Source organism: Arvicola amphibius, chromosome X (genome assembly GCF_903992535.2).
Source record: "Arvicola amphibius chromosome X, mArvAmp1.2, whole genome shotgun sequence".
In the NCBI taxonomy this organism is placed as follows: Eukaryota; Metazoa; Chordata; class Mammalia; order Rodentia; family Cricetidae; genus Arvicola; species Arvicola amphibius.
The window spans coordinates 125,587,131-125,659,219 of NC_052065.1; the positions used below are offsets into that span (position 1 = coordinate 125,587,131).

General features: G+C 36.7%; 1 protein-coding gene across 1 annotated transcript; it reads right to left on the reverse strand.

Annotated features, from left to right (window-relative positions):
• Positions 1 to 22,673: 22,673 nt before the first annotated feature.
• On the reverse strand, positions 22,674 to 58,375 carry LOC119804487 (thymidylate synthase-like). The gene is given in 3 exon segments (XM_042054368.1): positions 22,674 to 22,810; positions 22,813 to 23,280; positions 58,219 to 58,375. Coding segments are annotated over 3 exon segments (762 nt in total).
• Between the last annotated feature and the right edge of the window lie 13,714 nt (positions 58,376 to 72,089).

The following is a 72,089-nucleotide window of genomic DNA, read 5'->3' on the forward strand; positions in this document are numbered from 1 at the left end:
GGATAATTTCCCACCCCTAGTGCAAGCTCAATCATTCTCTTTCTCACATAAACTTTTCTATCTCTATGTTTAGCCTCTGATACCCCTTGCCCATGATGCTCTTGGGATACTCCAGGAATCAAGGCAAACCTGGCCTCGGCAATATCACAAACCCAAACATGTTTTGTGTGTTGGTAAGGGAATGAATAAAATCCTCATTCAGTGTTAGGATTCTGGTAACTCTAACCTTCAAACAACCTTGGTCACCCTGTTACGAAAGGGGCTTGGACGTTTCCTACTTATGAAACCTCCTTCCTACATAGGAGTGAAGATGTATGGTGGTAGTTAGTTGCCCCTCTATAATAGTTACTAATCTGCAAATTAGGCTTTGAAAACTCTCAGATGCTCCCTAGTACAAAATTATGCTTTCTAACATTTATTTTAATCTGTTTTGAAAATCTTGCTCAATACAAATGTCAGCACATTCATACTTTATGGTTTTTTGTTTACACAAAAACCATATATATGTATATCTGACTCATCCTGCTATGTATATCTGACTCATCTGGTACTAATTATGGACCCTAGACTGGCCTCAGACTTACAGAAATCAACCTGCCTTAGCCTCCTCAGTACTATGACTATAGGCATGCACTATGGTACCCAGAAACAAAATTACTTTCAAGTGTTATGGAAAGATCCCTTCTTCTGCTTTCTTTTCTGTTCTTTTTTGCTATAAGAAATAGTAAGCTAATACCTTTTTCATCCTCCCATTTTTTCTACCTATACTGCTAAATCATAGGTAAATGTGGAAGATGCCGGTCTATTTGCTATTAAAATTCCTTCCTTCTTTTTGCAAGTTATCTCCATGTAAACAACAGTTTGGCTTAGTTTTGGTTTTATCACCCACCCAGCAATTATTACAGTCCTGTTTCATGATTTACTTTCAGAGATTTAAATATGTCCTCTGCTGTTCAGCTGTTTCAGTGATCATCCACATAATAGTGTGGTGGGACCCAGTTCATTAAGTATGTGTTTTATCTCATTACAAATAGAAGAAAACAACACCATGAGGATTTCCTCTCTAGATATTTTACCCTGACTTTGCTTCTGGGAAAATAATTCTACCTGATATACATATTTTACCACTCATAACAAGGACCACACAACTCCAGCAATAGAAAAGTGATATTCTATACATACCACATGGAGAAGGATAGTCATACTGATATTTCCCCTGTGAATATTACTACTTCAAATGACTAAGCCTCAGTTGCATGTCTTATTATTCATAGCAAGGAGCATGGAACTGTTTCTCCCAAGTTTCTTTGTGTGGTGTATATAATCATGCATGTGATTCCTCTTTAATCATACTAATAATATCCATTTTGTAGTGTAAGGTAGTTTAAGATAAAATACTTACTGATTTTGATAATTGATAAGGGTATTTTACTTTGTCTACTATAGTGAATAATTAGGGGTTAAAATACTGTGTTTATGACATCACATGACTATTTCCTAATACTGAAAAAAACTTGTAGTCTAACTATAGTTTATTTTAGGATTGGCATAAAATTTCAAGCAATGTTATTATGTTAAAGTTAAAATCTTCCTTTTTATTTAGACAGAAAAGGGAAGATGATATGAGATTACCTTCTGTATGCCGTGTATATGCTGTATTACCACTGGTTAATAAACAAACTGCTTTAGCCTGTGGCAAGACAGAATAAAACAATGTGGGAAATCCAAGCAGAGTTAGAGAAAAGAAGGCAGGGTCAGGGAGCTGCCATGTAGCTACCCCAAAAGCAAGAGGTAACAAACAATGAGCCTCGTGGTAAAATATAAAATAATAGAAATGTTTTAATTTAAAATGTAAGTGTTAGTTAATAAGAATCCCGACCTAATAGTTCACTGAGGAATATGCTCATTCATAGTCAGTTGGGGAATATCCACATTCACATTCATAGTCTCTTCTCTCTCTCTCTCTCTCTCTCTCTCTCTCTCTCTCTCTCTCTCTCTCTCTCTCTCTCTCTCTCTCTCTCTCCCCCCCCTGGAATTTTCATATCTTCCTTACGTTTTTTTCATTGTTATGCTTTCTCCCATAAATGATACAGCCAAGAGATTGAGTTTTCATCAGGTCTGTTTCACTGTTTAGATTTTCAGATTCAAAGACTATGGACTAAATAGACTTATTTCATTGTAAAGTTATCCAGCTGGAGATATTTCACAATATATACTAAGAAATAAGTTAATACAATTTCATTGACAGAGTGATCTGTTTTAGAGTCTGATAGATAAATGATATCAATGTTGTTACTAGCTACTTGGTAAAATAGCATATGGCAAAACCAAGTTGTAATGACAATTGAATAATATTAAATTGTTTTCCTTTCTAAACTAGAGTCAGGTGTGTTTGAAGGGTCACAAACTACTTTATCTCACAAAACAATCATCTTTCTGGTGCCTTATGATGAGATAAAGACAAAGCATATCTAGACAATCCTTTTATCTTCTAAAAGAGTTCTATTAGCTGTACATCTTTTTATCCATTCAAAATTTTACACTTCCTCCCCTCCTCCCATTCCTCTCCTGCTCCCCCACTCACCCTTCCCCCCCCCCGTCCTTAATAGAGGGCAGGGTACCCTGCCCTGTGGGAAGTCCAAGGCCCTCTCCCCTACATCCAGGCCTAGGAAGCTTTGTATCCATATAGACTGGGGTCCCAAAAAGCCAGTACACGCAGTAGAAACAAGTCCCAGTGCCATTATCGATGGCTTCTCAGTCTGCCCCATGGTCAGCCACAATCAGAAAGTCTGGTTTGAACACATGCTTGTTCAGTCCCAGTCCAATGGGATTTGGTGAGCTCCCATTATATCAAGCACACTATCTCAGTGGGTGAACATATCCCTCACAGTCCTGACTCCCTTGGTCATCTTCTCCCTCCTTCTGCTCTTCAACTGGACCTTGGGAACTCAGTCCATTGCTCTGATGAGGGTCTCTGTCTCTATCTCCATCTGTCGCTGGATGAAGATTCCATAGTCATATTCTATATAATCATCAGTGTGATAGTGGGGCAAGGCCAGCTCAGGCACCCTCTCCTCTGCTGCCCAAGAACCTAGCTGAGGACATCCCTGTGGACACCTGGGATCCCCTCTAGAGCCAAATCTCTTGCCAACCCTAAAATGGCTCCCTTAATGTAGATATCTTCTTCCTTGCTCATATATCTGCCCTTCCTCTATCTCCACCCTCCCACTCCCCGAAGCTCTGCCCAGTCTTTCCCTTCTCCCTTCTTACTCCCCCTCTCCCCTTCCTCCATCCCCATCCCCACCCCTAACCCCAGCCCATGCTTTTCTAGACTTGTGAACTGTTTATGGCTAGAGTTGACTAATGAGTGAGTGCATACCATATTCCTCTTTTTGGATCTGGGTTATCTCACTCAGGATAGTGTTTTCTATTTCCATCCATTTGCAAGCAAAATTCAAGATGTCATTTTTTTTTACCACTGAGCAGTATTCTAATGTGTATATATTCCACACTTTCTTTATCTATTCTTCCATTGAGGGACATATAGGTTGTGTCCAGGTTCTGGCTATTACAAATAAAGCTGCTATGAACATAGTTGAACAAATGCTTTTGTAGTATTATTGGGCATCTTTTGGGTATATTCCCAAGAGTGGTATTGCTGGATCCTGAGGTAGATTGATTCCTAATTTCCTGAGAAACCACCACATTGATTTTCAAAGTGGTTGTACATGTTTGCATTCCCACCAGCAATAGATGAGTGTTCCCATTACTCCACATCTTCTCTACAGGCTATCATTTTTTTTGGTTTATTTTTTTATATTTAAAAATTTCCATCTCCTCCCCTCCTCCTCCCTCTTCCCTCCCCTCCCCTTATCATTGGTGTTTTTGATTATAGCCATTCTGACAGGTGTAGGATGGTATCTCAAAGTTGTTTTGATTTGCATTTCCCTCATCACTAAGGAAGTTGAACATGCCCTTAAGTGGCTTTTGGTCATTTGAACTTCTTCTGTTGAGAATTCTCTGTTCAGTTCTGTACCCCATTTGTAACTGGGTTAATTAGCATTTTAAAGTCTAGTTTCTTGAGTTCTTTATATATTTTGGAGATCAGACCTTTTTCTGATGCGGGGTTGGTGAAGATTTTTTTCCCATTCAGTAAGATGCTTTATGTCTTAATGACAGTGTCCCTTGCTTTACAGAAGAGTCTCAGTTTCAGGAGGTCCTATTTATTCATTGTTGCTCTTATTGACTGTGTTACTGTGGTTATATGTAGGAAGTGGTCTCCTGTGCCCATGTGTTGCAGTTTATTTCCCACTTTCTCTTCTATCAGGTTCAGTGTGGTCATATTAATATTGAGGTCTTTAATCCATTTGGACTTGAGTTTTGTGCATGGTGATAGATATGGATCTATTTTCATTCTTCTACAAGTTGACATCCAATTATGCCAGCACCATTTGTTGAAGATGCTTTCTTTTTTCCATTGTATAGTTTTAGTTCCGTTGTCGAAAATCAGGTGTTCATAGGTTTGTGGGTTAATATCTGGGTCTTTGATTTGATTCCACTGGTCGACATCTCTGTTTTTATTCCAATACCAAACTGTTTTCATTATTGTAGCTCTGTAATAGAATTTGAAGTCAGGGATGGTAATGCCTCCAGTAGTTCCTTTATCATATAGGATTGTTTTGGCTATCCTGGGTTTTTTTTGTTTTTCCATATAAAGTTGATTTTGTTCTCACAGTCTGTGAAGAATTTTGTTGGGATTTTGATGAGGATTGCGTTGAATTTATAGATAGCCTTTGGTAGAATTGCCATTTTTCCTATGTTGATCCTACCCATCCAAGATTATGGGAGATCCTTCCATTTTCTGGTGTTCTCTTCAATTTCTTTCTTCAAAGCCTTAAAGTTCTTGTCAAATAGATATTTCACTTCCTTGGTTAGTGTTACCCCAAGATACTTTATGCTATTTGTGGCTATCATGAAAGGTGAAGTTTCTCTGATTTCCGTTTCTGCTTCTCTATCTTTTGTTTATAGGAATTGATCTTTTTTTGAGTTGATCTTGTATCCTGCCAAATCATTGAAGGTATTTATCAGCTGTAGGAGTTCTTTGGTAGAGTTTTTGGGGTCACTGATGTACACTATCATATCATCTACAAATAACAAATGTTTAACTTCTTCATTTCCAATTTGAATCCCCTTGATCTCCTTATGTTGTCTTACTGCTATTGCTAGAACTTCAAGCACCATGTTAAAGAGATATGGTGAGAGTGGACAGCCTTGTCTTGTTCCTGATTTTAGTGGGATGGCTTTGAGTTTCTTTCCATTTAATTTGACATTAGCTGTTGGCTTGCTGTATATTGCTTTTATTATATTTAGATATGGTTCTTGTATCCCTAACCTCTCCAAGACCTTTATCATAAAGGGGTGTTGAATTTTGTCAAATGCTTTTCAGCATCTAATGAAATGATCATAAGTTTTTTTTCAATTTATTTATATGATTGATTACATTGATAGATTTTTGTATGTTGAACCAGCCCTGCATCTCTAGGATGAAGCCTATTTGACTGTAATGAATAATTTTTTTGATGTGTTCTTGGATTCTTTTTGACAGTATTTTATTGAGGATTTTTGCATCGATGTTCATGAGCGAGATAGGTCTGTTTCTTGGTTGAGTCTTTTTGTGGTTTTGCTATCAGGGTAACTGTAGCTTCATAAAAAGAGTTTGGCAATGACTCTTCTTTTTGTATTATGTGAAACAAGTTAAGGAGCATAGGTATCAGCTCTTCTTGGAAGTTCTGGTAAAATTCTTCATTAAAACCATCTAGTCTTGGTCTTTTTTGTTTGGGAGGTTTTCTATGACAGCTTCTATTTCCTCATGACTTATAGGTCTATTTAGATTGTTCAACTGGTCTTGATTCAATTTTGGTATATGATATTTATCTAAAAACAAGTCCATTTACATTTTCCAACTTTTTGGCATATAGGCTTTTGTAGTAAGACCTAATGATTCCCCGAATTTCCTCAGTGTCTGTTGTTAAGTCCCCCTTTTCATTTCTGATCTTGTTAATTTGCGTGTTCTCTCTCTGCCTTTTGATTAGTTTGGATAGGGGTTTGTCAATCTTGTTGATTTTCTCAAAGAACCAGCTCTTTGTTTCATTGTTTCTTCATATTGTTTTCTGTGTTTCTGCTTTGTTGATTTCAGCCCTCAGTTTGATTTTTTCCAGTCTTCTATTCCTCCTGGCTTAGTCTGCTTCTTTCTTTTCTAGAACTTTCAGCTGTGCTGTTAAGTCTCTAATGTGAGCTTTTTCCATTTTTTTTAATGTGCTATGAACTTTCCTCTTAGCATTGCTTTCATCGTGTCCCATAGGTTTGGGTATGTTGTCTCTTTATTTTCATTGTGTTCAAGGAAGACTTTAATTTCTTTCTTTATTTGTTCCCTGACCCAGGAGTGGTTCAGTAGTTGACTGTTCAGTTTCTATGAGTTTGTAGGCTTTCTGGGGGTAGAATTGTTGTTAAATTCTAACTATATTCCATGGTGATCCAATAAGACACAGGTGGTTACTAAAATATTTTGTATCTGTGGAAGTTTGCTTTGTTACTGAGTATGTGATTAACTTTTGAAAAGGTTCCATGAGATGCTGAGAAGAAGGTATATTCTTTCCTATTTGGGTGGAATGTTCTATAGATGTCTGTTAAGTCCATTTGATTAATTACCTCCATTAGTTCTCTTATTTCTCTGTTAGGTTTCTGTGTGCTTGACCTGTCCATTGGTGAGAGAGGAGTGTTGAAGTCTGATACTATTAGTGTGTGGGGTTTGATGTGTGCTTTGAGTTCTAGTAATGTTTCTTTTACATATGTGTGTGCTTTTATATTAGGGGCATAGATATTCAGGAATGAGACTTCATTCTGATGAATTGTTCCTGTTATGAGTATAAACTGTCCATCTCCATCTTTTCTGATTGATTTTAGTTTGAAGTCAATTATGTGAGATATTAGTATAGTCACACCTGCTTGTTTCTTACGTCCGTTTGATTGAAAAACCTCTTCCCAACCCTTTACTCTGAGGTAATGTTTGTCTTTGTGGTTGAGGCATGTTTCTTGTAAACAGCAGAATGTTGGATCCTGTTTTCATATACATTCTCTTAACCTGTGCCTTTTTTTAGGTGTATTGAGTCCATTGATATTAAGTGATAAAGTGATATTAATGACCAGTGGTTGATAACTCTGTTTATTTTTTTTTTGGTGGTAGAGTTTGTGTGTTTCCCTTCTTTGAGTTTTGCTGGTAGAGGGTTGCTAGATGTCTGAGTTATTGTGGGTGTTGTTGGCTTTCTTGGGTTGTGATTTTCCTGCTAGTACTTTCTGTAAGGCTGGGTTTGTGGCTATGTATTTTTTAATTTTTTTTATCCTGGAATATCTTGTTTTCTCCATTGATGGTGAAAGAAGATTGGCTGGGTATAGTAGTGTGGGCTTGCATCCATTGTCTCTTGGTTTCTGCAGCACATCTATCCAAGACCTTCTGGCTTTCATGGTTTCCATAGAGAAGTCAGGTGTAAGTCTGATAGGTTTACCTTTATAAGTTACTTGACCTTTTTCCTTTGCAGCTCTTAATATTCTCTCTTTTATGCTGTATGTTTTGTGCTTGGATTATTATATGGTGAGGGTTTTTTTTTGGTCCAGTCTATTTGGTGTTCTGTATCCTTCTTGTACTTTCATAAGAATATCCATCTTTAGGTTGGGAAAGTTTTCTTCTGTAATTTTGTTGAATATATTTTCTGGGCCTTTGAGCTGTAATTCCTCTCTTTCTTCTACCCCTATTATTCTTATGTTTTGTCTTTTCATGGTGTCCCAGATTTCCTGGATGTTTTGTTTTAAGAATTTATTGGATTTGCTGTTTACTTTGATCAGTGCATTTATTTTCTCTAGTGTACCTTCAGCGTGATAGATTCTTTCTTCTATCTCTTGTATTCTGTTGGTTATACTTGTCTCTGTAGTTCCTGTTCATTTACCCAGATTTCCATATCCTGCCATCTCTCCTTTTGTGTTTTCTTCATTACCTTCATTTCAGTTTTCAAGTCTTGAACTGTTTCCATTACTTGTTTGATTGCTTTTTCTTGGGTATCTTTGAGAGATTTATTCATTTCTTCTAACTTTTTGTTAGTCTTTGCATCCATTTCTTTAAAGGAGTTTTTCACATACTGTTTAATGGTCTCTATCACTTTCATAATGTTACGTTTAAACTCTATTTCTTCTACTTCTTCTGGTTTAGGGTATTCAAGTCTTCCTGTTGTATGTTCGCTGAATTCTGGTGTTATCATGTTGCTTTTCAGATTGTTGGAGGAATTATAGCATTGGCACCTGCCCATCTCTTCCTTCAAAAGCTATTAGGAGAGTTATGGTGGCTTGGTCCGATCTTTGCTGTGGTTAACTATATACTTGGGGTTTTTTCTTGGTCTGCCCTCTCTTAGGTCCCCTCAGCACTAGAGTTGGCTCTCAGATCCTCTTCACCCTGAAGTAGGCTGTGGTGGTGAATCCCTCCGGATGGATCTACTGGTACTGGATCATGGGCACTTGCTGGCCAAGAACCTTGCAGACAAAAGGGCAGGCTTGGTGGATGCTGGGTGGAACAACAACAACAAAAAAAACCCAGCCGGGCAGTGGTGGCAGACACCTTTAATCCCAGCACTTGGGAGGCAGAGGCAGGTGGATCTCTGAGTTCGAGGCCAGCCTGGTCTACAAGAGCTAGTTCCAGGACAGGCTCTAGAAACTACAGGGAAACCCTGTCTCGAAAAACCAAAAAAAAAAAAAAAAACACAAAACCCTGCAGCCTTGCACTCACCACTGTGTCCCCAGACCCTCAGCCCTGAAGCAGGCTGAGTTGGGGGATCCTAGAACCCCGCAGACGGAAAACGGTGCTTGGGGATAAGCTGGGGTGGGATATGAAGAGAGAGCCAGTAGCCAGGAAGAAGGCCTACTGAATGGCCAGAGAGTTTAGGGGATTGGAGGGCGCCTGTGATCCCTTTCCAGTGCGTCTGACCGGCCAGGCGGGGACACACTTAGCTGTACATCTTATGTAACACCTTAGATTAAGGAAAACACTGAATTTGTGGCACTGTTAGTTCTCACTGTCTACTTACAAACAAGTATTTGTCTTTTAGCTTGAAGTTTCATTTTAGGTTAAAAATTCTTCAAGAAATGCCAACTCCAATGCCACCACCAACATTTGCATCTGTTGACAAGTTTTATAGGTTCTCTGAACCTCAGTTTCCTTATTAATAGTGTAGAGCTAAAAAAATTCTACATCTTAGTGCTCTTGGGAGAATCAGTGATGGTAATGCATGTAATACACTTAGGCCATGTTATATATGTCTTTAATACTAAATAATATGAACAAAGTGTTAAGGGTGATGGCATGGTGGTAGGGAAATATTAGGTGGCCTTAAGACTTCTGAGAGAGAAGTTACCAGCATGGCAATATCTTGGCCGAGGAAAGGAACAGAAAACAGTCATGTCAGAGGCAGCACAACTGGAGAAAGTAAGGTGGATGTGAGCCCATGACTGAGTCCTGTCGATTGAAATGGGAACCAGGACAGATTTAATGCTAACAAGACAAAATGATGTTTAACAGACTCTCAGGCCACTGTTCTCAGAAGCAGCAGTATGACACTTATTCTGAGGATTAAAATCTTTTCACTGGCCTGTGTCAATGTCACACCTTGGAAAGGAAAGCAATGTGCTTGACATGGGCCATTGCCTGTGTAGAGACTTACTGTTATACACAGCTTTTCTTGAAACATACTGCTTTTCTTAATGTTTCTGTTAAGTTAGTTTAAAACATTCAATATTTCAGACCTAAAGCATAGTTTTGGAAGCTATATACGAATTTTGAGGCTTTTTTTATAGCCAATTCCTATGCTAAATTTTTGAATAAAGTGGTAAGGTATAAAATTCATTTTATTCCACTGTAGAATAACTTAGGCTTGATTATAAAAGCACATATGGTTTTCTTTAAATTCAGTAAATGGATTCCTAGTTTACAGAGTGCTAGGTTTCAAAGATTTGAAAAAAAATCACACATCTGGATGGATGATATATAGTTGTGACAAAATTACTTTTCTCTTCAGCCCCTGCAGCGAAGAACATGATTTGTTCCAGCAGAGATTTTTGTGGCATTTTCATCTTCATTTTTCTCTATTAAAAGCAACTCTATATTGATTTCCAAGCACATCTTGACATGTTTCTTAACATCTCATTTTATTGTTTCTTTAGTTAATTTAAAGTTGCAGTTTTGAAGTAAGCCTGAAAAGGAAAGTCTAAGTAATGGAAGGCTTTACAATGGCATACTCTTAAATTAGTTAGTAGCTATTTCCACTTTAATGTTGGCAGGCAAAGTCATTAAATCATATTTATTCTATTGACTATTTATGCAAATGTTATCAGATTGCAAATTAATGGTTATCATTGTGACTTTTCTATATGTGCGTATGATATGATGATCATATGCACTGCTTTGTGATTACCAAATAAGGGCTTTCATTTTGCTAGCCAAAAGAAGCAGCAATGATTCACTTGCAACTGGTTATAACAAGGAAAAACTATCTGAAGTTTTTTTTTTACAGTGATTTGTATTCATCAACAATCTTCCTATTAGAATGATGGGAACAAAAAGATGTCCATTTTTGAATAATTGATCTTTTGGCAGGTGGCAATAGTTAAGCAGAGGAACATTGCTGGAAGGAAGTCACAGAAGAAGTTTTATGCATAAAGTGAAAATTATTAACCTGTAGAAAATGAAAAATCCTTTGGGAGAATTAAAATATATGGGAAGTTGTATCAAGGTAGGATAAACTAAACTTGTGGTAGTGACTGTGTTCTACTCACTGTCTTGACATTATCACATGCTTAATGTCATTTTTTACTAGTAATAATCAAGTGGGCTGCTGCTATTATTACCTCTGTATTACAGATGAAAATAAAACTGTAAGATTAAGCTCATGTGTTAGTGATTGTAGATCCATGGTCTGTTTCTGTATGTTTCCATAACTTAAGAACCCAGTTCTCCAACAGCAATTCAATTAGATCTTCCTGTCCTTTGCCCTGGTGATCATATATACTGTGAGCATTTGATGAATAAAATCTAATCTTAGGATTGCATTGATTTTGCCTGTATTCCACCTTCAGATATTCTAGTGGGTAACAGTGATAGCAAATCAACTTTGGCAATACTACTAACATTCATCCTTTGGGGAGTATGCTGATTCCCAGAAAGAAGGTGTAAGTTACAAAGCCCCTGTGGTGGGTTCAATTGGTGTTCTGAGTCAGGATTTCAAGCGTGGGGGAAATAGTTCTTTAAAAAGACAATGACAAAGAGAAACCATTTTAATGTGATCCAGATACAGTTTTGATTTTGATTAAATCTTTACTAGTAACGATACTTATGTGGGGAAATCTGCCCATTGATGAGCTCCCTAGAGTTTTGGCAGGTGAATTTATTTAAAAAAACACAACTCCAAATGCTTCCTGAGGAGAAAATTTTTGGGGGAAAAACATGTCACTTACATTTCTTCCATTTTAAACACACTTATAAGGTATAAATAAATGTTTTCCAGTCAGACAAAACTGTTTCCTTATCCAACTCCTGACCATTGACTTTGTATGTGCTGATGTCTGCATCTAAGTCATGTATGTGCCACATGCTGGAATGTTCAAGATAAGTATATAGCTCCAAATTTCTATAATAGTAACTCACTGCTATTTGGTGTGAGTTACACACACACACACACGCGCGCTCACACACACACACACACACACACACACACACACACACACACACACTTTCATGTTTTTCCTTTCACAACTGCCCTCTAAGATACCTTTTTTATTGACATTTATATATTTTTCTGGACGCTAAATCAGAAAAACTGTAGTCACTTCCTAGTGTATCATATAATTATAAGAAACTGGAAAAAAATCCTAAGTAGTTTTCAGAATTCAGATGGGTACCCTGGGATGTAGTTTGAACAGGTTAACTGTCTTTTGAGTGTACCAGGATTCTTCCCATATTGTCTCATCACGTATACTGAAATCACCATAGTAGAGATTATCCATCATTACTTGGATTTTATTCCAATATTGTCCTGTATATTGCTAAATTAGATCAATTTATCCATGGAGCATCGTAAGCTCTTTTCTGATCTTTCTAAGAGACTCATTGAAAAACTCCATGTAACTTCAAATTTATTTCTTAATATTTCATTTATCTCACTTTTCTAATTCTAAACTGGGAGCACCCAGAGGGGATCAACTCCCTCACTACATTTCCTAAATAAGATATAGTTTTCTATACACACTGAAGAGGTTAGAAGTGTGGTGGGTGGCTGTCCTGATCTTCATTGACACTCACAAATCATTTCTCTTACATTATACTTTATGATATAGGCATCCTCCTCGGTTACTAACATTGGAGATATTTACTGCCATGTGCTCACTCTTCCCATATATTTCATCTCTGTCTTTCCAGTCACTCTTCCTCAATAAGTAAACCTCTTTAGGTAATGAATCACTACTCCTTTCTCTTCTTTTACTTCTGACACCATTTTGGCAACTTCAACTATTTGTATATATTCATTTAATACTTATCAGTCTTTAGACCCCTTTATCAGTGATATTTTTCTCGTGTCACACATAAACCACTGACTTTAATAGTAATGACCTAGACACCCAATTGACTCTGTTTCATCTGTCTGTAGTCATATTGTCATGATTTTATTCTCTGCAATTAATCTATAACATTATCTATTCTCAGATAAGGTTATTCATTCTATGTTTGCTATAGATCTCATTTGTATTGCTTTGACTTCTCCTCAAGGGTTTTTTCATTTGCAACTGTCTCCTTGCTTATTAATGTAATCTGTTTCATAGAATTATTCACATCAGCACACAAATGTGTTATAAGCATATCTCCCTTAAAAATGATTTTTTTTCAAGCCAGATGCAACTCTAGCTATTGTTCCATATTTTTCCTTATACTAACAAACATCTAACAAATTCTGTATCAACCCCTCACTTCATATTTTTCCTAAACAGTCACTATTCAAGTTTATATTAAATAATCTCTATTCTTTTATTTTACTTTTTTCATACTAACAGTTTTAATAGTCATTTATAGACCCCCACTTCACTTCTGCAAAACTTACTAATTTTAACTTCCTGTAACATTATCTTCACCGTTTGTGATGTTCGATTCCACTGTACTTTTCTGTCTTGAGCTCTATTGGCTATATGCTTAGAGGCCAAAATTTTGCATCACTTGGAAGAGTATATTTAATTTGTTGAAAAAAATGACAAACTCTGTTTCCACCATAGCTGTATAAGAGTTTCATTTTTCACATAGTCTTCCAAAAATGTAGTATTTTATTTTTGAAAATATTTATGACTATAGCCATTCTAGTGGCTTTCTTGGCTTCTTTAGCTTGGGCCTGTGGTGATGCAAAACATTCTGGAAGGGGGCATGTGGCAGCACAGAGTTGCTTACTTTGTGGTGATTATAAATAGAGGAGGGAGGGAGAGAAGAACATGGATCCAACACACCCTTCAAATGCACCTCTTTCCCTTAACTTATACCTTTGAACTAGGTCCTCCCTCCCTCCGAGTGTCCATCATTTCCCATTAGCATCTTTAGCTGGAGACTAAAATTTCAAGATTTGTAGAGTCACATAAATTTCAAGCTCCAACAAACCTTTTGGTTATCATATTAAAAATTTGGTTATTATATTGTTACTATATAGCAAATGTATTTTATATTTATATTTCTCCATCCACTGGAGAATAAGCAACCTATCCAGGGGCGACCTCCCTGAAGAGAACTGATATTCCCCTCCCCCAATAACTATCAACTACCAGTAGCTCCTTAGTTAGAAGGCAGTTTAACAACATATACTCAAGTAGTAGGTTCTCCCCTAGGGTCTATGGTCAACCAGCCTTGGAGATTTTTGACTCAGTTAACAACACAAGTTATGACTTCAGTCTTTTGGTGTAGGCCTTAAATCTCATTATAAAGCAGCTTGTTACTCCTAAATATTCCTGCCACTATTCAACCAATAGACTTATCTTTCTAGGTCAGTCATCTTTGTAGCTCACAAGGTTAAAAGCTGAGTAACATTGGTAATTACTTTTATCTACCAGGAACATTCACAGCATCTTCCCACACTAAAAATTAACTAGATAAATATCAACTTAATGTATTCATATACTGGAACCAAAATGCATTATTTCTTCTGCAATATGGTCTTACCAGTATAATTTGTTCGACCACCAAGAGCAATAGCAATGCCCTGTATTGTTTTGGAGGCCTCTGGGACCACTTTGATCAACAACTCAAAGGTGGTTGATCTTACACTGCTTTTTTTTAAAACTTTTTAATTAATTGTTTTTATTTTAAATTTTAAAATTTCCCGTTTTGATTTTTTAATGTTAATACAATATATTTCAGTTATATTCCTTTACTTCTCACAAAGCCTCCCAAATCTTCTCTCCTTAACCACCTACCTTCATATTTTTTCTCTTTCTTAAAACATGCACACACACACACACACACACACACATCAAGACAAACAACAAAAAGCATGTATACAAACAAAGCAAATCAACCAAACAAAAATGCATTGAAGTCATTTTATGTTGGTCAACTATTCCTAATAACCAGTGTCACCCAATGAAGAAAACCATCTTCTCACTTGCCAAACAGGTATTGATTGCAAATAGCTACTAGTGTAGAGATGGAATTTTGTTTATACTTTAACCTTCTCAATTCTGAGATTTTATCTGATCTGAACCTGTGGAGATCTGTATACTGTTTCAGTCACTCATATGTCTATCAGTCCTTTTGTGTTTGGAGGCATCAAACCTATGACTCTTGCAACCATTCTGCCTCCTCTTATACATTGATTTATAAACCTCGAGGTGAGGACTGTGATACGGATATTCAATTTAGGGCTGAGTACTTCAAATATTCTCACCCTCTGTATGTTATATGGTACTGTGTTTCTATACTAATTGTTATTTACTGAAATAAGAAGCTTCTGTGATAAGTGTTGAGGAATGTACATTTCTATGGAAATAGCACTAAGTTTGTACAAGTCATTTTATTGTTATGTTCACTTAGCAGAATCATTGTAGAAGGCTTCCCCATAGAGACCATGAACAAAGTAATCTCAGGTTCTTGGCCTCATTAATAGTGTAGGATATGGATTCCATCTTCTAGAGTAGACCTTTGAATCTAATCAAAAGGTTGTTGGTTGGTCCCATTACATTTCAGTCACTATTGTCCCAGTTGGTGTATCTTGCTGTCAGGTTGCTATTGTAGCTCATAGGGTGATATTGACAATTGCTTTTCTCTTCTGGCACCATATATAGTCCCTCCTAGTGTAATGAACACTAGTCAGTAGACTGAAGCTCTAGTTGACCACCAGCTTTTTTTCTCCATGTTTGATGGATTAATATATGTTATCTTTAGCAATAGGTTTTACTTTTGGATTGTGGAATGTAATCAAATATCATTAGCAATAACTTGGAATGTTTGACAGGGTCTAAGGTACCCTTTTTACCAGTGAGTGTAAAAGATATAACCAATTGCTGGTATTGTGAATTTTATTTGGTAACATATAATGTATAGTTTGAAAATGGGCCAGCAGAATGATATTTAGTTTTCAGTGTTGGGGCCATTTTGGGTTTTATAATTCAGGCTCTGGTCCCAGATTTGAAATTCAGTTTACAGGCAGTCCTCCATCAGTGTAATGGATGGGATGGGTCACAAGTCAGCATGTTCCATAAGCCCGTACATATAGTCTTACTCCAAAGACAGCAGAGCCAGAGAGAGGAAGACTCTGGGTATAGCCACAAATGGTAGCAAATCCCAAGGGGATTGAGATGGTCTAGAGAAGAGGGTTGAGTGTGCAGCACCAGAAGGTCTAAGAGTACTCAAGAGAGACTAGAATTTGAGAGGGGAAAGAGTACACCGAAATCCTACTTGAGTTCAGCCATCTGTGACTACTGTGGGGTCCCTGGAGAGAGTGGCTCTGCAATTAGCATAAAGTCAGAAAGGAAAAGCCCTGGGCTTGGAGAAGTAACCGAGGAGAGTGGTGAGGAAGAATTGGAGGCATCCTGCTTCTGCATTTAGAAAGGTGGTTGAGTTCTGAGAATGGGGTTGGGTTGCTTGGTACTGCAGCTTTTAAAATACGCATTGATGAATTAGTTGGTGATGGTGGCTCACACCTTTAATCCCAGCACTGGGAAGGCAAAGGCAGGTGGATCTCTCTGAGTTCAAGGCCAGCCTGGTCTAGAGTGCAAATTCAGGACAGGCTTCAATGCTATAGAGAGAAACTTAAACAAACAGACAAAAATAAATTTGTGTATACTTATTCATTGTTGGTTGTGCTTTGTGGGCTGTCTATAATACATTGCCATGTTTAATATCTTACTGTTCTATATAACTTAAGGCAAAAATCAAATACATATATTCAACAGATAAGAATATTTACCATAAAAAACAAATCAGTAATTCAGAGGTTGCCAGAAAATCTCTAACATTAAAGCTATCTTCTTCTACATAATCTTCTTTTTTTCTTGGAGTTTTGTGTGGCTATTTAAGGTTTTTTCATTTTTCTAAAATTTTATATGCATGTGTGCATGCACATAAGTGTGTTAGTATACTCATTTATGAATGTCCATGTAAATGAATGTGGCCAATGTTGCTCATCTGTGTCTATTACTTTCACCATTATTTTTCTGAGACAGGTTCTCTCCTGAAACCTGTAGTTCACTGCTTCAGTTAAACTGGCTGACCAGTATGGCCCCAGGGTTCTAGTTTCTCTGCCATACTCCAGGCACCGGAATTACAGGCATGTCATCATGCTTAGCTTCTTATTTGGGTACTAAATTTAGTCCTTGTTACTTGCAAGGAAGTCAGTTTGCCAACTGAACCATTTTCTAAAGACCTTAAGGTTTTGCCATTAAAATGTGAGTGGGAGTGACTACTCTCCCTTTTGAGTATTGCATCATCTTGTAGACCTGTTTCCTTTTTCCTGAAAAACTTAATGCATATTTACAATGGCTGTACTCCAAAAGCATAGGGGAACTTAAGGTTTAATTCATTTACTAAACTATGTCATCTCTATCCAATATATTGATTTCTTGTATAATATTATTTTAAGGTGTGGTACATTTGTTTATACTGTGAAACTTTTGTTTAATGATGCAAAGATGTTGCATTTTTTATGTTGTTGCACTTGTTTGTCTCTGTGAAGTTGTGATACTTGCCTGTTTAAAACATCTGACTGGTCTAGTAAAGAGCTGAATGGAGAATAGTGAGGCAGGAGGAAGGTTAGGCAGGACTGTGAGGCAGAGAAAATAAATACAGAAATCTAGAAAGAAATTTTGAGGAACAAGATAGAACAAGGGGAGAAGGACATCAGGGGCCAGCCACCCAGCTACACAGCAAGTTATGGACAAAGAAGTAAAGAAAGGTATACAGAAAGAGAGATAAATGCCCAGAGGCAAAAGATAGAAGGAATAATTTAAGAAATGTTGGCAAGAAATAAGCCAAGCTAAGGTCGGGCATTCATAAGAAAAAATAAGTCTCCATGTGTGATTTTGGGAGCTGGGTGGAAAAAGAGTAAAACAAATGATTAAACATTCTAAAACCAGGTTGGTTCTATAGTGACACTCAACTGTACCATAGTATACTACAAACTCTTCCTTTCCATAATTTTTAAATTGAATTTAATATCATTTTTGACAATTGTGATTATATTAACTGGCATGCCTTCTTTTATACTCTTCATTCCTATTGTTCCCCTTCTTCTTCCAAAACGGTCTGCTTCCTACTTTTATTTATTTTGTGATTGTGTTTAATTAGGGATGAGATCATGGGCTATTTATTAGATAGAGCAAGAACAACTTACCAGTAACTGTACCACTAAAGATAATGATACCTCCTTTCATTAACCATTAACTGCCAATAGCTATCCAGGGAGGAGTTAAGTCTCATGAGCCCTTCCACCATGCATGATGGAATATTGAAGGACCCAGCCTTGCTTGTTTCCAGCTGCATGGTCATGATTGTAATAACAGTGCAATATCCAGAAATAGTTTTTCACGGCTTCTCTGATCAAGGCTGGGAGCCATTTTGTGTATGGGTAGGGTATAGCCTTAATTTAAAAGGCATTGTTTCATTAGGTAAGTTTAGATATGTACCAGAAATATATACCCTGAGTGGTTTTCAGGTAAGTGGATGAAACTGTTTTAAAAAATCTAAAAGGATTCACCTTCTTATATATCTTCTCTAGAATTTGGTTGCTCACCTTCCTGGACTTAGGGGGAGCTGGGAGGACCTTGGACTTAACATAGTGAAGGGAACCCTGATAGCTCTTTGGATTGGAGAGGGGCAGAGTGGGGGTATGGGTGGAAGGGAGGGGAGGGAAGGGGGAGGAGGAGGGGAGGAGATGGAAATTTTTAATAAAAAAATGAGGAAAAAAATAAATACTAAACAACTAAAGGTAAAAAAAAAATCTAAAAGGAGGTAATCCAGTCCTCAAGGGACAAATAGTGCATATTCTATTTCATATGAGAATCCTAGCTTCAACTCTTTTAATATGGTGTGTCTATAATGGAGTACCTTTGTAAGTCAGGAAACAAGAATGGCAATAAGGGAAAAGAGTTACCTCAAGGAAGAGGGATTAGTAGAACATAAGAGAAAAAGAAAGGGAATGTTGTTGGTGCAAAGCTTTACAGATGGAGGAAAAAGAGGGAATGGGGAGGGTACAGGATGCAGAAAACTTAATAGAGATGGAATATAAAGAAACCAAGATAACCCTACCACACAAAGTGACTTGTCTATTGAGGGAGTAAACAACTGCTCTCTGAAAGGATACAGGACCCTCCTCACTGGGGCAGGGGATTACTGCAAGCTTGGCTAACAGTATTTGATTTAAATACATCTAAACCCTAAAATGTGTGTTTTGGCCTGAAACTATGTTTAAATTGGAGTTTAAATAGCTGTGAAGAGACACCATGATGAAAGAACTCTTATAAAAGAGGTTTAGTCCATCATCATTATGGTTGGTAGCATGGCAACATGGAGGCAGGCATGGTCCTAGAAAAGTAGAGAGCTTGACATCCTGATCCACAGGCAGCAGGCAGAGGGGCCTTTTGTGCTTTTTTATGGAATAGAGATAGAGAAATTTCTCTGTGGTATCTCATAAAGATACTAACATTAAAAGACTAGAATGTTTATCATTAATGAAGTTTTAAAGTCTTATCTGCAAATACAACACATAGGCATTAGGGCTCAGAATAAGAATATTCTGGCAATCGTGTCTACTTCCAATATCCAGGAGGATTACTATATATTTTTGGGGGGTTCACCTTCTTATTATCTTCTCAAGGATCCAGAATTATAGGCTCGATGTCCTTTAATTATGGCTAGAAACCGATTATGAGTGAGTACATCCCATGTTCATCTTTTTGGGTCTGGGTTACCTCACTCTGAATAGTGTTTTCTATTTCCATCCATTTGCATGCAAAATTCACCGGACTGAGCTCCCAAGGTCCTGATGAGGAGCAGAAGGAGGGAGAACATGAGAAAGAAAGTCAGGACCGTGAGGGGTGCGTTCACCCATGGAGACGGTGGGACAGAACTAACGGGAGATCACCAACTCCAGTTGGAATGGGACTGATGGAACATGAGACCAAACCGGACTCTCTGAATGTGGCCGATGGTGGAGGCTGACTGAGAAGCCAAGGACAAAGGCGCTGGGCTTTGATTCTTCTGCATGGACGGGCTCTGTGGGAGCCTTCTCAGTTTAGTTGATCACCTTCCTGGACCTGGGGGGAGTTGGGAGAACCTTGGTCTTAACATAGAGTAGGGAACCCAGATGGCTCCTTAGCCTGGAGAGGGAGGGAGGGGGGTATGGGTAGAGGGGAGGGGAGGGAAGGGGTAAGAGGAGGGGAGGAGATGGAAATTTTTAATAAAAAAAATAAACCATGGAAAAAAAGAATATTCTGAAGCTGAACTTTTTTTTTTTATCTTTTGCTTAATTTAATGTGTATTTCAAATCAGTTGGGAAAAGGATTCTCCAACTCAATTATGACTGGTGTTATCTGAGCACAAATATTTAAAGTCCTTACTGAAAATGACTTTAAAATGCATTTAATTTCAAACACTAGATATTTAGGAGAAAAAGAAACCCCTAAACTATAGAGAAAACATAATACAATTTTATAAATTCAACTTACTTGAATTGTGTTAATGTTTTGTCTAAATGTTGTCCAAATAAATTGTGCTGAATTTCATTATTTAAAACACCCTTTATGGGTGTTTTAAATAATTAAGCAATTAAGACCAATTGTTGCCCCTATAAGGGATGCAGGCTAGATACAGAGCACACACACTGAGTGACACATGAACTCCTGTAACTCTAGCTCCAGAGGATGCTATTAAAAATATGCACATGTGCACGCGGTGTGTGCTCACACACGTGCGCGCATGCACACACGCACACACACACACACACACACAAAACAGGTCAATAAAAATGAAAGGCCAAAATATTTTCAGACAATGTTTAAAAATGAACAAAAAGCTGTAAGAATATGGATGTTATTCTCATTTCTAATCTGTGAAATGAAAACATTTTTCTTATTCATATTTCCAAGCATAAATAATTCTCATGCAAATATTAATAATAGTGATAAGCAAGTCCTTTGGTTTATTTAATGATAGATAGTTTACAAAGTACTTTACCAGAATTATTTAGTGCTATTATAAAACAACATTGTGATATATTTCCATCATTATCTTCAATTCATATATGGGCCACTTGGGACCCAATGAGGTAACAAGCTTTCTCAAGGTCATGTTGGTTTCAAATTATAAAGCAAAGCCAGAACCTTAATCCAGAAAATTCATTTTTGTGGTTTCTTATTAATGGAAGCAATAACAAGCTGTCTTCCAAGGCAATAGGCACTGTTCTAAATACTTGGCATAAATTAATACATTTAATTCTACAACAACCTTATAAGATATGTAAAATATGACTGTTACCTCCATTTTGCTCATGAGAAAATAGATACAGTTAAAGGATCTGTAAACAGCAGTCTTCAGAAGAAAATTCCCTACCCGATAGATACCACAATTCTAAATAATTCTAAATACCATAACATTAATCCAACTACTATTGCAAATTACAAAACTCTGATACCTGTGAAGGTTTTAAACTATATTAAAATTTTGCCACTGAACATATTTATAAGCAGGTATGTCAGTCTGTAGCTTCATAAAATGATGTGTTGTTATGTGTCAAAACATTCCAGCGGATGCAGCTGGCAATTCTGTTCACCCCAGATAGCAAACCCATGACAGACCAGTTGCCAACAAAGTCCGGCTTGGTGAACCAAACAGTTTTATTGGGGTTACTTACAGGAATATGTGTGAGGAATCATTTACAGGAGCAGAACTGATTCAAAGACAGCTACATCACCAAAGCCCACCCGTGCTGGGATCCTGGAATACATGGAATACCTTACAGACAATGCAACATGCTTGAGAGTGTCCTGTCCAAGTGCAGGTCCAAGTGACTCAGTTGGTCTAAACCGCCTACATGAAGATGAGCTAGTATCCAGTTCTTCCAGGGAGATGGTTTTCTCTCAGAGTATTCTTTGCAGTTTAGTTACCTTCTGTCAGGGAAGGAACTCTCAGCTTCTATTGCTTATTCTGGCAGGGAGGGGCATAGTGAATCTGGTCAGGTTCAGAGACTTCCTGAAGCTATTTTGAATTGTTTACCATCCTGCCTAAGGAACTTTCTGCAGGATAGAATATTTCAGTTTGAAAGGATATACAACAGATATGTTATCAGTGAGATAAAACAAAGTACTCAAAGATTAAAAAATGAATAATCCTTCTGTAACAAAATGTCAGCAACCAAATGGTTTTCATTTATCCTGAACTCAGCAGAAGCAATGAAAAGCTTCATTTGTATTTGAACTCTAAAGCATTCTTAGGGAGCTCCTAGAAACTCTCTGCATTAACTCAGTAACAGGAAAGAGTGAGCCAGCTATAGACCAACATTATTAATAAATTATTCTGTATCTGGAGAAACAAATATCTCACTGACATATGACATGGAAATGACAACAACAGACTAAAACTCTAATCTCAGTGTTCTCTAATCAGTAGTGAAGGAGGTTAATTCGAGACCTTTAGAGAGAAGAGGCGTGTTTTGTTTTGGTTTTTTTTTCCAAGCAACAATCACAACCAGCATTACCCTTTAGCTGCTGACAGGAAAGTTCAAAAATTCCATCATGTCCTAGTTTCTTGTACTTGATAAAGGTTAATAAAACACAGTTTCAGGAAAGCAACATTTCTCTGTTTCTTAATGCTCTGAAAAAGACAACAATAGGTTTTTCTTTCTTTCTTTCTTTTTTTAGGTTTTGAATTTGGTTTTTCTAGAGAGGGTTTCTTTATGTAGCAACACAGGCTGTCCTGGAATTCACTTTGTACAGCAGGCTAAACTCAAACTCACAGATCTACTTGCCCCTGTCTCCCAAGTGCTGAGATAAAAGGTACATCCCACCGATGCCTGGCTTGATAGATCTTATAGATCTGAAGGTTGATGAGAAGATTTCCTTTAATACATTATTGAGCTGATGATTGTTGGAGGAAGTACCATTAGGGGAAGATCTTTTGGGTTCTGGACACACATCATTATTCTTCTCTTGTCAGGATTGTCAGGAGTGTCAATCACTTTTTGCAGCTGGTCTACTATTGACCCCAGTAATCTGAATCCATATCTTTGTAGTCTACTCCAAAATGTCTCCACTGGAAATCATAAACTGGGCCCAGGTCCCCTTGCTGTTGTGCAGATAATCCCATGCTGTCCAGAAAATCTCGGGACCCATTGGCATCCCAGATTCTCACTCCTTTGGAGGCCAGTTCTTTAGCATTTGTGGATCCCTTGATAAACCACAGCAACTCCTTCAAAACACCCCTCCAGAACACTTGTTTGGTTGTGAGCAGAGGAAATTCATCTCTCAGGTTGTATGGCGCCTGCATGCCTAACACCAGCAAGGTGACGGTGCCCATGTGGTCCTCCTTGAAACAACAAGGCATAATGTGCTCCACCTGTCCCCAGATACTGCAGCTTCCCTGTCTCGGTGCCTCCAGGCCCTGCTGCTGAGCGGTGGACTGCAGCTCCAACTCGGAGCTGGTAACCGCCCCACACCAGATGATAGTAACTAGCAGGATTTACATTGTAGTCTTGTGGGAAGAGAATATCTGTGAATTGGCAATAGATTACCTATCAGAATTGCCACAGTAGCGGGACAGTGAATATTTTATGACATTTTAGAAATGATGTAATATTTCACCCAGGACCAGATAATTCTATGAGCTTGTGAAATCTTCAGATGTTTATCCTTTGACTCTTTAATCACTTGATCATTTTTTTAAAATGATCACACATTCTGGTTACCAGTACTTTCAGAAATTTGTAGAAAATATATTAGAATCAGTTCCTCTATAACTCAAAGGTTAGGGGACAACAAGTAGTGTAGATGATTGAATAAGAATCAAAATACACACTGATAGGCATAAATGGGCAAGATACATCAAGTTGACTTTTAGTGAGACTGACTTAACTCTATACCTTCAGGATCAAAAAACCTAATTAACATACCCATATTGGGTAGACTCATTTAGCAATATCACTTGTAGAAGATATCTGGTTTAATGTCAATGGTAGTATGTATTTGTCACAATATAATTTGTGTCAATTCCCCAAAGAACAAATGCTGTCTTTGGCTGCATGCATAAGTGTTTAGTGACTAAAATGAGAGCAAGGGTAAAAAACATTTCCGAACAGTAATTAACATTCTACTAATTTGGGGGTGTATTTAAGAAGGATGACGAATAGAAATCTACTTCGAATGGGATTATTTTCCAAGATGATAAGAGAGCCAGGGCTGTCTTACTTGTAGAGAGTAGACATTGAGGAACCAGGGCACCTTCCTTTCACACTTGGTGAGGTATGAAGCTGTTAGATGCTTATATTAAAGTGTAGTGTGAGCTGCAGGCAGGCAGGCTGCATTCCTGCCTGGATCCCGGCTGCCTGGCTAGTTTATGCCCTGAAATAACAACACACAAACTGTTTTCATTTAAACACTGCCTGGCGCATTAGTTCCAGCCTCTTTTTTGTATTTTTTATGGTTTATTTTTTTATATTTAAAAATTTCCATCTCCTCCCCTTCTCCTCCCCCTTCCCTCCCCTCCCCTCTACCCATATCCCCCTCCCTCCCTCTCCAGGCCAAGGAGCCATCGGGGGTTCCCTACTCTATAATAAGACCAAGGTCCTCCCAACTCCCCCCAGGTCCAAGAAGGAGATCAACCAAGCTGAGAAGGCTCCCACAGAGCCTGTCCATGCAGAAGAATCAAAGCCCAGCGCCTTTGTCCTTGGCTTCTCAGTCAGCCTCCACCGTCGGCCACATTCAGAGAGTCCGGTTTGGTCTCATGTTCCATCAGTCCCATTCCAACTAGAGATGGTGATCTCCCGTTAGTTCTGTCCCACCGTCTCCATGGGTGAACGCACCCCTCACGGTCCTGGCTTTCTTTCTCATGTTCTCCCTCCTTCTGCTCCTCATCAGGACTTTGGGAGCTCAGTCCAGTGCTCCAATGTGGGGCTCAGTCATTTTCTTCATCTATCGCCAGGTGGAGGTTCTATGGTGATATGCAAGAAATTCACCAGTATGGCTATAGGAACTGGCCTTTTCAGGCTCCCTCTCCTCAGCTGCCCAAGGAACTACCTGGGGGCGTCTCCCTGGAAACCCGGGAAACCCTCTAGAGTCAAGTCTCTTGACAACCCTCAGATGGCTCCCTTAATTAAGATATATGCTTCACTGCTCCCATATCCACCATTCCTGTATCCCAAGCATCCCATTCCTCCGAGCTCCCCCCATTTGCCCCTTCACGCTTTTCTCTCCCCATCTTCCCTTGGCCCAGTCTCTCCCCACCCTCAAGTTCCCAATTTTTGCCCAGCAATCGTGTCTACTTCCAATATCCAGGAGGATTACTATATGTTTTTCTTTGGGTTCACCTTCTTATTATCTTCTCAAGGATCCCGAATTATAGGCTTGATGTCCTTTAATTATGGCTAGAAACAGATTGTGAGTGAGTACATCCCATGTTCACCTTTTTGGGTCTGGGTTACCTCACTCAGAATGGTGTTTTCTTTTTCCATCCATTTGCATGCAAAATTCAAGATGTCATTGTTTTTTTTTTTTTTTTTTTTTTACCGCTGAGTAGTATCCTAACATGTATATATTCCACAGTTTCTTCATCCATTCTTCCACTGAAGGGCATCTAGGTTGTTTCCAGGTTCTGGCTATTACAAATAATGCTGCTATGAACATAGTTGAGCAAATGCTTTTGTAGTATGATTGGGCATCTCTTGGGTAAATTCCCAATAGTGGAATTGCTGGGTCCTGGGGTAGGTTGATCCCAAATTTCCTGAGAAACCACCACACTGCTTTCCAAAGGGGTTGCACAAGTGTGCATTCCCACCAGCAATGGATGAGTGTACCCCTTACCCCACAACCTCTCCAGCAAAGGTTATCATTGGCGTTTTGGATTTTAGCCAATCTGACAGGTGTAAGATGGTATCTCAAAGTTGTTTTGATTTGCATTTCCCTGATAGCTAAGGAGGTTGAGCATGACCTTAATTGTCTTTTGGCCATTTGAACTTTTTCTGTTGAGAATTCTCTGTTCAGTTCAGCGCCCCATTTTTTTAATTGGGTTAATTAGCATTTTAAAGTCTAGTCTCTTGAGTTCCTTATATATTTTAGAGATCAAACTTTGTCAGTTGCAGGGTTGGTGAAGATCTTTTCCCAGTCAGTAGGCTGCCTTTGTGTCTTAGTGACAGTGTCCTTTGCTTTACAGAAGCTGCTCAGCTTCAGGAGGTCCCATTTATTCAATGTTGCCCTTAATGTCTGTGCTGCTGGGGTTATACGTACGAAACGGTCTCCTGTGCCCATTTGTTGTAGAGTACTTCCCACTTTCTCCTCTATCAAGCTCAGTGTGTTCAGATTAATATTGAGGTCTTTAATCCATTTGGACTTGAGTTTTGTGCATGGTGATAGATATGGATCTACTTTCAATCTTCTACAGGTTGACATCCACTTATGCCAGCACCATTTGTTGAAGATGCCCTCTTTCTTCCATTGTGTACTTTTGGCTCCTTTATCAAAAATCAGGTGTTCATAGGTTTGTGGTTTAAGATCTGGGTCTTCTGTACGATTCCATTGGTCGACTTCTCTGTTTTTATGCCAATACCAAGCTGTTTTCAATACTGTAGCTCTATAATAGAGTTTGAAGTCAGGGATGGTAATGCCTCCAGATGTAACTTTATTGTATAAGATTGTTTTGGCTATCATCTGTAGAAGGAAGCGGCGGGCTGTGTCCCGCCACCCGGCTAGCTTTGCCCAAAATAATTACACAGAAACTGTATTCTTTTAAAACACTGCCTGGCCCATAGTTTCAGCCTCTTATTGGTTAATTCTCACATCTTCCTTTAACCCATATTTAGTAATCCGTGTAGCGCGACGAGGTGTGGCTTACCAGGAGAGATCTTAACCTGCGTCCATCTCAGAGAGGAGAATCATGGCACCTGCTTATGGCAACTGCCTGAAGCGTCTCCCCCTCTTTCCCAGAATTCTGTTCTGTCTACTCCGCCTACCTAATTTTCTGTTCTCTTAAAGGGCCAAGGCAGTTTTCTTTATTAATTAACAAATGAAAGTAACATAGACAGATAACTCTCCTCCATCACTGGGTTTCTTGTTTTTCCATATAAAGTTGATTATTGTCCTCTCAATATCTGTGAAGAATTTTGATGCGACCTTGATGGGGATTGTATTGAATCTATAGATTGCCTTTGGTAGAATTGCCATTTTTACTATGTTGATCCTCCCAATCCACGAGCAAGGGAGATCCTTCCATTTTCTGATATCCTCTTCAATTTCTTTCTTAAAAGACTTAAAGTTCTTGTCAAATACATCCTTCACTTCCTTGGTTAGAGTTACTCCCAGATATCTTATGCTATTTGGGGCTATTGTGAAAGGTGATACTTCTCTGATTTCCCTCTCTGCTTCCTTATCCTTTGTGTATAGGAGGGCAACTGATTTTTTGGAGTTGATCTTGTATCCTGCCACGTTACTGAAGGAGTTTATCAGCTGTAGAAGTTCTTTGGTGGAGTTTTTGGGGTCGCTTATGTACACTATCATATCATCTGCAAATAACGAAAGTTTAACTTCTTCCTTTCCAAATCAAATCCCCTTGATTCCCTTATGTTGTCTTATTGCTATTGCTAGAACTTCAAGCACTATATTGAAGAGATAAGGAGAGAGTGTACAGCTTTGTCATGTTCCTGAATTTAGTGGGATGGCCTTGAGTTTCTCTCCATTTACTTTGATGTTAGCTGTCGGCTTGCTGTAAATAGCCTTTATTATATTTAGGAATGACCCTTGTATCCCTAATCTCTCCAAGACCTTTATCATAAAGGGGTGCTGAATTTTGTCAAATGCTTTTTCAGCATCTAATGAAATGACCATATGGTTTTTTTCCTTCAGTTTATTTATATGATGGATTACATTGATAGATTTTCATATGTTGAACCAGCCCTGCATCTCTGGGATGAAGCCTACTTGATCGCAGTGGATAATTTTTCTAATGTGTTCTTGGATTCAGTTTGCCAGTATTTTATTGAGAATTTTTGCATCAATGTTCATGAGTGAGATTGGCCTGTAATTTTCATTCTTGGTTGAGTCTTTGTGTGGTTTAGGTATCAGGGTAACTGTAGCTTCAAAAAAGAAATTTGGCAGTGATTCTTGTGTTTCTATATTATGAAATACCTTAAGGAGTATAGGTACTAGGTCTTCTTGGAAGTTCTGGTAGAATTCCGCATTGAAACCATCTGGTCCTGGGCTCTTTTTGGTAGGGAGGTTTTTGATAACAGTTTCTAATTCTTCGTGACTAACAGGACGATTTAGAGCATTTACCTGGTCCTGGTTTAACTTTGGTATATGGTATTTATCTAAAAAACTGTCCATTTCTTTTACATTTTCCAATTTTGTGGCATACAGGCTTTTGTAGTAAGATCTAATGATTCTCAGAATTTCCTCTCTGTCTGTGGTTATGTACCCCTTTTCATTTCTGATCTTATTAATTTGCATGTTCTCTCTCTGCCATTTGATTAGTTTGGCTAAGGGTTTGTCAATCTTGTTGATTTTCTCAAAGAACCAGCTTTTTGTTTCATTGATTCTTTGGATTGTTTTCTGTGTTTCTATTTTGTTGATTTCTGCCCTCAGTTTGATTATTTCCAGTCTTCTACTCCTCCTAGGTGAGTCTGCTTCTTTTTTTTCCCAGAGCTTTCAGGTGTGATGTTAAGTCACCAATGAGTGATTTCTCCGTTTTCTTTAAGTGGGCACTTAATGCTATGAACTTTCCTCTTAGCACTGCATTCATTGTGACCCATAGGTTTGAGTATGTTGTGTCTTTGTTTTTATTAAATTCAAGAAAGCCTTTAATTTCTTTCTTTATTTCTTCCTTGACCCAGGTGTGGTTCAGTAGTTGACTGTTCAGTTTCCATGAGTTTGTGGGCTTTCTGTGGGTAGCATTGTTGTTGATTTCTAATTTTAATCCATGGTTATCCAATAAGACACAGGTGGTTACTAATATTTTTTTGTAACTGTGGAAGTTTGCTTTGTTACCAAGTATATGGTCAATTTTCGAAAATGTTCCATGAGCCACAGAGGAGAAGGTATATTCTTTCCTATTTGGGTGGAATGTTCTATAGATGTCTGTTAAGTCCATTTGGTTCATTACCACCATTAAGTCTTTCAATTCTCTGTTAGGTTTCTGTCTGATTGACCCGTTCATTGGTGAGAGAGGATTGTTGAAGTCTCCACCTATTAGTGTGTTTGGTTTGATGGCTGCCTTGAGTTCTAGAAGTGTTTCTTTTACATAAGTGGGAGCTTTTATATTAGGGGCATAGGTATTCAGGATTGAGACTTCATTCTGAAGGATTTTTCCTGTTATGAGTATAAAATGTCCCTTTCTATCTCTTCTGATTGATTTTAGTTTGAAGTCAACTTTGTTAGAAATTAGTATGGCCATACCAGCTTGTTTCTTAGGTCCATTTGCTTGATAAACCTTTTCCCAACCCTTTACTCTGAGTAGGTGTCTGTCTTTGTGGTTGAGGTGTGTTTCTTGTAAACAGCAGAATGTTGGATCCTGTTTTCATATCCAATCTCTTAGCCTGTACCTTTTTATAGGTGAATTGAGTCCATTGATATTAAGTTATATTAATGACCAGTGGTTGTTACCTCCGGTCATTTTTTTTTTGTAGTAGAGTTTGTGTGTTTCCCTTCTTCTATTGTGCTGGTGAAGGGTTGCTAGATGCCTGAGTTATTGTGGGCATTGTTGGACTCCTTGGTTTGTGATTTTCCTTCTATTACTTTCTGCAAGGCTGGATTTGTGGCTAGGTATTGTTTAAATTTGTTTTTGTTCTGGAATATCTTGATTTCTCCATTGATGGTGAATGCAAGCTTTGCTGGGTATAGTAGTCTAGACTTACATCCATGTTCCCTTAGTGTCTGTAGCACATCTATCCAAGACCTTCTTGCTTTCATGGTTTCCATTGAGAAATCAGGTGTAATTCTGATAGGTTTCACTTTTATATGTTACTTGACGTTTTTCCTTTGCAGCTCTTAATATCTGTTCTTTATTCTTTATGTTTTGTGTTTTGATTATTATATGGCATAGGGATTCTTTCTTTTGATCCAGTCTATTTGGTGTTCTGTAGGCTTCTTGTACCTTCATAGGAACATCCTTCTTTAGGTTGGGGAAGTTTTCTTCTATAATTTTGTTGAATATGTTTTCTGGGCCTTTGAGTTGTAATTCTTCTCCTTCTACCCCAATTATTCTTAGGTTTGGTCTTTTCATGGTGTCCCAGATTTCCTGAATGTTTTGTGTTAAGAATTTGTTAGATTTGTTTTGTTCTTTAATCTGTGAATTTATTTCCTCTATAGTATCTTCAAAGTCCGAGTTTCTTTCTTCCATCTCTTGTATTCAGCTGGATATACTTGTCTCTGAAGTTTCTGTTCGTTTACTCAGAATTTCCATTTCCAGTCTTCCCTCAGATTGTGTTTTTTTCATTACCTCCCTTTCATTTATCAGGTCTTATACTGTTTCCCTTACCTGTTTGATTGCTTTTTCTTGTTTTTCTTGGGTATCTTTGAGAGATTTATTTATTTCGTCTACCTTTTTGTTTGTCATATCCATTTCTTTATGGCAGTTTTTTTACCTCCTGTTTAAGGTCCTCTATTATTTTCATGAAGTACTGTTTAAGGTCGGTTTCTTCTATATCTTCTGGAGTAGGGTGTTCAATTCTTGTTGTTTCCGGATGTCTGGATTCTGGTGATGTCATGTTGCCTTTCATGTTGTTGGAGGAGTTCTTGCATTGGCGCCTACCCATCTCTTCCTTCAAATGGAGCCGGGAGGTGCTTGCTGTCTTAGACTAATCTTTGCTGTGACTGAATCTGGTTGGATCTCCTCAGTGCCAGAGCAGGAGCTATTCCTCGGGGCACAATCTGAAGAAGCCCACACTCCCTTGCAGGAATCCTCAGACCTCCCTGGAGGCCAGAGTCTGACCCCTTTGGGTGGATGGCCTTAGTACAGGAGCAGGACACCTGAATAAACTAGGGAAGGCTTGGGAGAGGCAGGGAAGTGAGAAACAAAGACAAGCCTGCAGTGGGAGCTGGGGGAGGGGGTGTGCTCTCTTCCAGGGCAAGTTGCCCCACGGTCGCACTCACTCACCAGTCCAGATGGAACTCCACTGCACAGGATCAGGGATTCCTGGCAGCCCAGGGATGCTGCCCGGACAAAAGGGCCAAGGTGGGGGCAGGGCGGGATGGATTATCATACAGCGAACCTGGCAGCACAATCTGAAGGAGCCCGCACTCTGTTGCAGGAATCCTCAGACCTGCCCGGAGGCCAGAGTCTGACCCCTTTGTAGTTCCAGCCTCTTATTGTCTAATTCTCACATCTTGATTAACCCATTTCTAATAATCTGTGCAGCACCACGAAGTGGTGTCTTACCGGGAAAGATTCAGCATGTCTGACCTGGTGGCTGGCTTCATGGCGACTGTCACAGAGAGGAGAGGCAGGGCAATTGCCCAGAGAGGAGAGGCATGACAATTGCCTTACTTCCCTCTTCCCAGCATTCTGTTCTGTCTACTCCACCCACCTATGTTCTAACCTATCAAGCCAAGCAGTTTCTTTATTAATTAACCAATGAAATCATCAGATAGATAGAAAACACACCTACATCATTAAAGGAATGATATTCTGTCTTTCTTTTAATTGCCACAAAGTGGGAAAATAGAAGAGAAAAGAAAAAGTAATTATTTAAACCAAGTAGGTTAGGAGACATTGCTTAATGATGGGGAAGACTACTGGCTGCTCTCAATACCACCTGGTTTCAATTTCCAGCACCCACAAGGCAGCTAACCGTCATCCATAACTCCAGTTCCAGGGGATCTAATGCCCTCTTCTTGCTTTCACAGGCACTACATGTTTGAGGTACATACAAGCAAAGCACTCATATACATACATACATACACACATACATATATACATACATACATGAATGCATGCATTGCAAAATCCCAATATAAATGCCAGGAAAAAAACAAACTAAAAGAGAAGGGGTGGCAGTAAGTGGTGTGCTGTAGCGGTGGGCTGTGTTCCTGCTGCCCAGCTCTCAGCCTCCTGGCTAGCTTATGCCCCGAAATAACAACACACAAAGTGTATTCATTTAAACACTGCCTGGCCCACTAGTTTCAGCCTCTTACTCACATCTTGACTAACCCATATCTAATAATCGATGTAACACCATGAGTGGTGTCTTACCGGGAAAGATTCAGCATGTCTGACCTGGCGGCTGGCTCCATCACATCTGTCTCAGAGAGGTGAGGCATGGCATCTGCCCAAGGCATCTGTCTCACTCCCAGCATCCTGTTCTGTCTACTCCACCTACCTAAATCCTGCCCTATCAAAAAGCCAAGGCAGTTTCTTTATTAACCAATGAGAGTCCTCCATCAGTATGTCACTTTAGTTTAGTGTTGTCAGGAAAGGGCTTGAAAAGTAGAGATGAATTTTGAGTGAACAACTATATCAGTGCAACAAGTAAAGCCCATGAGAATAACAATTTTATACCAGTTTATTTAAAGTCTAAAATATGTACCAATATGAATGATGCTTATGGAGAGGGAAGAGAAGTATTATATATGAAGGTGCACATGCACATAAACTTATTATATATACAGTCAGCTCTTATTTCTACAAATTATACATTTGTACATTCAGCTAACTTTGTACAAGTCACTTAAAACTAAATCTACACTAAGAACATTATTCTATGAACAATATGATATAGTGCTTTTTATCCAGCTTTTGGGTTTTAAACATTTTGAATATTAAGCATTATGAGTAATCTAAAGGTGATTTAGAATGTATGAGAGGATGTATATATTGTGTAAATAAACAACAAATCATTTTGTAGTATATGGAACTTCATTCATAAACTACTTCATATTTTTAATCCATGTTTTTTAACTCTTTCATTTTTTTAGTCATTTTCCTATTCGATTTTTGCTCTTCTGCTTAAAATTTCTGCCCAATTACTTCCGTTGACTTATTTTCTGTGCACCTATGGGTTTAATGGACATTTATCTTATATCCTGGATATTAATCCTTGATCTAATGTGCAAATGTTTTCTATTAGATAGTTACTTGCCTCTCTGTTTTCTATATGATGTCTTTTAATATAAAGAGGTACCTAAATGTGAGGAAGGTAAATTACTGTGACGTTCATTTAGAAATTACTTAATTTTATTGAATAGAATTTGTCTTTACAGACAAAGTCATATTGGCTTAGAATAAAGTAAAGAAAGGGAATCTAAGAACAAGTCTTGAAATATTCATATTATAATATTTGTAAATAATAGTATAAACCAATATAGAAATTAGAGAAGCAACCAGCAATAATAACCCTTATTCTACAGAATTTTGGAGAGTTTCCCCACTTCCTTGGTTAGGTTTATTCCTAGATATTTTATGTTTTTTGAAGCTATTATGAATGGGAGTGTGTTGCTTATCTCTTCTGTATGCTTGTGGTGGAGGCTGGGCAAGTTGACTCCGTATTCTGCCACAGTGCTGAATTTGTCTATAATTTCCAGTTCTCTGGCAGAGTTTTTGGGATTTCAAATGCATTGTATCAATATCATCTGAAAATCGAGTTTCATTTCTTCTTTCCCTATTTATATTCTTTTAATTTCCATTTCTGTGTATTAGTATGATCTAGCATTTTAGATTCAACTCATTATTAATGAACAGGTAATTATAAAAATAAGTTAGAAAAATAAAATAATGTGCATTTCCTTATGTATTGCTTTACCATTTCTTATTTTTGCTTCTTTTTTTTTTATTGTTCCTTTTTGTCATCAGTGGAAGTATTTTATCTGCTAAATTTTATTCCTTTGTGCTTTCTGGATTTTAATGGATTATATACTTTCAAAACACTAGCAGATATTGCCTTTACCCTTTTCAAAACCTCTACTTCATTGTTTTCCATATATATTAAACTCCACAGTGAGCCCATATCTTTCTTATTTCAATAGAGAAATTGAGACACATTTAAAACACTCTCCTTTCATTAAATTGGTCCCCATTTTATAATGTAGTTAACAACTAAATCCAAATTATTGTTATTGTGCCACTATTTATAGTTTATTTACTTGTTAATAATATTGAAATAATTTGACTTTATTTATGATTAATTTTAGATGCTACAAAGACTTATTAATTATTCAATATCAGTTTGGTTCTATCTTTCCCCTTTCTGTATATGCTATCTTTGCTAAACATATCAGTCAATGTGAATATTATTCAAATAACTTTTGAGTATACTGCAGGACACTGTAGTCTGCTTTTTACACTTATAGCTGCATATGCAAGCCTTGGATTGCAGTATTTTGATGTATCTGAAAATATCACACCATCCTTTTTCTCCATTTTGTGTTTCAGTTAAGACATGTGAGAAAGATTTCACTTCAGTTTTAATTTAACTTACATTATTATTCAGATGACTGTAGCTATTTTATGTCCTTAACAAAGAAAAGCAGAACGATCAAAGAAATCACTTATGTATGTTTATATGTGATTCTTTTCACAATGATTTTTTCACAGGTTCAAATTTTCCGAAATACTTTAACAGTTCAAAATAGGTTACTTTTGATTAGATTCCTTAAATGTCATTATTTCCTGCATCTTCTCGGACAACATTTGCTTGTATTTGTCTATATTTAATATTTTATCTTTTGATATTATATACTACACCTTTCTACATTGTGATATAGTTCTTAAGTCTGTCAAGCACATTATTGTTTCAACTAAAGAATTCTATTGTAGTATTGAAAGTTGTTTTCTTTTTTTAGAAAAAAAAAATCTATGTGCCTGTTTTACTCAAGTGCTTAAATTTTCATTTAAGCAACTGCAAATTTTCATTGCTTCTGGCTTTTTTTCCACATGTCTTATCTTTACTTCTATTTCATCGATTTTAAAAACTGTTAAGAATAAAATAATTCCCAGTTCAGTTGGCTCACATGGCTGACGAGGAAGGCTGACTGAGAAGCCAAGGACAATGGCACTGGGTTTTGATTCTACTATATGTACTGGCTTTGTGGGAACCTAGTCTGTTTGGATCCTCACCTTTCTAGACCTGGATGGATGGGAGAGGAACTTGGACTTCCCACAGGGCAGGGAACCCTGACTGCTCCTTGGACTGGAGAGGGAGACAAGGGGGAATGGGGAAAGGGAAGGGAAATGGGAGGAGGGGAGGAGGGGAGAATTTGTAAAATTATATAATTTAATTATAAAATTTAAAAAAAGAATAAAAAAATTCCTTTTGGTTTCTATAATATTGTGATGTTCTGTGTACAAAATATGTGAAGAATATTTAATTGAAGTTTTTCCATACAATGTATTTTGATCATCCTCTTTGCCCATCCCCAACTCCTCCATATCTTTCCTATTCCTTTACCTACCCATCTTCTCTCCTGAAAAAGAAAGACCTAAGAAAAATAAACAAAAATAAAAATCAAAATGAACAAGCTAACTTAAAAACTGAAAATAGATAAGAAAAAAACATATACCAAATCAAATAGCACAGAAAAAAAAAAACAAATCAATCAATCAAACAAACAAACAAAAACACCAAAACTAGAGTCCATTTTCTGGGCCTGGTACCTACCTTGATGTGTGGATGAAATACCTATTGAAACTCCACTGGAGAAAACTGATTTCCAATTTCCCATCAGGTATCTATTGCAAATATCTTCAAGATTACTATGGATAGGGCTTTGTACTTCCCTTTCTCAGTGCTTGGAAATTGTCTGACTTGAATCTGTACAGGTCTTGTGTATGCTGCTCCAGTCTTTGGAATTCAAGAATGCTAGTGCAGTCTCATTACTGGTATTTGGTGGGTTATTTTTAATATTTCTACTACAATTACAAGTTCCCTAGTAATGGATATAGACCGATTCAAGCTAAATTAGTATCCAAAGATTAAAACTTTAGCTAAAACACTTTCAGTCTAAATAATGTTTCTTTAATATGGGAAGCAATATAGTTTTGTAATATGTAAAAGTTTTTTTGAATATTTATTTTTTGTTTGCTTCTTTTACTCCTCATACAAGGTAATTTTATTTTATGGTGTAGAAGATAATGAACTTACATGCAAAGATACACTATTAGCATTGATTCTTGATGGTCTGCTGGTGCTCAGTAGATAGAAAGAGTGTGAAGAAGGTAAGCTAAAATGATGTAACTTTGTGACTTAAGGGATAGTTAAGCAATCAGTAAAGATATAAAGTTTCCTCATAGGGAGAATGTATTAAAAACAAAATTGGCTATCTTCCAGTTTCAGAATGGATCACACAAACAAAGTAGAGAGTCTAGAAAATCTATATTACCTTTATTTAAAGATTTGGTCATCTCACAAATAATTAGTTTGATGGGCCTGAAAGTATCTGTTGACTTGCCTTGATATAGCATGTGACATGTGCTCAATAAATCCTCCTTTCACAGTAGTGACCACGGTGCAGAAAAGAAGAAATAGCACCAATTGACAAATTAGCTACCCAGTTGACATCCATTACCACTGAATGAGCACATGCTGAATTCCAAATTCTCCTCAGGATCACAAAATGTAATGCTTATAAAATAAACTTCATGTGATAAAACATCACAAAAGACTTCCTTGACTCTGATTCCCTTCCGTTTTGTTTTTGATATCTTCATATCATTCTTCTTTCCTTTCAAGGGAGAGAAAAAGGAAATGTGAGATATATGGGAGATAGAGAACATTTCTAATGTTTACCAGTGATAACTGTGGTATATAAACAATAGTTCTTTGCACAAATCTGCATGATGCCTGTTGAATCAAGACACTTTGTGTGTATGTGTTTGTATATGTTTGTGTATGCTTGTGTATCCATGTGTGTATGACAGTGGAAGCCTTCAGTTGATGTCATGTTTTCCTTAACTGTTCTCTCCTTTATGTTTTCAAGACTGGGTATCTCACTGCACTTGGAGCTCACTGATTTTACTTAACTGGTTGTCTCCTGATCTACCAGTATCTTTCTGTCTCTTCCCCTACCAAGCACTGTGATGCCAAGCATTCATCATAACACATGGGCTTTGGTGTGCATTATAGAAATAGGAACTTAGGTCCTCATGCTTTTGCAGCAAGCACTTTGACCAGCTGAGTCAACTATCTAGCTCCTTGTCAGTATACTATTGTTTGGAAAATCCACACCCATTAGTTGATATACCTTATTTATATAATTTGTGCTATGATACAGGAGTTCACTAGCTGGAATTGAAACTTTAAGGCACAAAAAGATTAAGTCAGATAAAAAGCTGCTTTCTGATTCTTTACAGAAAAAATATGCTGACTCCCAAACAAAACTGCTAATCTACTATAGCTTGAAAGCCCTATCCTCATTAAGACTCCAATATTCATGTCTTGATAAACTTTAATCTTTTCTCCCATAATGTCATTTGTATATACTTATGTCATTTCATTAATAATTCTGCCCAAATAAGAGCACTAATTTAATACTTACTAATAATATATATTACTGGGTAAAGTGTACATAGATTCTGTACTAGAATACATCAAAGCTAAAAGAAATCGATTTTCAAGAATTTGCTTGCATAATATGACCTTGTCCCCTACTACCTTGCTCTCTGCCCACTGTGGTTTTGGCACATTAAAGTATTACCCCTCCTTTAGTTTGCCAATCATGTTCATGCTTTGGAAGTGGATACTCTGTGTTTTCTGGGATAATTTCACTGCCTTTGTTCATCACTGTCTTCTACTTGTGTCACACAGACAGTCTTATTCAGTCACCTACTATACAATATTATCCTTTTTTTGTAAATTCACTCTCATTTTAATGTGATAATTTTTATTCATTATTCTGACATAATTGATTTTATTTACAGAAGTGTTGGCATCATGAGAATATTTCACTATGATTGATATTATAATACCACTGCATATCACAGTTTCAGTAGCATAGTATGTATTCAATTAATATTTACAGAATCAATGAATAATGGATCTAGGAGATACATAGGAAAAGGGCTGTTTTGGAAATCAGTGGTAGAGCTTTAGAATGGTAATGTGCAAGAGCCTGGGTTCTAAACTTAGTAGTGCAAAACCAAAACATGGACACCCTTAACAAAATTAGATAATTTATTTACATAGATAATTATAGTAAATATAATTTCAGTAAATATAAGTTCAGTAAACTTTGAACTAATTTGCCTCCTTTTCAAACTTGGGTTTATCATTTACAAAACTGAATAATTAATAATACATATCCTGTAACTTGATATATTGATTAAAGTGCATATAAAAGTTTGTTCAACTTCAAGTATGTAAAGACAATTATCACTTTGGATGCTTTCCTAATTGCTTAGAACCGAAGCACTGAAAACTTGATTATAGCTATAAAGTAAATGCATTTCCATTATAAATCAGATTATATATATAACAAATGAAGTGGTAAACTAATATGCTATTATTATTACAAATAGAATCCTTTCAAGTAGAAATATTAAATGACTGTTGTCAATATATATGTGAGTATGTTAATATATGTGCATATATATATATACAATATATACACAATATGTATGGAGAAAGGAAGGGGAGAAGTTATACTTTGTCTGATTGTTCTACAACTGTTTCTTTTTGAAACCTCTTTTCATATTTTCTTTGGAAATTATAAGTGGTCTCTAAACAAAGGTCTTGGCAGGAACCAACATGGACAACTCTTTCCCATTACTTTCTGAAATGTTGAACACCCAAAGAATGAATATGAACATCTTAGCTTCTTGAAGTTTTGTTCTGTTCTAAGGTCAATACAAGTCATTCTTTCACCTTAATATAGCTTTATAGTTTGCATGTTTGATGTATTACATTATTAAAGTGACTAAATGTTCTACTTTCCTCAGGACCGAAGGAGTTACTGATATGCAATCAAACCTGGATAGAGTGATAATGCTGCCTTTTCATATATGTTTATGTAGTCATATGTGCACATATATTAATGTAAATGCAATATTTAGGCTAGAAATCATGAGGTAAATCTGATGATATATACATATGTCTCCAAACTGTTTTAAATACCATCTTTTCCTAAAAATTTCCTAGAAACATGTGTTGTGCAATTTCTTTGAACTATTTTTTGCCCTTTCTTCATATTATATTTGAATCTCATTTCCCAAGACTTAGTACCTAAAAATCATGAGCAAGCATAAATTCATTTTGTAGGAATTCATAACAAATGCCTATTCCTGCTTCTGTCTGTTTCAACTAACTGACAAGTAGTTTGCTATTAAAATAAGGCAAAAATCTTTATTTTTGCTATAGAAATCATGGGATAATTATCATGTATAGTCTTGTTGGAGGCTGAGCAATTTTATTCATTTAAGTGATGTGTGCATCTTTAACACACTGATGCAGAAACATAAGACTACTTTATCATTTTCATTAATCAATGCTGTTACCTTTACTTAAATGCTTGGTTCATTAACTCCAGTTCATTGTGATGAATCTTCAATCTTACTAAAAGAATGAAGCTATACTTTGCAGTAAGAAAATCAACAGTCCCTAAAGTTTTACCAAAACATATTTGAATTTGCTTCTCTTTATTTTATTCACTGAAAATGGAATGTAAATTGAAAGAATTTTCAAAGAGGGATTATAGTGTCTCTCACTCAAACTCAGGCAAAAATTAATTCAGTGGGTCATTCACAAAATGAAGATGTGAAAGAACTTGGGCATATTGAGAATAGGAGTACCAGTGGGACAGGGTGTGAAAAAGGAGAATGGAGGATGAAAAGACTGAAATTCATCATGGATGTGTCTGAAACCAGGGCTGGAGTGATGGCTCAGTAGTTGAAAGGATCAACTGAGCAAGTGTCCTTGTGGTGTGATTTTTAGCTGTAAAGTAAAGGATAGTCACTCTACATTCCACAGAACCAGAGAGGCAAGGTAACAAAAAGATCACAAGGGGGGCATTCAGATCTCCCTGGAAAGGTAAAACAGAGGAGATATCCTCAAAGAATTGGGGGGCAGTTGAAGGCAGGAACATGGGGGAATCGAGTAGTGAGGGATAGAGGGGGATAATACTGAAAGGACAACTGTAAAGGGAGGCACTTAGGATCAAGTAGAAAACTGATGGAAAGAAAACTCCCAGGAAACTACAAGAATGACCCCAGCTAAGACTCTAAGCAATAGGGGATATGTAACCTGAACGGACCATTTCCTGTGACTAGGCAAGACTTCCAATGGAAGAATTGGGACACCAACCCAACTACATAACCTTCTACCTGTGTTCAGTTTCCAGAATCCCACATGGCATCTGTAAACTCTGATTACTGGAGATCTTATGCAATGCTGTCTTCTGACATCCATGGATACTAGATATGTAAGTGTTACACATACATACATACAGGCAAAACATTAATACACATCAAATAAAATCACTCATACACATCAAATAGAATCTTTAGAATGTATGAAACTGCAAAAGAATAAAAGAGGGATTAAATGTTTAGTACTTTAAAATGTGCTAAAGTAAGTCTGGCAGTGGTGACACATGCCTTTAATCCCAGCAATGGGAAGGCATAGACAGGTGGATTTTGAAGTTTGAGGCCAGCCTGGTCTACAGAGTGTGTTAAAGGACAGCCAGGGCTACACAGAGATACCCTGTCACAAAGAAAACAAAACAAAACAAAAAAAGTACTAACATAAGTTTGAAAATAAACAGTATTGAAATAACTCCTGTATGATATATTTCTATCGAGTGTTTTTTTCTCTATATAGTTTGCTATCCTCCCATGTCCTCTTGTCCTCAATATTAGCAAAGTCATTCAGGAAACTCAAACTCCTTTAACAGATCCTAGTAGTTATCAATCAAGGTATTTGCTGAAGGATGGCATTCAAGAAATGTTGGTTCAACAACTGAAGAAATTTTGGAGTTGTAGATTTGTGCTGAGAATGTGCTAGGTGATACTCCCTTGCCCCCTTCACTTCCTCTCAAATTCATGATCTCTTCTGATTTAATATTATTACATATATATGTATACACACATATGTATGCATGTATATATGTATATTCATATATGTATATACAGCTTACTAAGTCTATTTAGCATTGCTCATATATGCATTATTCAGAGTTAAACCCAATGAAATTAGACTACCTATGTGGGAACTTGTTACTAGAGAAAACTGATTGTCATTTCTCAGCAACCATTGACTGTCTGTAGCTCTTCTAAGAGAAGGTCTTTGTGAAGAGACTCCTATCTAAATTGGCATGTCAATTGCTGTTGTCATCATGCATATCTTGTTTTAAAATGGTTAGTTATAATAATTTCGTTTTCCAGTGATCTTTTCTGGCCACTGTAGATTAATAATGATGAGTGTCTTCTGTATAGAAAATATTTTCACTGAATTTTAACATGTCTTACTACATCTCAACGTTTTCTGAATAATTTTACCAATTTTTCTAAAGTAGATTGAAGTCTTTATCTTTCATTGGGGCTCCACTTTTATCATTTTAAATGTCAAGTTGACTAGTCTGTGTTATGTGAAAATTCAAAATATTTAATGCCAAGTTAACCTCCCAAATAAAACAATTTTCTCATATTATTTATGTATTATTTTTGAATGCATGATCTATATGTATGTGTGTGTTTCTGTGTTTGTAAGTGAATGAGGGTATACACATAGAGATTAGTGAGCAACCTGCTGTGTCAGTCCTCACCTTCCTCCTTTGAGATAGGGTCTTTGTTGTTCACTGTTTATGTATGTCTAGCTAACTATCCTAACATCCTACAAGCTTCCATAGATTCTTTTATCCACTTCCCATATTTCTATAAGAACACTGGAATTAGAGATGTATGCTACTGCAGTGATCTTCCATGGGTGCTAAAAATGTAATTCTTGTCCTCATGCTTGTGTGTCACGTGCCAAGAATTTTTCTCATAGAACCATCTCCCACCCCTGGACTCTTCATCTTTAACAAGAATCCCAAGAGTGTATTGATTTTGGCTATTTTATTCTTTGCTTAATATAATCAGTGCTTAGTACGCTGCCTAACCCTTGGACAATCTTTGGTATTCGTTCCAAGGGTGAACATTCTTGTTAGAGAACAACTCTGTGCTTTGGAAACAGAAATTTTCTGAATCATCTGTATGTTAGAACTTGACATTAAATACTTAGTGGATCACATCAGATTCAAACTATTTGATTATTTTGTAGGCTTGTGGTGAGATGGCCATTTTTACTATGTTAATTCTACCTCCTCAAGAGCATGGGAAATCTTTTCACTTTCCAGTCTCTTCTTCAATTTCTTTCTTCAAAGATTTAAAGTTCTTGTCATATAAATCTTCCACTTGTTTAGTTAGAGTTACTCCAAGATATTTTATGCTATTTATGGCTATCGTAAAAGGTGATGTTTCTCTGATTTCCTTCTTGCCCATTTATCATCTGTGTACAGGAGGGCTACTGATTTTTTTGAGTTAATTTTGTATCCTGCTACATTACTGAAGGTGTGAGTTGTAAATCACAATCCCAGAGAACCTAGACAACAATGAGGACCCTAAGAGAGACATACATGGATCTAATCTACATGGGAAGTAGAAAATTACAAGATCTCCTAAGTAAATTGGGAGCATGGGAACTATGGGATAGGGTTGAATGGGAGGGTAGAGTCAGGGAGGCCAGCAGAGAAAAATGTAGAGCTCAACAAAATCAATTAAAAATGCTTATTTTGGCTCAATAACTTTTGAAGATTGCTGTCATATTTCTGATGATTTTGTATGGTCATTCTAGAAAAATATTAATTATGGGTACTGCATGAGGCAGACAAAATATCAAGTGTAAAGTAGCTTCCTTGGTGCCTTTGTAATACCTTCCACAATACATGTATGTATTTAATGTATATATAAGGAAGCAATACAATAGATTAATTAAACATAAGTTCATGTGGATAGTAATTGAATTCCTATTGGCAGTCTGTTATGTAGTGATACTATATTACTCTAAATTCCAATATTCACTAAAAATCACATTTGTTCATACATACATATGTATAGATGACCACAATATAAGAGGAGTCCAGTTGGAGTCCAAAATACACTGGCCCTGAAACACTAGTCATTTAGTGCTCAGAAGCGAACAGATGCTATACTGACTGTCATTTTGGCAAGCAATATCTGCAGGCAGCAGGTGAACTAGATACTGTCCTGGTGTTAGAGGGAATTTCATTTCAAATTTAAGCCATTCAAACTGAGCCATCCTCTTGGTAGTCAGATTGCAGTGCACTGATAACCTAATACTGAAGAGGAAGCAATGAAAATCCCTTTATCACTCTAAGGCTTTTGCAGGAACATTTGAACTAGAGGACTATTAAGAGATACAGGACAGGAAAAATATGTCATGCTCTAGTAATTGACCTTGACATGGACATTTAAGAAATTTAAAGGTCAATATGATAAAAAAATAAATAAAAGTAGATATTATATAACCAAGCAATAATTTTTACCATACCATCTATCAAAGCCCTTTACTTAATTCTGGGTGTTGAGATGAAACATCACGTTTTTATTGAAATATATTCTCACTCTTCCAGACATTTGAAATATGTCCTCATTGAAGGTCAATAAAGCAAAGTTTATCTGTTTAGCTCAAACAACTTATTTCAATTGAAAAATGTCTTAATTCATGCTAGAAATCTTAGTCCTTCATGACTATACAGTAAAAGTATATGGCATTTCAGATAATTAATTTGATAGAGAATGTTCTTGGTATATAGTTCCAGGAGGACACAAGAAGACCACAGCAATGTACCTAATGACGACTGAAGATAAATGGCTTTTAGCTTACTGTCTTAAAACTGTGGTGTGTCATACTGTGATTAATGGTTTTATTTTGCATTCTTTTCCCCACCCCTTACCCAGCCTCAGCCAGCAGACTTCAATGCCTTGCTCTTTTAAGCTTTAGACATAAGGTACAGATTCTTCATTCCCTGGGTATGCTCTTGCCTTTGTTTTTGTGTCCTGTGGGTAGCAGGCTTAGTGCCCACTGATAAATGCTTATTCATTCATCATATCTCCATTCAAATATCACCTCCTTTGGGAAATTTCCATTAAATAATTCCGAAGTCCAAATGAGCTAATTTTCCTCTATAAATTTCATGGCACATTCTTTAATTGCAGTATGTATCATATTGTGAATGATCATGGTTTTCTAAAATCATTTTTTTTAGGTTAAGGGCTCACATATGCATTAAATGTTTTCTTAATTTAATTATACCAGACCTCATTTCATCAAAATTTTAAGAAACCAAAGGCTCCTTAACAAGAAATAGGTGAGAGACAAGTGGGAAACATGGTAACCAGGGTGGGAAATAGAGACGCGAATAACCAAGATTAGGTCTGTGGTATCCATCTTTATTTTTTAATGAAACCAACAAAGTGATAACTACTTAGAAGACAAAGAGCATAGCTGGAATCTATCAAACATCTATCTATCTATCTATCTATCTATCTATCTATCTATCTATCTATCTATCTATCTATCTCTATCTATCTATCTATCTATCTATCTATCTATCTATCTATCTATCTATCTATCTATCTATCTATCTATCTATCTATCTATCTTTTCATTGAATACACTGAGTTATTTTCAATACTTCTGTACAATTTTTTATTTACTATCATTGTTTGTATGTATGACTTGGGTGTGGATGAACATATGACATGCAAAGGATGTCAGGGTCAAAGAGCAACTTTTGGAGCCATTTCTCTTCTTCCATATTTAGATGGGTTTGAGAGTTCCAACTTAGGTCATAAGGCATACACAGAATGTTCTTTGCCTACTGAGTAATCTTGCTGAGCTCTACTAAGCACTATTTTAACAAATCATTAAAATCCCCTATTTTCAGACTTATCTTTTAGCCACTGACACCATAATGTCTCCTAACAAGCATGGGAATTCACCAGATTAATTTCTTCCAACAACTCTTACTTTTGAATTTAGGAACAAAGGCTTAAAGAGACCAAGCAGTGTTTCTTTCATGGTTAAATTTCTCAAACAGTGAAATCAGCTCTCTGAATTACATCTACAAAATGACAAAAATGAATGGGAACTCGGTATTCATTTAGCTCAAAGTTCCACAAGAAAATGAATCTAAAGTAAATCTGAATACAGTGTACTAAAAGTCATTTTTCATTTTCATTAGGTCAAGTTCCCTGATGTTCTTTTTATGTTGTTTTTTTTTGTCTATTCACAATTGGTCAATTTCTGTAGAAATTTCATGCATTATTAAATTATTTGATTTATTTTGCCTTCCATGTCTGTGAGAGTTTCTGAGTCTGTGGTTAGCTCCTTACAGATCAAGAAACTGGTATTTTCTGTTATGCCATGCATGGCCTTTGTAGCTGCAGTATTAGTTTGGGTCACTGGTGTAAACTATTTATATTATGAATGGATGGTATGAGAACATGTTTCCTCATTGCATTTCAGAGTGAAGTTGTTTTATACATTCCTGAAAAAAATGTCAATGTCTGTCATATATACCAGAAATCAGCTGGAGAAAAGGGAGTGATTGGAGGTATGTGAGAGGTTATGAAGGAAACATAGACTGAGGATTGATGAGATAGCTCATCACTTGAAGGCCAATATGCAAAATATAAGGACTTCAGTTTGAACCCTGGGACCAACAGGAAATTCGAAAAAAAGACCTTTTGTGGTAGAATGTGTTAAGGGAGGGAGAGAGCAGATTATGGGTAAAGCAAAAGTAGTGAGTTCCAATACTGGGGGGCAGAAAGGCTTATTAAATGAAAGGCCTGGGATTATAGGGGAAATCAGCGAGTAAAATGGGGGCTAACACAAAGAACATATGAAAAGATATATGTAAGTCTACTATCTCAGGACTTAATTTGAAGAAAATAAATAAAGAGGATAGTAGGACACTTGTGAAATGAAAGATACCAAACAATAATAGATTAAGTGGGCATGGAGGCTGAATAATGGGGAAAAGGATGGGGCAGTGAGTAGCTTAACCAAAACTAAGAATTTATGAAGCCAGGCGGCGGTGGCGCACGCCTTTAATCCCAGCACTCGGGAGGCAGAGGCAGGTGGATCTCTGTGAGTTCGAGACCAGCCTGGTCTACAAGAGCTAGTTCCAGGACAGGCTCCAAAAGCTACAGAGAAACCCTGTCTCAAAAAACCAAAAAAAAAAAAAAAGAATTTATGAAAAGTTTTATGGGAACCTTTGGGGAGCATCTGAAGTCCTGAGTGAAAGTATATTATAAACACGAACATTGCATGGGCATGTCAAGAACTCCAGTGCTTCAGGTCCATGGGAATGCCAACCCTTTCCTGGGGTCAGTCTCAGAGAAATCGTGGTATTCTCTGGTCCAAATATGGGTGCTTATAAGCAGTTTGCATTTAAAACCATTGTGCACAGAAACTCTCAACTGCAGCTTTCTCTTCCTGGATGGCAGCCACCTAAGTGTGTTTCCTTCCAGACACCTGCCACTGAAGTTAGCTAACCTGCCTCCTTCTCATTTGTGCTATACATAATAAACTCACTGAATTTGTGGATTACAATTGGAGTGTCTCCATTAGAGTGCATGGCCTACCAGATCCCAGCTTCTCTATACATGTGTCTGCTGTTTTTTTCACTCCATCTCTGTAGTCAGGTCAATACCAAAGCACTGCAGATCACACCAGAAACTCGCTAATTAGTAAACTAATTTCAATACACAACAACAAAGGAGTTTGAACATAATTGTCATGCATTTGTGAACAAAGCAGCTATCAGAAGGCAATGCCAATTGAAGAAAAATTCACATGAAGAGGCATGGGATACCTCCCTGCGAGTTTGGATTAGGGAGGACCCATAGGCTCCAAGGCAACATTGGCCTATTGCCATTGCCTTTGGCTACCCACCAGAACCACATGACTGAAAGCACCACCCATTTTGACTACAGGGCATAGAGAAATCAGTCATACAACCAGAAATCTTCTCCCTTCCGCCTACCATTCACAGTTCTAGAAGGTACTCTGCAGGATTCTGGGGATGAAAAAACCAACAATGTTCTTATTCAGTGCCATCAAGCAGGGACTCCCCTGCCACACATTGCCTGGCCTTAGTGATCTCCAAAACTGGAGAGGAAGATTATTTGAACCCTTTGTTTTCATGACTCAAAAACCATTACCATGTGGACAACACTGCCAAGTTTGATTAATATTTTTGGTTGGGAACTCACTCACTGAACCACATTTATAGAAGCTTTTGTTTGCTTTTTGATATTTAGGAACATTAAAGTCCTTAGGCCTTTTCCTTTCAAGGCTGGAAGCTCTTTCCCTTTTTTCTAATGCAAATCTGGCTTCTACTTAATAGTACTTAATAATTGTAGCCTTCCTCCAACATAATCCTTAGCTGTTACATTAACTTTGCCAGCATCTTTTCTCACTCCCAATAGTAAATTTTGTATTTCTTTCTGCCCCATTTGATCTTTTTTAATATGGAGCTGTGATTATTAATTATTAAGAGTGATTATTAATGGCAACAGGACATAGTCATTATTAGGCTGCCTTGAAATCACCTCTGCTAAAGAAATTAGCATATTACTTTTAAATGTATCCTTTGCCAGTTCTTAGGTCAAGAACAGAAAACAGCCATATTCTTTCAAAATATGACAACCCTGGTTTCTAGCCTAGTTGCTACTCTTGTTCTTTCTGAAACCTCTTGAGCTCCATAATCCACATGACTATTTGCACTCCTGTCTCTAAAACTCCTACTAGGATAACCAATTGCACTCTGCTTACATCATTCAGGGACTTCAATCTTAATTCCAATGTCTTCTAAATCCCTCCAAAAAAGAAAGAAAATAAAGAATAAAAGAAATGTTAAAAAATAAAGAAAACAGCAGTATGGTCAGGTTTTACACAGAAAAAGCTAACTCCCTGCTATGATGTTCTGTATCAATTACTTTCTCTTATTATTTTGTTGGAACCTCCAGCTCACTTCTGCTTCTTCTGGAAAGCACCATTCCTCTTTGTCTCTCTCCAAACCCCACCCTCTCAGAGAATCTCTGAACAAAGGTTAGGCACCAAAATGCCCAGTCCCACATTCTTGGTGGCTACTGCAGTTTCTTCCCTGATGCTATCAGCAGCCTAAGTCCCCATCCAAATCTCCCAGCTTTTGGCCATACTTGGTCACAAACCCAGCTTGTGGCAGACACAGCAACACGACATTGGCACTCACCTACAGGCTATATAATCTCCCTGTTTTAGTTTCTGTGTGTGACTTCAGCTTTGATCTCTGGGGCTAGAAAACTCACCTGGGAGTTGCTTTCCTCAAGTAAACCTGTATTTTTACTTTTTCAATTCAGCTTGATCTGCCTTACTGATTCAGCAGAGAAACCTATTACAGGGGTACAGAAAACCTATTAGTTACAGTGATAAATACCATAATCAAGGTAACTTTGAGGATGAAGGGTATGTTTAGTCTTATAATTCCAGAGGGTTATGAGTCCATCACAGTGAGGAAGCATGGGAGCAAGCAGCATATAGGCTCACATCTTAAAACACTAACAGGAAGCAGAGAGTATGAATTGCAACTGGGGCAAGGAATTGAAATCTCAAAGCTTGCCCCAGTGATGTATGTCCTTTAGCAAGGCCACATCTTACAGAATTCCTCGAATTATACCACCAACTGTCAGAGCCTATGGGGAACATTCTCATTCAAACTGCACAATATGTTTCTGCATTGGATCTGGCCATGAAGATATGGGCATTGTAGGCACATTAAGTCTAATTTGGACTTAATAAATGCCTTCTCAGTAAATAAAGAAGTATATTTCACAATAGAGAAATTTGTAAATCTCCTAAGAAGACATAGAAGAGTTTCAATACAGCTTGGATGGAATGGCTTGAAATGTGAGAAAACTACATTTGCTTTTGTACAATACTGAAACATATTTAATATTTTAATATTAACCTTATTCTTTAAAGCCGGCAATATTAAATAGATATCTTTTAAATTTGAGACCCTTACTGAAAGATTAATGGCCACACAACCCTGACAGGTCCCCAGGTGGGTGGGAGAGAGACAGATATGCCATACAGAGAGAGCTTGGGTATAGAGTTTATTTAGTGGGTATTGGAAAGAGTATAAGGGTAAGGGGATTATGGAGGGAAGAAATAGAGAGAGAAGGGGGAAGGAAGGAAGAAGTAATGGTTACCTCTTCAGAAGAAGAAGAAGAAGAAGAAGAAGAAGAAGAAGAAGAAGGAGAGAGAGAGAGAGAGAGAGAGAGAGAGAGAGAGAGAGAGAGAGAGAGAGAGAGAGAGAGAGAGAGAAGGCCAGAGATGAGCTTGCCTTGGCAGGAGGGGGAGGAAATTGTGGTGGGCAGAGCTTGTCTCTTTAAGGGGACAGGATACCCAGGTGATAGGGAAGGCTAGCAGAATGATAACACTGTTATAATTATCTTGAAATAAGTTTGTCTTATACTCTGGATGTAAATACTTAAGGGTATGCTAATTATCATACAAAATTAAAGTGAAATATTCAAGTGATAAGGGTATAGTACCATAAAGTGAAATATTCCTGGTGAGGTCAAATCACAGGGAAGCAAAAGAATGTTTAAGGGTATAGCTGTCTTACTAATAAGGAAAGATCTCATTCCAAACATCTCAATTCCATTAATAACCTGTCATAGTTATTTATCAATGCAGTTAGCTAAACCTTTTTTTTCACCCACCATCACCTTTTAATATAATGAAGTAGTTTATGATGGTCATTTTCTATTGTTTGTTTCCTGATCTTCAAGGTTAATTTAAATGAAATGCTATTTAAAATGTATGAATATATAAAAATTGTACCATAAGTTTCTGACTTTTCAATGTAACTGAGAAGCCCTACATATTTTCATAGAATTAATAATATTCATATTTCCCTTTTCTTCTCCCTTATTTTTTTCTCATTGATTTTCATTCATATATTTTGTTTTAGAGACAGCATTTTCCTATGCAGTAGTCTAGATTAACTGAGAACTCATGGTGCTTCTATCTCAGTCCCTTGATTATTGAGATTGCAAGAATTTGTCACCATGGCCAACTTTCATTTATTTATTTTAAAGTTTATATTTCTAAATTTTTTATTGTGGACCAGCCACTGGAGTTAGTTATCTACTGTAGATATAATATCCATAAGACAAAATGTTTTCTTAGATGGAATGATTAATATGATGTACTAGGAGCCTAACTCAGGCTTATTGAGTCAATTATTACTAAACAAATATCTCTACACTTTCGAAGTTCTTTACTCTGATAGGGGAGAAAAAGAGAGCCAAGATCTTAATCTTTTTGTCTCCCTTATTGGGTAAGACTTTTACACAAATGCTTTAATTCTCCCCACCCAATAAAGTCTTTGTTGACACAAAGGCACCCTGCTGCATTACGGAATTTGATGGCCTGGATCAGTGATCCCTTGTCCTTTCCTCTGTCATTTCCTGTGTGCCAGTTCTTTTAACACTAGCTAGTTGTATAAGACTTTTAAGTAGGACCTCAGTAATTGAGAAAAGACAGTTATCACATGAGTTAGAATAAAAACCAAACCAAATGTATTACTTAGTTGTCTGTAGTTCTTCATGTAAGGTTAAGGCCAGCCTTGAGCCTTGAGATATACATAATAACATCATACTGACTGAACAGGGTGTACTTACATATTTAAAAATTTAATATATCTGTGCATACCTGTTTGTACATATATACACACATATATTATGTATATGTATTTATTAACAACGGTTAATGAAAAAAGAGGCTATGAGTTGGAAAGACAACAAGGAGTGAGTATACTAGGATTTGGAGGGAGTAAAAGGAAGAGGAAATAATGCAATTATAGTATAAAAGCAAAACATAGTTTGATAAAGAACAAAGTGCACTTCCTGTAGATGTGTGCTCACCCTTTCAAGCACAGCCTCTTGATTAAGAGTAAAATTTGCCTCATTCAGACACTTCAAAAAATGTATTTTTGCCCCAGTAGATGAACATATAAATTGTATTGGGACTGGTGAAGAAAGGAAATGTAGTAATGGGACAAGGCTAAGCAGGGCCGAGTAGCACACTCTGTTGGATGAAGAAAAATGTATTATTTCAACAGGTGAGACTTTTTTTTGAAAACTTTGTGAGGATAATGAGTTAAAGAGAGGAAATTAAAAGATTTTATTCTTAAAACATGTTTAATGAATCAAAGCAAGGAATGAAAAAGGTAGCTTAAAGTAGAAGCTATAGAAAAATAAGTGGTTGACTTAAAGATAATATTTGTAGATATGGCTCATAAGTAATATTAAGATGCTTATTTCTCTTTATCCATTCCCAGACAGGGGTCCTTTGAATGAATAATTGATATCTTATTAATCTTTACTCCCAGATGAACCTATTCAATGAAAATCATGTTTAATAGCTTGTGGTATCAGGTACATGAAATTCACTCATTAAATCTCAAGGTAGATTTTTCTGTGCTTAATGAAACCCTTGCTAGTTTTGATACATTGAAACATAATGAACAGGACCATATCTTCTTTTACAATGTCAATTCAAGATCTTGCATAATCTTCAGCAACATTATTTTAGGATTTTCATTCTTCAGGTTTAAGAAACATGATCTTTTGATTTTTCTCTCATATGGGAATTCTTGCTTTTCATTGGTTATTCTATTACTTTCCTTGGGATTCACATTCTCTTGTTTGGAATGTGATAACAATACACTCCTTGTGTGAATACAGCACAATTCTATATATTAGTCAAATGCTAGATTTTGGTTCTATTTCTATTTTTTTTAAATAAAGTCGGATATTTTAAGGCTGTTTTTTCATTCTAAGAAATAGGATCCAAAGGCTACATATTCTCTGTAAATGCACATTGTACACAGACCTTAAAATAAAGTGGTGTTAGTTTTTTTCTTGCCTTTGTCCATGATGAAACTTTTCTATTATTGTCTTCCCTTTTATATAGGCTATTGCAATTTTCTTATATTTTACCTCTGGAAGTTTGGCATTTCACTATCTCTAGAAGAGCTTAGTGTCAATTACATTTGTTCCTTCAAATTGCTTATAAAAATTGTCAGATTGAGCTGACCACTAGGAGATTTCTCCATTTGTGGTTTTTGTGTAGAACAATTTTTTTCTCTACATTGTTTTTTTTTCTGCAATACACCTTTCTTTTCATGATGAAAATAGTCTTTTCAAAATAAGTAACATAAGGCAATGCTTTTAAAAGGTATTTTGAAATGAAAATGACATAAAAAATTTGTTCTAGTTCTTCATATTATTGGCAATGGAAGAGTTTAATCTGATTAAGTCAATATGGTTTCCCTTATAGAAATTGCATTCCTCCTTAATGAATATATCCCTTTAGGTATGTGCTTACCTTTCATGACATTGTTTGATATGTAGGTAAAATTTAGAATCCCCACCAAAACCTTTCTATGAATACCAACTAGCATTATTTCTACATTTCTGATTACTATTTTCACCATTAGCTAATAACTTCAAAATCACCCCCTTTTCATTAAATCATATTCTTTTCAGTTTTCCTATGCTTTAATTTATCAAGTAAATCTATAAATTCATAGCATTTTATAATTTCTCTTTGTGTCTTTACTTTTACTCTCTCCTGAGTATCATGAAGTTAGCAGCTTTTTCCTCTTGTTCCCATCACCTGTATGACAGGGTTTGGAGCTATCCATTGAAGCCTGGTAGGTTCAAGAGTGCATACAAATAACAGTGATAGCCCCTCTCTCAGAATCTATCTCTCACTCATAATTCAATGGTAAAATGTAGGTTTCCTTGAGCCCCTTTCCCATCTTCCATTGACTGTTTATAAGGCTGGTCTTGCATTGGCTCAGCGCAGGTGAACTACAGTTGATACAAGTTAATGATTAGTAGCTTTTTAAAAATCAATCTAGAATGTCATTTCATGGCTCTTAGCCCTTTCTTCTGCATTGTATAAACTTCCCACACCCTCCCCTGCAGTGCTCTGTGAGCCTTAAGGAGGATGGTATAAGGGACTTTTGGGGTTTGGTCCACATCATTGCTTTTTCTCTGCATCTTGAATTATCATGACTATGAGGCTTTGCATTCACCACTGTTTATAGCAAAAAAAAAAAAGATGCTTCTCTGATCAATTTTGGGAACTACTTTTATTTTGGGGTTTACATATGCTCATAGGTATTTATTTATTTTTTTTCTCATGGTTTATTTTTTTTATTTAAAAATTTCCGTCTCCTTCCCTCCTCCTCCCCCCTCCCTCCGCTCCTCCTCCCCCTTCCCTCCCCTCCTTCTCCCCTTTCCCTCCCCTTCCCTCCACCCATACCTCCCCTCCCTCCCTCTCAAGGCCAAGGAGCCATCAGGGTTCCCCACTCTATGCTAAGTCCAAGGTCCTCCCAACTCCCCCCAGGTCCAGGAAGGTGATCGACCAAGCTGAGAAGGCTCCCACAGAGCCCGTCCATGCAGAAGAATCAGAGCCCAGCGCCATTGTCCTTTGCTTCTCAGTTAGCCCCCGCTGTAGGTATTTAGAAGGATGTTTGCTGCTGAATCAATTTAGTTACTATAAGAAATAGACTATTCACATGGGCCTACTTCCCCTGGCCTGAATTGTTAGCCAAGTTTTCAGTGCTAAACATTGCTTCCCCATTAGCAGTACAAAGGTTCTTGAATTCATTCAGAATGCAACTGTCAGCCCATTCAGACTACAGAACTAAACAGAAAGTGCATAAAAGAAAGAAAGAAGACAGGCAGTGGGGGCACACACCTTTAATCCCAGTACTCGGGAGGCAGAGGCAGGTGGATATCTATGACTTCAACGCCAACCTGGTCTACAAGAGTTAGTTCCAGGACAGGTACCGAAGCAAAAGAGAAACCTTGTCTCAAAACAAAACAAAACAAAACAAAACAAAACAAAACAAAACAAAACAAAACAAAAAACACACAAAAAGGAAAAAAGAAATGTAAATGTCTAAGAAACACTTAATTTATTTATTTAAAACTCTACTGCCCTTTCCCTTCTTTTCTCTCCTTTCAGTCCCTGCCTCTCATTTCCTCTCTGCTTCCCATTGATTCCTCCTCCATTTCTATTCAGAGAAGGGAAGGGCTCCAATGGATATCAACTAAAAATGTCATATCAAGTTCAAGGCTGGATGAGGCAATCCAATATGAGAAATAGGATCCTGAAAACTGACACAAGAACCACACTGTTGGAGTTACATAAGAAGATCAAGCTACACAACTGTAACATACATGCAAAGGCCCTAGGCCAGTCCCAGGCAGGCTTTCTGGTCATCAGTTCGGTTTCTGTGGGCTCCTATGGTCACAGGTAGTTGATTCTGTGGGTTTTCTTGTGATGTCCTTGACCCCTCTCACTCCTACAATCCTTCTTACCTCACATTCTCTTCCATGGAATTCCCAAAGCACTATCTAATATTTGGCGGTGGGTTTCTACATCTTCCATCAGTTGCTGGGTGAAATATCTCTGAAAACCATTGGTCTAGGAACCATCTAATCTATGAGTATAGCAGAATATCATTAGAAGTCATTTCAGTGACTTTTTTTCACTACACACACACATATACACACACACACACAACTTGTGAGTATATACCCAATGAACTCTCATATAATCAAATGTACCCTATTTTAGGGATTCCTAAACATTAGTGTCCATTGTTGCCGTATTCAGAATACCTAGAAAATGGAGACAGCCTAGATATTCAACAACTGGAGTGAATAATGAAGATGCAGTACATATACATAATAGAATATTATCCAGCTATAAAAAATAATGAGATTTGCAGAAAAAATGGATAGAATTAGAAAAAAATTATATTAAGGTAAACCAGATACAAGAGGACCAATACCATATGTTTTCTCTCATATGAAGGACTTTTCAAATCTTTAGTATTGTGTTTCTACGTGCAGTGGAGTACCTGTGCAAGCTAGTAAATAAGTTGGGGGAGTGCCAACTTAAGTAAGTGGATATTATATAAAATAGGCTAAAAAAGGAAAGAGTCAGAATAATGTGAGTGGTAATGTTTAGACAGAAAAAGAATCATGCATTTGGAGGGCAAAGAAACCAATTGGTAAAGATTTAAAAATATTTGACAAGCATTTGAATAAGGTGAGAAATAAAAATTAACTGTTAGACTTGGCAAGATGAATATTTGGTCTCCTTATCAAGAATTGTTTAAGTGAAAATATGGTAAAAAAAATCCTGAATTAATGGACTAAAAAGACAGAGATTGTAAATCTAGAAAACAAATTTAAAAGAATTTCCTCTAAACAAGAATAGAGTTTAAAAAGGGGTAATAGAGTAAAAAAATGTAATGAAAGTGTTGGAGTTAAATGCAAGGGGATGATAGAACTGACAATGAATAGAGGGCTGTCAAAGAGTTCTTTTTTTATTTTTTGAGACAGGGTTTCTCTGTAGCTTTGGAGCATGTCCTGGAACTAGCTCTTGTAGGTCAGGCTGGCCTCGAACTCACAGAAATCCACCTGCTTCTGCCTCCTGAATGCACGGATTAAAGGCATTGCCACCTCCACCTTGCTTGTCAGAGGGTTCTTTGTGCCAGTGTTAGTATATAGTTAAATTTTCAGGGCACTAGATGGAGTAAGTATATGAGAAAGTGGTAGATAAACTTGGTATTTTGGTAAGAACAAAAATTCAGATCAAGACCATGTTTCAGGAACAAATATAGGCACACATCACTGACAAGATATCTGAGTTGAAGAAATCAGAAATCATATTTTTGTAGTAAGATATGTATACTGAAGTGATGAAAGATAAATCTGTGACTGGGTTTATGGTGGAAATTTCAAGGTATAATGAATGAGCATTTATATGTGTTTTGCAATGCTTTCTGAAAGCTCTTTGCATCTCCTGATGTTTTGACATTGCAGTACCTTAGAATCAAGGAAAAAACATATATACACAGGCAACACTAAGAAGATTCAGCAGGTTGTAGTTATATATTTACTCATATTTATATATATTCATACATGCATATATGGAAGAAAAAGAGGCTATTAATTTGGTGTGAAAGGCACCTGGGAACAAGGGAAAGAGAAGAGAGAGTGGAGAAAATGTTGTAAATAGAGTAAACATATATGTAATTAAATATAAATGTATTAAAAAAGAATAGATATTATCATCCGTGGGTAAGTATGGAAGAACAAACCTTTAATTCCATCATTTGGAAAGCAGTGGCATGTGGATATTTAGTCCGAGACCAGCCTAACCTATATAGTGAGTTCTAGGTTAGCTAAGAGCTTCATAGTGAAACTCTATCTAAAAAAAAGGTTTTATTAGAATACAATATCTACTAAATTCCATTATATGTATTGGCTTTGCTATATTGACAGAGGTCCTATGGCCATGAAAATTAAGTATCTGGCCCTATGGAGGCAAAGATTAGCAGTTTCTGGTCCAGACATATGTCTGTTACACTTTAGTGGAAGAGAATTTTCTTTAATAATATGTATGCACTCCTCCCAGAGACTCATTCAGTTAGTCTGCTGTGCATGTTAGTTCTCGAAATGATTCACAATCGTTTCAGGTGATTCTCACTCAGAGTTCTCAAGCACCAAATGTGCTAGTACTTTGGTGTGACTCTGGGTTGTTCAGCTTTCCTTTCAAGTGTAAATATTCCAAGGTATATTTGATAGGATATATATATATATATATATATATATATATTAGAAAACATATTCCTATGTATATAATACACATAGAATGTATATATAGAAATATATATAAACCTTAGAATGTATTTTATATATATATATATATATATATATATATATATATATATATATATATATATATTAAAGATTCATTATCTGGTGATCAATTCAGTCAGTTGTGTGCCTGACAGTGTCTTTCTTCGATAAGCTATCCATACTTTCCACAAAGATTTAAAAAAATATGAACTGTATATCTAATCCAACTGAACATTAGTTTTGCCTACAATTCAAAAAATTAGTACTTGCTAAAGCTGTGTTCTTTCTCTAAACATTATTCTACTTGAACTGATTTATATTAAATGAATCAGCCCACTGCTGTGCCATAATCCTTCTGTACACTGCGAATATGTATTACTCTCATTGGTTAATAAACAGTTGATTGGCCAGTAATCAACCAGTAAGTAAAGATGGGACAACCAAACTGAGAATGCTGGGAGGAAGAAGGGTGGAGTCAGAGGAGGTGACAGCCAGATGCAGAGGGAGTAGGAGATAAATGTGCCATGCTAATAAAGGTACTGCCACATGGTAGAGCATAAATAAGGAAAATGGGTTAATTTAAGTTGTAAGCACTAACTTGTAATAAACCTGAGCTATCAGACTGAGCATTTGTAAATAATATAAGCCTTGGTGTGTTTATTTGAAGACAGCTTCAGGACAGGAAAACTCTGCCTTTACCCCACCACAAACTATCTCTTCACAGGATGTAATTCTTGTTTGGAAGAAGATAACCAGTGAGAAGAGAAGAGAATTTGGCAAGGTAATTGTGGAAATGTGATCAAAGTACATTTTAGACACACTCACCCAGGCACACGTATATATAGAGAGATATATAATTTTACATGGATATTATTGTGAAAGAGTAAATGAGTTAATGAGTCCCTGACCATTTGTTCATTCAACAAGCATAATACCTCCTTTTAAGAACATGGAAGTTAACGGGACAAGAGGGTGTATATTATGTATTAAAGAATAATTTCATGAAAGAACCATTATGTATCAGTTAAAATGGAAAACAATAGTAATAGGGGTAAATGAATGATTGGGGGATAGTGACAATTTAGTATGATTTTTAAGGTTTTCAGATTAGTGCATTTTATTCTTAGTATACCACACTGAATTATTGGTATAAATCTGTTGTGGGTATCTTGACCTTGTGCTCAGGTGTGAATAGATTGATGATTCCATATTTATTGTTCTTTTTGTACTGATCAATGAAAATATCATGCCTTTGGTCTTGTAGACCTTAAACTTCCTCTGGGTTAGGTAGAACAGACTGTACAAATATTTTAGACAGAATTCCAAAGAGATGGACATGTGTGTATTTTGCATATAGCTCATTTTAGTTTCTACATAAATGTTACTACATAAAAATGAAGAAAGTATAATACCTACAAAGGAAAGAAATTAGGAGAAGCAAAACATAAGTATTAAGTTTTCATTACCATGGAAACATAGTACAACTTATGAAGGGTTTTAATGCAAATCTTCATCATGTCTGACAATAATTCTACCAAAGATAGGTGTTGTTATTATTTTGCTAATAATGAAACCAAGACCAAGAGATAGGAGATAGAAATGCATAGCTTGAAGTCAAACTACCTGGCAACATCTTCTTCTATTTCTTATTATAATGAAAGGGTAGCTTACTCAATTCTGTGACTTGCCTTAACCTGCTTTCTCTTTGTTCCCTGGGAGCTCGCTTATTTGCAGTTCAACAAGGCTCCTGCAATTCTGATTTGCTTTTTCCAGCTGTTCCTGCTGTTTGAAAGCTGGGGCATCAAAGCTCAGTTTGAATCCTGCCACTTTAGCCATGGAAACCTTTATCATTTTAACTGCCCTACTTGGAGCTTTAACTATAGTCAAGTCCATTCCTTCTCAGTGGAAAAAGTACCAGATCAGGAACCTCATGTGGTTCAAGTGGCTTAACTGAAGATAGCTAACAGTCTCAAAGGATGTGGCTATAGTGTCCTAGTGGGAAATCTTTTCTAGCCAATGAGCATATATATATGCTCTACCACTGCTCTTCAAATGCTCCTTCTCTGCCTGGCCATCTGTATCTATGTTTATTGTAAGGATTCCTCTGCACAAAACAGACTTTTTCATAGAATGCATCAACCCAAACTATTCTTCCAGCTTTTTTCTCATATATTATCACTAGAGAAATTTCCTGCTATTGCCTTTTGTGAGAGGACATTGCAAAAATGAAGCATCACATTTCTGAAATTCTCCATCATTCCTACTCTGTGCACTATCAACACCAGAGAGCATGGGCTTTTCTTATATCTACCTCAATCAATACTGATGCAGACAGTCCTGAGCTTCACCACAGGCTCTTTTCATCTTGCACTATATACTCTTTGCTCTGTATCCTTTAGTGATTTTCTCTGAATCTCAGACTAGCATCAAATAGAAACTGTAGTTGTTCAGGAGTTCTTAACAAATGCTTTTTTCAAGTTCATTTTGGATCTAGATGTAAGACATTTTCACATCGAGACACATTTTTATTCTTTGCCATTAGATAAAGTCACTTGCTGTATCTGAAAATGTTTTTCTTCTATCGTTGAAGCTTATAATTTAGTTCCCATTCACTACTTTAGCCTACACTACCATTTTCTGATCATCTCCACAAAACATCACACAATGCTTGCATGCACATAAGTGCATACTTATTTTTGTTGAAGCAACAATATCGAAACCTCTGATCTCAATGGATTTAGGTGCCTAATATCTGAGTTAAAATTCCATCCACTACTCATGTTATATAAGATCATGGACTAGTTGCCAAATCTCTCTGGATCACAGAGTTTATATCTGGAAAATGGAAAAATTAAAAGGATTTACCTTAATTCTTTCTTCTTCATGGTTACAAAAATGAAAGATGGTAGAGCACAAGAAATGCTTACTTTTCTGGTTTTAGAGACCAAACAGGTCCTTGTTCTTATTAGATAAGCACTTTACATGTGAGCTCCACACACAAGACACTATGCTTGAAACAAGTTACTAAAATGATATGGTATGTCCTTCTGTATATGTTATGCTTTTATTTGTTAATGAATAAAGCTCTTTCTGCCAATGGCTTAGCAGAGCAAAGTCAGGTAGGAAATCTGAACAGAGATATATAGAGTAGGCAGAGTCAAGGAGACACTGTGTAGTTGCTGAAGGAGACAGATGCCTCAGATTTTATCTGGTAAGGCACAGCATTGTGGTGACATACAGATGAATAGAAATGGGTTAACTTAAGTTATAAGAGCTAGCTAGAAAGGTGCTTGAGTCATTGGCCAAGCAGTGTTGTAATTAATATAATTTCTGTGTGATTATTTGGGTCTTGGTGGCTGGGAAATGAAGGAGCATTTTCTGACAACAAAAAGTAGAATGATTGTGAGCTGTGTGATTTCTACCATAGAGAGGGTATCTGTTCAATGCAGTCAAGCTTTCTGGTTTCACAAGGCAGCAATGAAGCCTGGATCTGGTAATACCACAGGGACTGCCAATAAAAGGTATTCTGTAAATAATAGTGTTCATCTCTCCATTCCATACTTCCTTCCCTCATAAAGACTGCTTTCTCTTGTGTATGTTTTTGCTTTTGTATGTTAATTGCTATGCTGCTATTTAAAAACTAGCTTTATTGTTCTTGTTTTGAATAAAGTTCCTAAGTAGAAGAAATATAAATAGGAAAATCGTTAGGCATCAGCTTTTCTCACCCCTTCCCCAGGAACAATAGAGCAGTAACTCAAATTTAGCAAATTTCTTTTGATTCTACAAAGAAGTAGACCTTGTAAGAGGTCTTGTCATTTGGTACCCAAAAGCTGCAAAGGAAACTCTTATTCTGCTAGAAGTTATTCTTCTTAATTGAGTGAGGTCAGGAGTAAAGTATGACCATTTCCCTTTGGTTCAGCTGGGGACACTTTTCATTTTGCTGGTTTGCATTGTCTCATACAATTCCAGCACTCTTTGGGACTAACAAATGTCATCTTCATGATTCTAGTTCTAATGTCCGAACTTCTTCTGGGTTCTTTCTACATATCCCGATTTAGTCGATAGTTTATACATTCTAAGGGGACTAAGTTCACAATTCTCTTGGGATACATATCACTTGATAAAAGTTATTATAAGCCAGATTTAGTCTATACTCAACATAAGGAGCTGCCTGTCTCTTACTTTTTTCATTATTTAACAATTTCATACCTGTATATAATATAAGTTGGTCATATTTTACTGACCATTGCTCTCCTGTATCTTTCTTTCTTCTACACTTGCCAATCTCCTTTCTTATAACCCCCTTCCTACATTCATACCTTTCAATTATGTTTTATGTTCTCTTTCTCCCTCCCCCTTCCTTCCTCTCACCTCTCTCTATCTCTCTATCTGTGTTTATGTGTATGTGTGTAGTTCATAAGTATAATTAAGGTTGCTTGCATGAAGACGAGTGGAGGATTATACCTTGGAGCATGGGTAACTACGTACCAGTGCCTATACCACTGGAGAAAATTGCAACAATCCCCACTTCAACTTTTAACTTCTAATAGGTCCTCATAGAGGGGTGGGGACTCAGGCATTTGTTTCCCCATCTTGTTCAGAACATTTTACATATTCTATTATCACTCTATTGAGAATTCTGCATTATTTTTGCTCAGATAGATGGAAAGGAAAGCCAATCATCATGATAATACATGAGAAAATGGAGAAGATGATAGATTCTGTTGATCACATGATTCTTCTGCTTGATCTGGGTTCATTATTTTCATTTTTTTTCTTTTTTTTCCTTCAGAATGGCCTCTAAAGTATACAGAATCTACTGCAAATGTTGATAGTAACATGCCTTGTGGAGCATTATTAGCTGGAAATACAAATAAATTAGTGACTGCGAATGTCAATAATAAGCGTGGATTGTTGCTAACTAGTCATGTCGCATTCCACCAAAGCTACACCTTGATAACGAAGAAAGGCTGACACCTATTAAAGGACTTAATTCAGTGATGACAGTGACACTTTCTTTGATGATTGATTCATGTATGCTAGCACATCTGAGAATTTTCTAATGGAACCAGCTATGGAGGTGGGAATCAATTGATGACACTGATCCTGTTTTGAACCTGGATAATGTGTATGTTATATGTCAAAAATAGTTTAAAAATAAAAACCTTAAAACATAAAATAACTTATATAAAATAAATGTTTGTGTAGATATATGTTTGTGATTTGTACTATAATTAAAAGCAAATGTTAAAATTATTAAAAGCTCATAAAATAAAATATTATAATAAAGTCAGACTTATTTATTGTTGAAAAAAGTTTATGGGTACATTATTGCTATGTGTAAGTACAGTTAATACATTCAACTACTGCTCACTGACTTAAACACAATTTCCAGTCCTTCAAGTTCCATACATGACAACTTATTTTTTATCTTTTTTGGGGAGGGGGTTTGAGACAGGGTTTTTATGTAGCTTTGGAACCTTTTCTGGAACTAGCTCTTATAGACCAGGCTGACCTCAAACTCATAGAGAACCATCTGCCTCTGCCTCCTGAGTGCTGGGATTAAAGGTGTACACCACCACTGCGTGGCTTATCTTGTAAATGATATTTCACTGTGCCTTTTATGGTTATATATGTTCATATATGCAAATGCCATTGTGTCATAATTGTATTTAGTGAAGTAATATGCTATATGCTTTTGTGGCCTGGGACCATTCTTTTAACATGTAGTCTAGGTATGTAGTAGGACATATTATCTCATTTTGAGTAAGTACACACTATGATTTTTAGATGAAGAATTTGACTCACAAGACATTACTCCTATGTTGTGTGATATATCCCAGTATCATGACAACAAATCCCTACATATTTAATAAGTGGTGGTTGTTACTATTATGAGCAACATTTATGAAGTTATTATTTATTTACCTTTAAATCCACTACATTAAGATTGATGTATAATTTTTAGTTGTTATTATATTGAGAGTAAAAGCAAAATGGTTAGCATTGTATATGTTAAGATTAAAGACAACTAATGAGTGTATTAGTATCTTGTTTCGGTGATTACTTACAAATGACCAATGAAACTGGAAGATTTAGTTTTGCTTACTAAGGTTTCAAAAGAATAAAAGTACATCATGGCAGAAAGATATGATAGTAAGTGATGGGTATGATGGCAGGAGCAGGAAGCTAAGAGATCACATCTTTAACCACAAACATGAAAGAGAGAGCAAAGTGTGAGGTGAGAGAATGACATCTCAAATCCCCTAACAACTGATGCACTTCCTCCAGCAAGGCTAGCCCTCCCTTGATCTCCTGAAACAGTGCCACCAACTGAGGATCAAGTATTCAAATATGTGAGTGAGTCTTTGGGGATATTTCTAATTTAAACTACCACATTTCACTCCCTGGTGTTTTAGGCTCCTAGCCATATTATAATGTGCAATGCTTTTGATTAAGCTTAAAGATTCCCCATACTGTTTCTCTGTCATAATACTGTTTGAAAGTACAAAGTCTCTTCTGAGACTCAAGGCAATTTCTTAACTGTAGCCCCAACAAATTAAAAAGGCAAAAAACATACTTCTAACATACGGTGGTGCAGAACATACATTATCATTCCAAAAGGCAGCAATGAAAGTACAGTGAGGAAATACTAGACAAAAGAAAAAGTGAAAACAAACAAACAAGAAACCGGAAAGGCAAATACAAAATTCTGTAACCCCATGTCTGATATCTAGGACTTTAGTTTCAAAGAGAGTAGGCAGCTTGGCCCCTCTGGATTTCCTGTCTGTAGTATCCATCATTCTCTTGACTTGATTCTGTTCCCTATAAACAGCTCTTCTTCTTGGCAGATGTCTGTATGCTATAGCATCTCCAGCATCTAATGTTGCCTGACCTGAAGTCCTTTCTGAAATCATGGAAGAAAAGAAACCCTCTCACCCCTGCATCTTTCATCTCTCCAAATCCAGCATTATACCACCAAAAATGTCAAGTTTGGCTGGCAAATTAGGATAAACATTGGTCCCGTTGAATAACATCAGAAGAAGATTTTTTTTTTTAATTCAGTTTCTTTCTAGGAGCATAAAACTCTTTAGGCATTCTCTTTTCACAACTTGGAAGTTTAGCTGGGTGGGGTGTTGCCCTCAGAGCCCAGCTCTTTTTACTCCATTGTAGAACAGGAGACCTTGCCTCAATTGTGGCAATCTCCATAATATTTATAGTTTGTCTTCCGCACAAGTTTTTATGGTAAAATTAAGCTCCCTTGTGCTCTTATTCTCTCTAAAGCATATCCTTTGAATTTATTTTTGTTACACCTTTCTGCTTTCATTGTAGAACTGTATAAGCATAAATAGTTACTGCCATACCACAGATTTAGCATTGTGAAGTCTCCTACTCCAAAGAAATTAGTTTATTATTATTATCATTATCATTATCATTATTATTATCATTATTAATATATGGTTTCTCTGTTTAGCCCTGGCTGTCCTGGAACTTGCTCTCTCTGTAGAGAAGACTGGCCTTGAACTCACAGAAGTCCATCTGCCTCTGCCTCCCAAGTGCTGGAATTAAGGACGTGCCACCGCCATGTTTATTAGTTTTTAATTTACCTTCAGGCCAGTTCTTAGGACAAGGAGAGAAGGAAACCATAGTTTTTCCAAACTATGACAGGAGTGGTCTCTAGCCCATTTGTTAATATTTCCCTCCCTCTGAATCCTATTGGGTTGAGTCACAGTTCACATTGCTCTTAGTACTATGTTCCAGGCTTCTGTAAGAATGGCCTGTTATACTGGGCTTATAGTGTTTGACTTCTTTTCTAGCCTAAAGTTCCAAATTCTTCCATGCCTTATGTAAGAGTCTATCATTGATGGAAGACATGATGGCAAGCAGCAGGCATGGTGGCAGAAATAGGAAGCAGAGAATTTATATCTTTAAACAAAAAAAGCAAAAAGAGCAAACTGGAACTGGAATGAGGTTATAGACACTTAAAGCCAGCCCCAAGTGACATATATCATCTAGCAAGTCTTCATTCCATAACCTCTGCAAAAGAATAGTACCATCTATTCAAATATCTGAGTCTATTGGAGGTATTTCTCATTTAAGCCACCTTAGTGGTTAATCTTATGATTATTTTTATCTGTATGTTAAAACTCCCTTTAAAATGAATAAAATCTTGCTTCAAAGATATGCAACTGAGTAATTTAAAAATAAGATCTCATTTCTGGTGTGTTTGCTACTCTAAAAGTGGTGGAACCTGTATAATGGAGCCATGAGGCCAAGTAAAGTCAAAGGCAACAGCCAACTTTCTTCAGAGCATCAGACAATTTATACTTTGACAGTTAAGAAGAGTCTCATGAACAAAGTGTATAATCAAAACCACAAGCCACATATAGCAAAAACATGTTTTCTCCCACAGAGGTATGTAAACAAACAATTGATAACTTTAATGAATATTCTAAAGTAAACTTGCTCCTATATGCTACCCCTGGGAAAAACACAAAAATATATCCCAAGAACAATTCTATGATTTTGAAGAAACTGAGGACACAGGACTCTTATTTTCTCATAAGCATTCATTCAGAATTTTCTTTTGATGACTCTATTCTTGGACACTGGTATATCTAGGTAAAGGTAAAGGGTAGTATATTCTGTCTTCAGAAACTGTCTGGCCCTATTCATCCACATTAACCCCATTATCAAGGGATTACAAGTTACATTTCAGAAGCTCTTATTTACACATGCCCTAGAGTTTGCATTTAGTAGGAAAAGTATTCATCCAAGTAGTCCCTATATAATGGTCCAAGAATCATTTGATTCAATCAGCTTACATTGTGTACTGATTCCTCTACTCTGAGAAATATGATGTGTAGGTTGACATAGCACTGAGTGACATTATGCCACTAGTAATTTGTATATGTAAATTTGTTCTCAAAGAAGATAGTTCTTGCTGTTGCTTTACATAATTAGGTTCTGCTGTTGTAGTTGATTAACCACAGTTCACCTTTATTCATACAGGTTCTATTTTCATGTTTGATACCACAGTACAGTGGAATTAGAGACAAAGGAATTGAACAAGTTTGTTAATTAACCTATACCTTATCACACTATTTGTGGTAATTAAACATTTATGAGATAAGTTCCTGCATTTTGTAATACCCTGTCTTGGGAAGAGTAAAGTAAAACAAGGACACCTGCATACAAGAAACACCCTCATGGCTAGGTAATGGAACCTGTCTGTAATCCCAGCATAGAGGAGGCTAAGGTAAGATAGTTGAGTTTGATGTCAACCTGGACTGTACATATTGCATTTTGGAAAATAAATGAAATACAAGATTTCAGAATCATGTGGTAATTGGGAGAAAGCTGTTTCTAGTATGTGATTAAGTGTGGGCTGTCCAATAGCAGACCAGTCACAATATGCCCGGGAAAGGCAAAAGACAATTCCAATCACGGATATGAAAAGAATAGAGAGAAAAAAAATTAGGAATATAGATAGAAACTAGATGATGCCTATAGAAAACATTTGATTTAAGATAGTGCTAGATCTTTCCAAAACAGATTTGAGTGTACAAAAGAAAATTTCTGGACTTAAGGAGTGTATTATTTTCATAATTATGAGTGTATGCTTTTATTTTGTCCAATACATTATTTTCACTTTCTGCTTCTATTTCTTACTAGTAGTTTTTATTTTCTATATTAAGGTACAAAATAAAACTCTTCACATCTATAAATTTCTAGAGACAATATTTTACATCCAGTACTTACTGTTTTTTAAAAATGTATTTTATTTATTTTACGTCGTATTTATGTGTGTTTGTGCTATGTGTGTGCAGGTGTCAGTGTAAGTTAGGCATCAGATACCCTCGAGTAAAAGTTCCAGGCAGTTGTGAGCCATCAGAATTTGGTATTTTGAACCAATCTTGGGTCCTCTACGAGAGTAACAAACATTAACTGTGCCTAGTCCCTAATTTTTGTTTATTCTGGGCATGTACATATGCTACAGTGTGGGTGTGGGAGGCAAGGGACAGTTTACAGGAGGCAGTTCTTTCCTTCTACTACATTGGTCCCAAGAATTGAATTAAGGTTGTTAGTGCCTTTGCACCAGAAACTATATTGCTGGAACGTATTCCTATTTTTTCAAGTAATATTTCCTTCTTTTATTTATTTGAAATAGATTTTTATACGATATATTCTAATTATAATTTCACCTAACCCATTCTTCCTAGTTTCTTCCCACCACCCATACCAACTGCATCTACTTCTTTTCTTTCTCTCATTGACAAAAACAACCATATAAGAAAAAATAATAAAATACAACAGAAGAAAATAAGATAAATAAAAATCAGACATATTGGAATATGATAAAACAACCAAGCAATAGAAAAAGCCAAAGCCAAAGCACAAAAAAACACATATAGACACCAAGACCCAAATATTCACTCACACAGGGATTCAATAAAACTCAAAATTGCAAGTCATAATATTCTCTCTCTCTCTCTCTCTCTCTCTCTCTCTCTCTCTCTATATATATATATATATATATATATATATATATATATATATATATATAATTATTCAGATTTCCCACCTGGCTATATTCTACCCTGCCATAGGTTAAAAGGGCTTCTTTTTTTATTAACCAATGGTAATAAAAAATATTTACAGCATTCAGAGGGGAATCACACATCAAGATAGAACCTTTAAAGATGCCATTCAGATATTTTTTTGTGTTGGGCATGGGGCCTATACTTAGGAGTACTTTGTTTCATCAGTGAGACTCTCTTAGAATAAACCAATTTCTTATTGCAAGTGTGTATCAATTGGAGATAGTTTTTGAGCTAAGAATCGGAGGTGTCCACTTCTTTCAGCTCTAGGACCCCATCTGGTACAGACTTATACAGGCCTTGTGCATGCTTCCACATAAGTTCATAAGTGTGCCAGACCCATTTTGTCTAGAAGGCATTGATTCCTTGGTTTTCTTCATCTCCTCTGGCTCTTAAACACTTTCTGCCCCCTCTTCCTCAGGATTCCCTGACTTGAGGGAAGGGATTCTCACTCTCTAAATAATGGCTGGCTGCGTGTCTTTATATTTGTTCCATCTGCTACAGGAGGAATATCTTCTCTAATGATGGCAGAACAAGGGGCAGATCTATTTCACTGCATGATGTGTCTGGTCCTTTATTCTTGTTTTTTTTTTTTTTAAGTTTCATATAGGTATAGATTATGTGTTGAAAATACGTCCCTAAATCCCATTTATCCAAGCATCCTTTGTCTTATACAGTCCTCCTCTCATTACTAATGTTTATTTCTACATTTGACTTCATGCACACACACACATGATTTCTCATGATCTGTATAAAATCCAGAAACTAACCTAATATGCTTAACATTATTACATAATCATACCAAGTTTCATTCATTTTGTTACAAATGACACAATTTTATTAGTTTTCAATGCTGGAAAATATTACATTGTATATATATGTCACATTATTTTTGGTGTTAGGCACTTAGATTGATTCTACAACTTAACTATTGCAAATATTGCTGCAATAATCTATGTGAAAATATTTCTGTGATATGGTGATATGTGACAAAAACTCAGATGAGATACTGATTAGTCATTACTATTGATTGTACTATTTGTAATTTTTAAAAGAAACCTCAATACTGATTTTCATAGATGACAGACTAAGTGACATTCCTAGCTGTAGCATTATTACTAACTGGTCTTAATAAAACTCTGGAGTCAGAGATTAGGGAATGAAAGCTGAAAGATCAGAGAAGCATATCAGCCAGCCACTAGTACTTACCTCCATAAAATTCTCAGAACCAAGGGGGTAAGATCCTCTTTCTACATATCCTTATACTGAATGCCATGTACTCCTGTCTCCTCCCATCTTATATTCCTCTCTACTCCCATCCATATCGCTCCTGTTTCCACCTCCCTAGTGCTGGGATTAAAGCCATGGGATCCCAAATGCTGGGGTCTCCTTTGTGTGAACTCTCACTTTTAGACTCAATCAATTTTGTGTAGCCCAGGGTGGCCTTGAACTAACAAAGACCCATCTGTACCCCTGAGTCTTGAGATTAAAGGTGTGTGCTACCACTGCCTGGCCTTTCTAACTAGTGTGGATAGCTCCACAATTCAGGCAAGCTTTGTGTGTTAGATTACAAACAAAATATCATCACATCTAGCAGCAATGTCAAAGAGAGCCTTTCCTTTTGTTCATATCCTCATTAGTATTTGTAGTTTTTTACTTTATTAATGACTGTAGTTCTGGCTGGAAGTGTAGTCCATCAGTGAACAATAAGAAATGAGACCTCATGAAATTAAAATTATTCTGTAATTATCTGAGTCAGTTCCTAATATTGTCATCTATACAGCCAAAACTGTATGTTTGTGAAAATTAACATAGACAGGAAAAAAGCAGTCTGGGAAGTGACTTACCAATGAGCAATAAGTTCATATATCTAGTGTGTATTCAGCATCAAGGAACAATATTGCTAAGAGGTAGACCAAAAAGTACGTGTAGGCAATAGGTCAAGAAAAGTGTTACAGGTTTGACTTTTGTGGTAGTTTGAGTGAAACTGGCTCCATAGTCTCATAGGGAGTGGCACTATTAGGATGTATGGCTTTGTTGCAGTAGGTGTAGCCTTGTTGGAGAAAATGTGTCTCTGGGGGAGGTCTCTAAGTTCTCATACATGATCAAGCCAGGTCACCGTCTCTTGTCTCACTTCCTGCTGCCTCTTGATTCAGATGTAGAACTCTTGGCCCCTTCTCCAGTAAATGTCTGTCTGCATGCTACCATTCTCTCTGCCATTATGATAAGGGAATACATCTCTGAATTGTGTGTCAGTCCCTGTAGTATGAGGCAAGCAGTGGGCTGTGTCCCGCCACCTGGCTAGCTTAGCCCCTGAAATAACCACACAAAAACTGTATTCATTTAAACACTGCCTGGCCCATTAGCTCTAGCCTCTTATTGGCTAACTCACATCTTGATTAACCCATTTCTATTAAATCTGTGTATCACCACATGACTGTGGTTTACCAGCAAGATTATAACCTACATCCAACGCAGGCAGGAGATTCATGGTGTCTGCCACACTCTGCTCTTCTTCACAGCATTCTGTTATGTCGTCCCTGCCTACCTGAGGGCTGCCCTATCAAAAGGCCAAGGCAGTCTCTATACTCAACCAATGAAACAACATAAACACAGAAGGACCTCCTACACCAAGACCCAACTAAATGTTTTGTTTGTTTGTTTCATAAGAGTTGTCCCAGGCAATGGTCCCTCTTCACAGCAATAAAACCCTAACTAAAATAGCTTTCTTGTTCAAGTGATAGCAATGCAGGTTAGCTGATGTCATTATTTTGGCAGGCTGAGGAGGTGTGTCCTTTTGTATAACACCAGAAGTGGTCTTTGAAATTTCATTCTTTTTGCTTCCTGATTGTGGGTTAAGATGTGAAATCTCAACATGGTCCCAGCCTTCATGCCTCCCTTCTGTCTTAGTGGTGAACTGTTATCCCTCTAGAACCCTAAATCAAAAACGACTCTAGAGGTTCATTGGCCTTGGTGTTTTATCACAACAATAGGAAAGTATATAAGACAAAGCATACATGCTAAACCTAATTATTATGCATAATTATAAGGTAGACAGAAGAAACATATTTGTGATATTCTTAGAAACTGTTTTAGAAAATACTAATAAATGTAAATAGAAACCAAAATTAAGGACAAAAACAAATTAATATTTCAAATTGAGAAAAGATTATTTGTCACACTAAGTTGTATATTTTATGTGTGTTTTATATTTCTTTTGTTAAGGTGTAATATAATTATGATTATAATTGTAATAAGCTATTTTCAGAACTATTTCCATTGTCTAAATCTGATTTAAATTCACTGGGGAGCTGAAATGCATTGATGAACATATTTAATATTTGTAGAGGAAATTTTAGACAATGCATCTATATTTTCACAGTATTTCTGAATTTTACTTTACCAGTGACCTTGGGATCCTTGCTGTAAGATCACAGGTCAGGTGGATAAAACACAACTAATACACCTTAGAGTGCTTGAATAAGTAAATTCTCTTAGATTCAATCCAAGTGCACATTTTATTCTGACTTCAATGCTTTGACCGTATTAGCAAAATTCAAGCTTACATTCAAACTTCTATTACCTCACTCTTCTCATTTAGCAAATTTACAAAGTTCTGTATTCTAAAAGTAGTTTGGGGACTTGCAATTCTGAAGCTATGCTAAAACTAAGGGAATGTCATATGGAGCTTCTGTTTTTTCTTATTGACTTTCCAGTCATAACTTCTTGTGTTTACTTTTAACACAGGCATAGAGCTCTTCCTTTTAAGGTGTTATACCCAAAGTCAAAACTCCTGTTAATCACAAATCTGACAAGACTTTGAATGGAAAGATACATGGTGACTTTCAAAGTATCTTTTGGAACAAAACATGAGTGAATTTGCATATGCTGGAAAACATATATCATGCCAGGGCATTGTACTCAAATTGTTATATTCTTACCCAACACATTTATGAAATGTATGTCACCCATTGTATTATTTACTCCAGACTGACCTGGGGGTGGGAGAACTGTTATCCAGTGTGAGCCAGGGGTCTCAGTTTCCATTCTCAGTTTGTGCAATGTCAGGGCAACTGAATTCAATTAACTCTCTTTAATACAGGAGATGCGTCAGGAGCCTACTTTCTGTCTGCTTTATACAGCCAGGAACAATTTCTCCTCATATATGGATGGCACGAAATGTATTTTTGGTCTCTGTTAGTTGACATGCAAATGTATCCACTGTATCACAAGTGAAAACTCATTAGAAGCTGCTGGAATGCAATTGTGTTATCTCCCAGGAACACAGAAAATAGCATTAGTCATCAGTTCAGCGCATTTCCATTTGCTAACTGAGTGAAATCACCCACCCCACCCCCATTCCCTCAAGGTTTCCAGAGAAGATTTTTACATTTTAGTCTGGTTTCATCAGAAAAAGACTCTAGGTGTCTATATATCACCAAGATTCTTTTTATTTAAATTGAAAACTGTCACTATATCCTCCCATGGAAACTTTTGTAGCAAACTATTTCAAAATGTCTTTTTTTTGATGTTGCTAAAATTTCGATACTAATGTTTGGAATTGCTTAGATAATGAATATTTAAATAAATTAGACAGAATAAGGGGATTTATATGTACCAAAGATATATAATATTTTGCTTATTTGAAGGAAAAGACTTGTTTTGCTGAGAGATTGTCAGAGCATTTTGTGTCTGAAGGTACTCCATAGGAACATAAAACTAAGCTTTTGAGACTGGGAGAAAGCTCTATTGGTAAAGTGCTTGTTTTAAAGGTATGAGGGACAGAGAGATTAACCCCCTAGAGCCCATGTAAAAAAGCCCAGCACGGCAGTATATGCTTATAATTCCAATGCTGCAGAAGGGAGACAAGCAGATTTCTTAGGATCTTTGGCCAGTTGTGTTAGCCTAATTTAATTTTAAAGGTAAGGTTAATGAGAGCCTGTCTCCTAAGTTATGGTGGGCAG